The sequence below is a fragment of the Aegilops tauschii genome, chromosome 5 (genome assembly GCF_002575655.3).
Source record: "Aegilops tauschii subsp. strangulata cultivar AL8/78 chromosome 5, Aet v6.0, whole genome shotgun sequence".
NCBI classification, from domain to species: domain Eukaryota; kingdom Viridiplantae; phylum Streptophyta; class Magnoliopsida; order Poales; family Poaceae; genus Aegilops; species Aegilops tauschii.
In genome coordinates this window covers 281461704-281533792 of record NC_053039.3, presented here as the reverse complement: position 1 = coordinate 281533792, position 72089 = coordinate 281461704, and positions in this window count along the sequence as shown.

Here is a 72089-nt window from a genome sequence, read left to right as displayed (position 1 = left end):
TTATGATTCGCGTTCGGTACTTTGATAATTTGATATGTGGGTGGACCGGTGCTTGGGTGTTGCCCTTACTTGGACAAGCATCCCACTTATGATTAACCTCTATTGCAAGCATCCGCAACTACAACAAAAATATTAAGGTGAACCTAACCATAGCATGAAACATATGGATCCAAATCAGCCCCTGACGAAGCAACGCATAAACTAGGGTTTAAGCTTCTGTCACTCTAGCAACCCATCATCTACTTATTACTTCGCAATGCCTTCCTCTAGGCCCAAATAATGGTGAAGTGTTATGTAGTCGACGTTCACATAACACCACTAGAGGAGAGACAACACACATCTCATCAAAATATCAAACGAATACCAAATTCACATGACTACTAATAGCAAGACTTCTCCCGTGTCCTCAGGAACAAACGTAACTACTCACAAAGCATATTCATGTTCATAATCAGAGGAGTATTAATATGTATATAGGATCTGAACATATGATATTCCACCAAATAAACCAACTAGCATCAACTATAAGGAGTAATCAACACTACTAGCAACCTACAGGTACCAATCCCAGACTTGGAGACAAGAATTGGATACAAGAGATGAACTAGGGTTTGAGAGGAGATGGTGCTGGTGAAGATGTTGATGGAGCTTGCCCTCTCCCGATGAGAGGAGCATTGGTGATGACGATGGCGATGATCTCCCCCTCCCGGAGGGAAGTGTCCCCGGCAGAACAGCTCTGCCGGAGCCCTAGATTGGTTCCGCCAAGGTTCCGCCTCGTGGCGGCGGAGTCTCGTCCCGAAAGCTTGCTTATGATTTTTCTTCGGACGAAAGACTTCATATAGCAGAAGATGGGCACCGGAGGGCCAACAGGGGCCCACGAGGCGGGGGCGCGCCAGGGGGTAGGGCGCGCCCCCACCCTCGTGGCCAGGTGGAGGCCCCCCTGGCGTATTTCTTCCGCTCAATATTTTTTATTATTTCCAAAAATAACTTTCATGGAGTTTCAGGACTTTTGGAGTTGTGCAGAATAGGTCTCTAATATTTGCTCCTTTTCCAGCCCAGAATTCCAGCTGCCGGCATTCTCCCTCCTTATGTAAACCTTGTAAAATAAGAGAGAATAGGCATAAGTATTGTGACATAATGTGTAATAACAGCCCATAATGCAATAAATATCGACATAAAAGCATGATGCAAAATGGACGTATCAACTCCCCCAAGCTTAGACCTCGCTTGTCCTCAAGCGAAAGCCGATAACGATAAATATGTCCACATGTTTAGAGGTAGAGGTGTCGATAAAATAAAATACGGACATGAGGGCATCATGATTATTCTCATAACAGCAACATATATGGATATTGTCATATTATTTCTTATGCTCAAGTAATAATCTAATCACAATGCAAAGTATGAATCAGAAACTTTATTGAGAACAAACAAACTATAATCTCAGTCATTGAAGCAATTGCAATTTATCATAACATCAGAAAGAGTCTATGTCAGAGCTTTCTAGCAAGTCCACATACTCAACTATCATTTAGTCTTTCATAATTGCTAACACTCATGCAATACTTGTGGTTACGGAGTTTTAATCAGACACAGAGAAAGACATGGGCTTATAGTTTCGCCTCCCAACCTTTTACCTCAAGGGTAATGTCAACAATAATAGTTCATGCTAATTTACATCCAGTTAGATATATCTATCAGGATCTTTCCAACATCCTGTGCTTGCCAAAGGATAAAATATAAAAAGGAAAGGTGAAGATCACCATGAATCTTGAATAAGGTAGAAGATAATAATAAAAGATAGGCCCTTCACAGAGGGAAGCAAAGGTTGCCATGCACTTTCAGGGTTGGATGCACAAAATCTTAATGCGAAAGAACATCACTTTATATTGCCACTTGTGATATGAACCTTTATTATGCAGTCCGTCGCTTTTATTTCTTCCACATCACAAGATCGTATAAAGCTTATTTCCTCCACACCAATCAACCATATGTTTTTAGAGAGCAATTTTTCATTGCTTGTACCAATGACAACTTACTTGAAGGATCTTACTCAATCCATAGGTAGGTATGGTGGACTCTTATGGCAAAACTGGGTTTAAGGGTATTTGGAAGCACAAGTAGTATCTCTACTTGGTGCAAAGAATTTGGCTAGCATGAGGGGGAAAGGCAAGCTCAACATGTTGGATGATCCATGACAATATACTTTATCTCAGATATAAGAAAACATAACCCATTACGTTGTCTTTCTTGTCCAACATCAACTCTTTAGCATGTCATATTTTAATGAGTGCTCCCAATCATAAAATATGTCCAAGATAGTGTATTTATATGTGAAACCTCTCTTTCTTTATTACTTCCTATTAATTACAACGATGACCAAAGCTATGTTTGTCAACTCTCAACAACTTTTAATCATCATACTCTTTCTATGTGAAGTCATTACTCTCAATAAGATCAATATGATCTCTTTATTTCTTTTTATTCTTTTTCTCTTTTCTTTTATTCCCTCAAAATCATAGCAAGATAATCAAGCCCTTGACTCAACACTAATCTTTATTATATATAGCTCAAGGACTCGATTACATTGAGGGATCATAAAGCAAAACTCAAAATTAGATCATACCAAAACTTTATTCTACTAGATCAAGATATTACTAAAAGGGTCGAACTAAGAAAAACGGTAAAGATAGGAGATGTGGTTGTGATACGATACAGGGGCACCTCCCCCAAGCTTGGCAGTTGCCAAGGGGAGTGCCCATACCCATGTGATTATGTCTCCTTCTTCGGTGATGGTGCTGTGATATTCTTGGCGATAATGCCCCTCAGGATACGATTCTCTTCCTCGAGCTTACTGAGTTACTGCTTGAGATCCATTATCTCCTTACGAAGCTTCCTTGTGATGGCTAAAGCCCCTTTCACCCAAGGGTGTTGCATAGCTGCGGGAGAACAAGTGACACTCTTCTTCATATTTTCATAAGAAAGAAATCTAACGTTGGAAGGGATAACCGAGTTTAGAATAGCCGAGCTTTGTAGTTCCCCCATCGTGAATCCAGCTCAGAAGCGAGAAGTGACTTCTTGATCCTCCTCCATGGCATCTATCCTCATCAAATCAACCTCCATCTCTTCCTCTATTGCTGGCCCAAAGTGGTCAACATCGCTGTTTATCATTGGTCTTGATGCCGGATGAGACACCCGGCTCTCTCCGACTGACTCTTGAGAAGACATCTTGTTCTAATCTGCAGCAGCAACAACTCAAAACAAAGATAAGAGATATTTGTGTGATACGGTGGTCAAAACCTTCGGGAGATTATATAATGAATTTTTACCGACCAAAATACGTATTGTGCAAGAAAACAGAGTCCGGAGAGCACACGAGGTGCCCACGAGGTAGGGGGGCACGCCCAGTAGGGTAGGGCGCGCCCTCCACCCTCGTGGAGGCCTCGTGTCCTTCCCGGACTACTTTTTATTTTTCTATTTCTCTAAATATTCCAAAACAGAGAAATATTGCCATAAAAACTGTTTTGGAGTTGGTTTACTTACCGTACCACATACCTATTCCTTTTCGGAGTCTGAAACGTTCCGGAAAGTATCCCTTATGTATTCCTCCGGGGTTACGGTTTCAATAACATTGATTTCCACATTTATAGCATTACCTGAGATATAATGTTTGATTCTTTGACCGTTCACCACCTTCGGATTTGTGCCTTCGAAGTTGTTGATTTTTATGGCACCGGGACGCTAGACCTCCTCAATAACGTAAGGACCTTCCCATTTAGAGAGAAGTTTTCCTGCAAAAAATCTTAAACGAGAGTTGTATAGCAATACATAATCACCTACATTAAACTCACGCTTTTGTATTCTTTTGTCATGCCATCTTTTAACTTTTTCTTTATCCATTCATCAAGTGAGCTAATGTCAAATAACCTCTTCTCACCGGCAAGTTTGAAATCCTAGTTGAGCTCCTTAATAGCCCAATAAGCCTTATGTTCTAGTTCGAGAGGTAAGTGACATGCTTTTCCATAAACCATTTTATACGGAGACATACCCATAGGATTTTTATATGCAGTTCTGTAGGCCCATAATGCATCATCAAATTTCTTGGACCAATTCTTTCTAGATCTATTGACAATCTTTTGAAAAATTAATTTGAGCTCTCTGTTACTCAATTCTACTTGACCACTAGACTGCGGGTGATAAGGAGATGCAATTCTATGATTAACATCATACTTAGCAAGCATTTTACGAAAAGCACCATGAATAAAATGTGAACCACCATCAGTCATTAAATATCTAGGGACTCCAAACCTCGGAAAAATAACTTCTTTAAGCATCTTAATAGAAGTGTTATGATCAGCACTACTAGTTGGAATAGCTTCTACCCACTTAGTAACATAATCAACAACAACTAAAATATGTGTGTATCCATTAGAAGCAGGAAAAGGTCCCATATAATCAAAGCCCCAAACATCAAATGGTTCAATAACAAGTGAATAATTCATAGACATTTCTTGACATCTACTAATATTACCAATTCTTTGACATTCATCACAAGATAGGACAAACTTACGGGCATCCTTGAAGAGAGTAGGCCAATAAAAACCAGATTGCAATACCTTATGTGCAGTTCTATCTCCAGCGTGGTGTCCTCCATAAGCCTCGGAGTGACACTTGCGTAGGATCTGTTCCTGTTCATGCTCAGGTACACAACATCTAATAACACCATCTACTCCTTCTTTATAAAGATGTGGGTCATCCCAAAAATAATGTCTCAAATCATAGAAAAACTTTTTCTTTTGCTGGTATGTGAAACTAGGTGGTATGAATTTAGCAACGACGTAATTAGCATAATCAGCATACCATGGAGCAGTACGAGAAGTATTTATGAAATTTAATTGCTCATCAGGAAAGCTATCATCAATAGGTAGTGGGTCATCAAGAACATTTTCTAACCTAGACAAGTTGTCTGCAACGGGATTCTCAGCTCCCTTTCTATCCATAATATGCAAATCAAATTCTTGTAGCAAGAGAACCCATCTAATAAGTCTAGGTTTAGCATCTTTCTTTTCCATAAGATATTTAATAGCAGCATGATCAATGTGAATAGTTACTTTAGAACCAACAATATAAGGTCTGAACTTATCACAAGCAAATACAACTGCTAAGAATTCCTTTTCAGTAGTAGCATAATTTCTCTGAGCATTATCTAGAGTCTTACTAGCATATTGAATAACATTTAATTTCTTATCAACTCTTTGCCCTAGAACAGCACCTATAGCATAATCACTAGCATCACACATAATTTCAAAGGGTAAATTCCAATCAGGTGGCTGAACAATAGGTGCAGAGATCAATGCTTTCTTAAGTATTTCAAATGCTTCTACACAATCATCATCAAAGACAAATGGTATATCTTTTTGTAATAGATTAGTTGGAGGCCGAGAAATTTTTGAGAAGTCCTTAATGAACCTCCTATAAAAACCGGCATGACCAAGGAAACTTCTTATACCTTTGATGTCCCTGGGACATGGCATCTTTTCAATAGCATCAACCTTGGCTTTATCAACTTCAATACCTCTTTCAGAAACTTTATGCCCCAAGACAATACCTTCATTAACCATAAAGTGGCACTTTTCCCAATTCAAGACAAGATTAGTTTCTTCACATCTCTGCAAAACTCGATCAAGGTTGCTCAAGCAATCATCAAAAGAGGATCCATAGATGGAGAAATCGTCCATGAAAACCTCACAAATCTTTTCACAAAAGTCAGAGAATATAGCCAACATGCATCTTTGAAAGGTAGCAGGTGCATTACATAAACCAAAAGGCATACGTCTATAAGCAAAAGTACCGAAAGGGCAAGTAAAAGTGGTCTTTGATTGATCATCGGCTGACACAGGTATTTGAGAGAAACCAGAATAACCATCTAGAAAGCAAAAATGTGTATGTTTGGATAATCTTTCTAGCATTTGATCGATAAAAGGTAAGGGGTAATGATCCTTTTTAGTAGCTTTATTTATTTTGCGGAAATCAATTACCATCCTATAACATGTAATAATTCTTTGCGGGATCAATTCATCTTTATCATTAGGAACGACAGTAATACATCCCTTCTTAGGGACACAATGGACAGGACTTACCCACTGACTATCAGCAACGGGATAAATTATACCTGCCTCAAGGAGCTTTAGTATTTCCTTTCTTACCACTTCTTTCATCTTAGGATTCAGCCGTCGTTGATGATCACGAACTGGTTTGGCATCTTTCTCCAAATTTATTTTGTGTTGGCATAGAGTGGGACTAATGCCCTTAAGATCATCAAGAGTATATCCAATAGCAGCACGGTGCTTCTTCAGAGTTTCCAGTAATCTCTCTTCTTCATGCTCTGAAAGGTTAGCACTAATAATAACAAGATATATCTTCTTTTCATCAAGATACGCATATTTAAGAGTATCATGTAACGGTTTAAGCTCAAACATGGGATCACCCGTGGGTGGAGGAGGATCCCCTAGGATTTCAATAGGCAAATTGTGTTTCAGGATAGGTTCCTGTTTAAAGAATACTTCGTATATTTCCCTTCTTTCATTCATAAACATATCATTTTCATGGTCTAGCAAATATTGTTCTAAAGGATCACTAGGAGGTATGGCAATAGAAGCAAGACCAATTATTTCATCCTTACTAGGCAATTCCTCTTCACGGTGTTGTCTACTAAATTTAGAAAAGTTGAACTCATGAGACATATCACCCAAACCAATAGTAACAACATCCTTTTCGCAGTCTATCCTAGCATTAACAGTGTTCAAGAAGGGTCTACCAAATATAATGGGACAAAAGCTATCTTGTGGGGAACCAAGAACAAGAAAATCAGCAGGATATTTAGTTTTCCCACACAAGACTTCAACATCTCTAACAATTCCAATTGGCGATATAGTATCTCTATTGGCAAGTTTAATTGTGACATCAATTTCTTCTAACTCAGTAGGTGCAATATCATGCATAATTTCTTTGTATAAGTCATGAGGTATAGCACTAGCACTGGCACCCATGTCACATAAGCCATGATAACAATGATCTCGTATTTTAACCGAAATAACAGGCATGCCTACCACAGGTCTATGTTTATCTTTAGCACAAGGTTTGGCAATTCTAGCAGTTTCATCACAGAAATGAATAACATGCCCATCGATATTATCAGACAAGAGATCTTTAACAATAGCAATATTAGGTTCAACTTTAATTTGCTCGGGAGGTGTATAAGTTCTAATATTGCTTTTACGAACCACAGTTGAAGCTTTAGCATGATCCTTTATCCTAACAGGGAAAGGTGGTTTCTCAACATAAGAAGTAGGAACAATAGGATCATTATAAGTGATAGTCTTTTCTTCAACTTTAATAGGTGCAGCTACTTTTACTTCTATGGGAGGATGATATTTAAACCACTTCTCCTTAGGGAGATCAATTTGAGCAGCAAAAGATTCACAGAAAGAAGCTACTATCTCAGAGTTAAGTCCATATTTAGTGCTAAATTTACGGAAAACATCGGTATCCATAAAAGATTTAACACAATCAAACTTAGGTGTCATACCTGACTCCTTACCTTCGTCGAGATCCCAATCTTCAGAGTTGCGTTTAATTCTATCCAATAAATCCCATTTGAATTCAATAGTCTTCATCATAAAAGAGCCAGCACAAGAAGTATCGAGCATGGTGCGATTGTTATCAGAAAGCCGAGCATAAAGATTTTGAATAATTATTTCTCTTGGGAGCTCATGATTGGGGCATGAATATAACATTGATTTAAGCCTCCCCCAAGCTTGAGTGATGCTTTCTCCTTCGCGAGGCCAAAAATTATATATATAATTGCGATCATGATGAACAAGATGCATAGGATAAAATTTCTGATGAAATTCCAATTTCAATCGTTTGTAGTTCCATGATCCCGTATCATCACATAGCCTATACCATGTCAATGCATCTCCCTTCAAAGATAAAGGGAAGACCTTCTTCTTAATAAAATCACTGGGTATACCCGCAAGCTTAAATAATCCACAAACTTCATCCACATATATTAGGTGCTCATCAGGATGCTTTGTTCCATCTCCTGCAAAAGGATTAGCTAGCAGTTTTTCTAACATACCCGAAGGAATCTCAAAGTGGACATTTTCATTTTTAGTAGGTTCAGTAAGTTGACGAGCAACTCTTTGCTCTACTGGTCGGGGTGAAGATACCCCGAACAAGCCCCTCATAGGATAACTTTCCATTGTAACAAGTGACAGTAAATTTCAGCACACTATATAATTTTTTCCTTACCAAATTCCACCTACCAAAGGCGCTTCACTCCCCGGCAACGGCGCCAGAAAAGAGTCTTGATGACCCACAAGTATAGGGGATCTATCGTAGTCCTTTCGATAAGTAAGAGTGTCGAACCCAACGACGAGCAGAAGGAAATGATAAGTGGTTTTCAGCAAGGTGTTCTCTGCAAGCACTGAAATAATAGGTAACAGATAGTTTTGTGATAGGATAATTTGTAACGAGCAACAAGTAACAAAAGTAAATAAAGTGCAGCAAGGTGGCCCAATCCTTTTTGTAGCAAAGGACAAGCCTCGACAAACTCTTATATAGAGAAAAGCGCTCCCGAGGACACATGGGAATTATCGTCAAGCTAGTTTCCATCACGTTCATATGATTCACGTTTGGTACTTTGATAATTTGATATGTGGGTGGACCGGTGCTTGGTTGCTGCCCTTACTTGGACAAGCATCCCACTTATGATTAACCTCTATTGCAAGCATCCGCAACTACAACAAAAGTATTAAGGTAAACCTAACCATAGCATGAAACATATGGATCCAAATCAGCCCCTTACGAAGCAACGCATAAACTAGGGTTTAAGCTTCTGTCACTCTAGCAACCCATCATCTACTTATTACTTCCCAATGCCTTCCTCTAGGCCCAAATAATGGTGAAGTGTTATGTAGTCGACATTCACATAACACCACTAGAGGAGAGACAACATACATCTCATCAAAATATCAAACGAATACCAAATTCACATGACTACTAATAGCAAGACTTCTCCCGTGTCCTCAGGAACAAACGTAACTACTCACAAAGCATATTCATGTTCATAATCAGAGGAGTATTAATATGTATATAGGATCTGAACATATGATATTCCACCAAATAAACCAACTAGCATCAACTACAAGGAGTAATCAACACTACTAGCAACCTACAGGTACCAATCCCAGACTTGGAGACACGAATTGGATACAAGAGATGAACTAGGGTTTGAGAGGAGATGGTGCTGGTGAAGATGTTGATGGAGGTTGCCCTCTCCCGATGAGAGGAGCGTTGGTGATGACGATGGCGATGATTTCCCCCTCCCGGAGGGAAGTGTCCCCGGCAGAACAGCTCTGCCGGAGCCCTAGATTGGTTCCGCCAAGGTTCTGCCTCGTGGTGGCGGAGTCTCGTCCCGAAAGCTTGCTTATGATTTTTCTTCGGACGAAAGACTTCATATAGCAGAAGATGGGCACCGGAGGGCCAACAGGGGGCCCACGAGGCGGGGGGGGGGGGGGGCGCCCAGGGGGTAGGGCGCGCCCCCACCCTCGTGGCCTGGTGGAGGCCCCCCTGACGTATTTCTTCCGCTCAATATTTTTTATTATTTCCAAAAATAACTTTCATGGAGTTTCAGGAATTTTGGAGTTGTGCAGAATAGGTCTCTAATATTTGCTCCTTTTCCAGCCCAGAATTTCAGCTGCCGGCATTCTCCCTCCTTATGTAAACCTTGTAAAATAAGAGAGAATAGGCATAAGTATTGTGACATAATGTGTAATAACAGCCCATAATGCAATAAATATCGACATAAAAGCATGATGCCAAATGGACGTATCATCGAGCATACCAGTTTCTCTCTGCCACGGCCAGTTCATCGAATATCGTCATTATTGCCTTTCACTTGCACGACCGAACGATATGAAAATAATAATAATAGTGCAAGAGTGCCGTGGACTAAGCTGGAATCTGCAAACATTTTATTCAATAGGAGAAGACAAGGTAAAATGTGCTCTTTATTAGTTCAACAATTATTCATATGATAGCCACTCAGCATTTTCATCGTGGTATTCTCCTCGGTACAACTCGAATAAAAAGAAGAGAAATTCAGAGAAACACACTGAAATATTTTTGGAGTTTTTGGTTTTCTTGAACAAGGAAATAAAAGGGAAAAGTAAAAATGAGAAAAATTATTTACACGGGAAAGCTCCCAACAAGCAAAAGAAGAATAAGGAAATCTTTTTGGGTTTTCTTTTTAATATTACTACTAAGCATGCATAGAAAGTGAACTACTACAACTATTTTTTTGGTTTTTCTAAAGTTTTTCAAACACAAGAAGAAAGCAAGAAATAAATCTAAACATGGATGATACAATGAAAAAGTGTGAACACCGACAAAGAGAAATAAGTGGACATGAATATAATGTCGGTGAGAACACGTACTCCCCCAAACATGGATGATACAATGAAAAAGTGTGAACACCGACAAAGAGAAATAAGTGGACATGAATGTAATGTCGGTGAGAACACGTACTCCCCCAAGCTTAGGCTTTTGGCCTAGCTTGGTAGTCGATCAGTAGCCTGGATGGTAGTAGGGGTGCTAAGGAGCAGGCATCCACTCATCCCACTGCTGAGGCTCCTCCTCCGCCTCTGCATCAGCCTGAGCGTTCTGATAGGCGATGATGTCCGCATGCATAATTCCATATCCACCCCTAGCAACAGAATCAAACAAAGCAGGTGCAGACAATGGAATAATATCATGAGTTTTAACGCTAAAACCAGGTTATAAGGAATAGGGATATTAGGATAGTCTCATGCAAGAAAGTGATGGTGTTCCATGGCTGCGCGGTCTAAATAAACCCTGGTCAGAGGGTAATCACGAGGGCGTATCTCAACATTAAAGTGGTCCGCCAACTGAGTAGCAAAAATCCCACCATGTATTTTACCCTGGGATTTATTAAGATGGAAGCGACGAGCCACAATAGCTCCCAAGCTATAAGTGTTGCCACCCTCCAATGCACGACGAAAAACAGCAAAGTCTGGTGCACTGAGCGCACCTACTTTCTCTCTAGCAAGCAAACACTTCGCAACAAATAAAGCAAAATAATGTATGGCAGGAAAGTGTATGCTAGCGGCGGTGGTAGCTGACACCCCTCTCTCATCTCGCACTGTCAAAGTGCAATAAAAGGCCTCAAATCCAGCCGGCCTAGGCTCGGCTAAGCTCCCATCAGAAGGGATCATGCATATGTCACAAAATTCAGTAAGTGGTATCTAATGGTTTTCAGCATATAAATCAAAGCTCACTTCAGGAGGATTATTCCAAGGCAGGAAAGTAAAACTTTGAACAAAGATGTTTGTGAGGATATGATGCTAGTCACACTCATCTGCGATGAAGTCGGTGAGGCCGGCATTAGCAGCATATTGTGTGAACTCTTGAAGGATTCCAGCCTCTTCCAGGAACGGGGTATGCGGCCATTCACACGGTCGTACTTCCGCCAACCTCCGAGGATGGAGATCACTATCAGATGACTCCCCAATAACACCCTTGGAGTTCTTCTTAGAGCCAAACTTCCTAAAGATATTCATGGTTTTCCTATGAACAAAATTCTGAAATTTATTAGCCCACAAAATTTTCTCAACAAAACTTCATAAAAATGATACCAACTACTCATAGGGATACATAGAGGCCATAACAAGCATTCAAACTACTTAGAACTCTAAGAATTCAACATGCAAGCTCATCTACAGCAGCACCAAGAGTAGCTAATTATTCAAAATATAAACCACTAAAACAAAAACTAATTGGACAAACAGTGGAGTCACATACCAAGCAACGATCCCCCGAAACAGTTTCGGAAACGGAGCTTCGAGCAAAGAGATTGAAATCCGCGGGTTTGAGAGCAAGAACACGGGAGAGAGAGCAATGGAGATTTTTTTTCTGGAGGTAAGTGATGATGTGGGATGAAGAGGTAAGTGAGGGGGCCCACGTGGGGACCACAACCCACCAGGGCGCGCCTGGGGGTCCTGGCACGCCCAGGTGGGTTGTGCCCACCTGGTGCACCTTCCTCTGATATTATTTGCACTAGAAATTCAGAAATATTCAGAAAAAATCATATTAAATTTTCAAAGCATTCTGAGACCTTGATTTTTGGGTCATTTTTTTATTGCACGGGAAATTCAGAAAACAGGCAAAGCATGGCATTTTATTTTATTTAACTAATGAAAATAGAAAACAAAAAGTAAGGGCAGAAGGTAGTGCTTACTAAATTTCATCAACTTCATACCGCTCAAAAATGATCCATTAATAAGGTTGATCAAGTCTTATTAATAGCCACTTTCGATTAGCATGAAACCGAAGAACTTTCGTAAATCACTAAGTTACCTCAATGGGGATATGAATGTCCCCAACAATAAGCATTTCATATTTATTTTTAGTAGTAGGTAGAGGTATTTGAGAACTTCCAATAGTGATTGTCGGAGATTTTTCAATAACATTAATACCATTCACTTGGAATTGTTTCTTCGGAAAGTGCACCGTATGCTCATTACCATTGATATGAAAAGTGACCTTGCTTTTATTAAAATCAATAACAGCCCCTGCAGTGTTCAAGAAGGGTCTACCAAGGATAATCGACATGTTGTCGTTCTCGGGCATCTCAAGTATAACAAAGTTAGTCAAAATAGTAACATTAGAAACAACAACGGGCACATCCTCACAGATACCGATAGGTATGGCAGTTGATTTGTCAGCCATTTGCAAAGATATTTCTGAAGGAAATATGCCCTAGAGGCAATAATAAAGTTATTATTTATTTCCTTATTTCATGATAAATGTTTATTATTCATGCTAGAATTGTATTAACCGGAAACTTGATACATGTGTGAATACATAGACAAACATAGTGTCACTAGTATGCCTCTACTTGACTAGCTCGTTAATCAAAGATGGTTGAGTTTCCTAGCCATAGACATGAGTTGTCATTTGATTAACGGGATCACATCATTAGGAGAATGATATGATTGACTTGACCCATTCCGTTAGCTTAGCACTTGATCGTTTAGTATGTTGCTATTGCTTTCTTCATGACTTATACATGTTCCTATGACTATGAGACTATGCAACTCCCGTTTACCGGAGGAACACTTTGTGTGCTACCAAACGTCACAACGTAACTGGGTGATTATAAAGGTGCTCTACAGGTGTCTCCGAAGGTACTTGTTGGGTTGGCGTATTTCGAGATTAGGATTTGTCACTCCGATTGTCGGAGAAGTATCTCTGGGCCCACTCGGTAATGCACATCACTTAAGCCTTGCAAGCATTGCAACTAATGAGTTAGTTGCGGATGATGTATTACAGAACGAGTAAAGAGACTTGCCGGTAACGAGATTGAACTAGGTATTGAGATACCGACGATCGAATCTCGGGCAAGTAACATACCGATGACAAAGGGAACAACGTATGTTGTTATGCGGTCTGACCGATAAAGATCTTCATAGAATATGTGGGAGCCAATATGAGCATCCAGGTTCCGCTATTGGTTATTGACCGGAGACGTGTCTCGGTCATGTCTACATAGTTCTCGAACCCGTAGGGTCCGCACGCTTAAAGTTCGATGACGGTTATATTATGAGTTTATGTGTTTTGATGTACTGAAGGTAGTTCGGAGTCCCGGATGAGATCGGGGACATGACGAGGAGTCTCGAAATGATCGAGATGTAAAGATCGATATATTGGGCGACTATATTCGGACATCGGAAAGGTTCTGAGTGATTCGGGTATTTTTTGGAGTACCGGGGAGTTACGGGAATACGGGAAAGAAGTATTGGGCCTTAATGGGCCTTAGTGGGAAGGAGAGGCAGCAGCCAGGAGGTGGCGCGCGCCCCTCCCAAGCCCAGTCCGAATTGGACAAGGGGTTTGGGGCGCGGCCCCCTCTCCCTTCCTTCTCCTCTTCCCCCCTTTCCCCCCTTCTCCTAGTTGGACTAGGAAAGGAGGAAGCCTACTCCAACTAGGAGTAGGAATCCTACTCCCTTGGCGCGCCCCTCCTAGGGCCGGCCTCCTCCTCCCTTGCTCCTTTATATATGGGGGCAGGGGGGCACCCCATAGACACAACAATTGATCGCTTGATCTTTTAGCCGTGTGCGGTGCCCCCCTCCACCATAGTCCACCTCGATAATACTATAGCGGTGCTTAGGCGAAGCCCTGCATCGGTAGAACATCATCATCGTCACCACGCCATCGTGCTGACGAAACTCTCCCTCAACACTCGGCTGGATCGGAGTTCGAGGGACGTCATCGGGCTGAACGTGTGCTGAACTCGGAGGTGCCGTGCGTTCTGTACTTGATCGGTCGGATCGTGAAGACGTACGACTACATCAACCGCGTTGTGCTAACGCTTCCGCTTTTGGTCTACGAGGGTACGTGGACACACTCTCCCCTCTTGTTGCTATGCATCACCATGATCTTGCGTGTGCGTAGGATTTTTTTTGAAATTACCGCGTTCCCCAACAGTGGCATCCGAGCCAGGTTTTATGCGTTGATGTTATATGCACGAGTAGAACACAAGTGAGTTGTGGGCGATACGACCATGTGACGACACATTGATATAGATCAAGATGATGGAGATCATGGTGTCATGCCGGTGACGATGGAAATCATGACGATGCTTTGAAGATGGAGATCAAAGGCACAAGATGATGATGGCCATATCATGTCACATATTTTGATTGCATGTGACCTTTATCTTTTATACATCTTATTTTTCTTAGTTCGATGGTAGCTTTATAAGATGATCTCTCACTAATTATCAAGGTACAAGTGTTCTCCCTGAGTATGCACCGTTGCGAAAGTTCTTCGTGCTGAGACACCACGTGATGATCGGGTGTGATAGGCTCTACGTTCAAATACAACGGGTGCAAAACAGTTGCACACGCGGAATACTCAGGTTAAACTTGACGAGCCTAGCATATAACAGATATGGCCTCGGAACACTGAGACCGAAAGGTCGAGCGTGAATCATATAGTAGATATGATCAACATAGTGATGTTCACCATTGAAACTACTCCATCTCACGTGATGATCGGACATGGTTTAGTTGATATGGATCACGTGATCACTTAGAGGATTAGAGGGATGTCTATCTAAGTGGGAGTTCTTAAGTAATATGATTAATTGAACTTAAATTTATCATGAACTTAGTCCTGGTAGTATTAGCATATCTATGTTGTAGATCAATAGCTCGCGTTGTTGCTTCCCTATGTTTATTTTGATATGTTCCTAGAGAAAAATTATGTTGAAAGATGTTAGTAGCAATTATGCGGATTGGATCCGTGATCTGAGGATTATCCTCATTGCTGCACAGAAGAATTATGTCCTTGATGCACCGCTAGGTGACAGACCTATTGTAGGAGCAGATGCAGACGTTATGAACGTTTGGCTAGCTCAATATGATGATTACTTGATAGTTTAGTGCACCATGCTTAACGGCTTAGAATCGGGACTTCAAAGACGTTTTGAACGTCATGGACCATATGAGATGTTCCAGGAGTTGAAGTTAATATTTCAAGCAAATACCCGAGTTGAGAGATATGAAGTATCCAACAAGTTATATAGCTAAAAGATGGAGGAGAATAGCTCAAGCAGTGAGTATGTGCTCAGATTGTCTGGTTACTACAATCGCTTGAATCAAGTGGGAGTTAATCTTCCAGATAAAATAGTGATTGACAGAATTCTCTAGTCACCATCACCAAGTTAGTAGAACTTCGTGATGAACTATAGTATGCAAGGGATGACGAAAGTAATTCCCGAGCTCTTCGCGATGCTGAAATCGACGAAGGTAGAAATCAAGAAAGAGCATCAAGTGTTGATGGTTAACAAGACCACTAGTTTCAAGAAAAGGGCAAAGGGATAGAAGGGGAACTTCAAGAAGAACGGCAAGCAAGTTGCTGCTCAAGTGAAGAAGCCCAAGTATAGACCTAAGCCTGAAACTGAGTGCTTCTACTGCAAAGGGACTGGTCACTGGAAGCGGAACTACCCCAAGTAATTGGCGGATAAGAAGGATGGCAAAGTGAACATAGGTATATTTGATATACATGTTATTGATGTGTACTTTACTAGTGTTTATAGCAACCCCTCAGTATTTGATACTAGTTCAGTTGCTAAGGATAGTAACTCGAAACGGTAGTTGCAGAATGAACAGAGACTAGTTAAGGGTGAAGTGACGATGTGTATTGGAAATGGTTCCAAGATTGATATGATCATCATCGCACACTCCCTATACTTTCGGGATTAGTGTTGAACCTAAAATAAATGTTATTTAGTGTTTGCGTTGAGCATTAGTATGATTGGATCATGTTTATTGCAATACGGTTATTCATGTAAGTTAGAGAATAATTGTTGTTCTGTTTACATGAATAAAACCTTCTATCGTCATACATCCAATGAAAATGGTTTGTTGGATCTCGATCGTGGTGATACACATTTTCATAATATTGAAGCCAAAAGATGCAAAGTTAATAATGATAGTGCAACTTATTTGTGGCACTGCCGTTTAGGTCATATTGGTGTAAAGCGCATGAAGAAACTCCATGCTGATGGGATTTTGGAATCACTTGATTATGAATCACTTGATGCTTGTGAACCATGCCTCTTGGGCAAGATGACTAAAACACTGTTCTCCGGAACAATGGAGCAAGCAACAGATTTGTTGGAAATCATACATACTGATGTATGTGGTCCGATGAATATTGAGGCTCGTAGCGGGTATCATTATTTTCTGACCTTCACAGATGATTTGAGCAGATATGGGTATATCTACTTAATGAAACAGAAGTCTGAAACATTTGAAAAGTTCATATAATTTCAGAGTGAAGTGGAAAATCATCGTAACAAGAAAATAAAGTTTCTATGATCTGATCGTGTAGAAGAGTATTTGAGTTACGAGTTTGGTCTTCAGTTAAAACAATGTGAAATAGTTTCACTGCTCACGCCACCTGGAACACCACAGTGCAATGGTGTGTCCGAACATCGTAACCGTACTTTATTAGATATGGTGCAATCTATGATGTCTCTTACCGATTTACCACTATCGTTTTGGGGTTATGCATTAAAGACAGCTGCATCCACGTTAAAAAGGGCACCGTCTAAGTCCGTTGAGACGACACAATATGAACTGTGGTTTGGCAAGAAACCAAAGTTGTCGTTTCTTAAAGTTTGGGGTTGTGATGCTTATATGGAAAAGTTTCATCCTGATAAGCTCAAACCCAAATCGGAGAAATATGTCTTCATAGGATACCCAAAGGAGACTGTTGGGTACACCTTCTATCACAGATCCGAAGGCAAGACATTCGTTGCTAAGAATGGATCCTTTCTAGAGAAGGAGTTTCTCTCGAAAGAAGTGAGTGGGAGGAAAGTAGAACTTGATGAGGTAACTGTACCTGCTCCCTTATTGGAAAGTGGTTCATCACAGAAATCTATTCATGTGACTCCTACACCAATTAGTGAGGAAGCTAATGATGATGATCATGTAACTTCAGATCAAGTTACTACCGAACCTCGTAGGTCAACCAGAATGAAATCCGCACCAGAGTGGTACGGTAATCCAGTTCTGGAGGTCATGTTACTTGACTATGACGAACCTACGAACTATGAGGAAGCGATGATGAGCCCAGATTCCGCAAAATGGCTTGAGGCCATGAAATCTGAGATGGGATCCATGTATGAGAACAAAGTGTGGACTTTGGTTGACTTGCCCGGTGATCGGCAAGCCATAGAAAATAAATGGATCTTCAAGAGGAAGACGGACGCTGATAGTAGTGTTACTATCTACAAAGCTAGACTTGTCGGAAAAAGGTTTTTGACAAAGTTCAAGGTGTTGACTACGATGAGATTTTCTCACTCGTAGCGATGCTTAAGTCTGTCCGAATCATGTTAGCAAATTGCCACATTTTATGAAATCTGGCAAATGGATGTCGAAACTACATTCCTTAATGGATTTCTTAAAGAAGAGTTGTATATGATGCAACCAAAAGGTTTTGTCAATCCTAAAGGTGCTAACAAAATATGCAAGCTCCAGCGATCCATCTATGGACTGGTGCAAGCATCTCGGAGTTGGAATATACGCTTTGATAAGTTGATCAAAGCATATAGTTTTATACAGACTTGCGGTGAAGCCTGTATTTACAAGAAAGTGAGTGGGAGGACTACAACATTTCTGATAAGTATATGTGAATGACATATTGTTGATCAGAAATAATGTAGAATTATTCTGCAAAGCATAAAGGAGTATTTGAAAGGAGTTTTTCAAAAAAGGACCTCGGTGAAGCTGCTTACATATTGAGCATCAAGATCTATAGAGATAGATCAAGATGCTTGATAAGTTTTTTCAATGAGTACATACCTTGACAAGATTTTGAAGTAGTTCAAAATGGAACAGTCAAAGAAAGAGTTTCTTGCCTGTGTTACAAGGTGTGAAATTGAGTAAGACTCAAAGCCCGACCACGACAGAAGATAGAAAAAGAATGAAAGTCATTCCCTATGCCCCGGCCATAGGTTCTATAAAGTATGCCATGCTATGTACCAGATCTATTGTATACCCTACACTGATTTTGGCAAGGGAGTACAATAGTGATCTAGGAGTAGATCACTGGACAGCGGTCAAAATTATCCTTAGTGGAATAATTCACGATTATGGAAGTGACAAAAGGTTCGTCGTAAAGGGTTACGTCGATGCAAGTTTTGACACTAATCTAGATGACTCTAAGTCTCGGTCTAGATACATATTGAAAGTGGGAGCAATTAGCTAGAGTAGCTCCGTGCAGAGCATTGTAGACATAGAAATTTGCAAAATACTTACGGATCTGAATGTGACAGACCCGTTGACTAAAATAATCTCACAAGCAAAACATGATCACACCTTAGTACTCTTTGGGTGTTAATCACATAGCGATGTGAACTAGATTATTGACTCTAGTAAACCCTTTGGGTGTTGGTCACATGACGATGTGAACTATGGGTGTTAATCACATGGTGATGTGAACTATTGATGTTAAATCACATTGCGATGTGAACTAGATTATTGACTCTAGTGCAAGTGGGAGACTGAAGGAAATATGCCCTAGAGGCAATAATAAAGTTATTATTTATTTCCTTATTTCCTTATTTCATGATAAATGTTTATTATTCATGCTAGAATTGTATTACCCGGAACTTGATACATGTGTGAATACATAGACAAACATAGTGTCACTAGTATGCCTCTACTTGACTAGCTCGTTAATCAAAGATGGTTGAGTTCCCTAGCCATAGACATGAGTTGTCATTTGATTAACGGGATCACATCATTAGGAGAATGATATGATTGACTTGACCCATTCCGTTAGCTTAGCACTTGATCGTTTAGTATGTTGCTATTGCTCTCTTCATGACTTATACATGTTCCTATGACTATGAGACTATGCAACTCCCGTTTACCGGAGGAACACTTTGTGTGCTACCAAACGTCACAACGTAACTGGGTGATTATAAAGGTGCTCTACAGGTGTCTCCGAAGGTACTTGTTGGGTTGGCGTATTTCGAGATTAGGATTTGTCACTCCGATTGTCGGAGAAGTATCTCTGGGCCCACTCGGTAATGCACATCACTTAAGCCTAGCAAGCATTGCAACTAATGAGTTAGTTGCGGATGATGTATTACAGAACGAGTAAAGAGACTTGCCGGTAACGAGATTGAACTAGGTATTGAGATACCGACGATCGAATCTCGGGCAAGTAACATACCGATGACAAAGGGAACAAGGTATGTTTTTATGCGGTCTGACCGATAAAGATCTTCGTAGAATATGTGGGAGCCAATATGAGCATCCAGGTTCCGCTATTGGTTATTGACCGGAGACGTGTCTCAGTCATGTCTACATAGTTCTCGAACCCGTAGGGTCCGCACGCTTAAAGTTCGATGACGGTTATATTATGAGTTTATGTGTTTTTATGTACCGAAGGTAGTTCAGAGTCCCGGATGAGATCAGGGACATGACGAGGAGTCTCGAAATGATCGAGACGTAAAAATCAATATATTGGGCGACTATATTCGGACATCGGAAAGGTTCCGAGTGATTCGGGTATTTTTCGGAGTACCGGGGAGTTACGGGAATACGGGAAAGAAGTATTGGGCCTTAATGGGCCTTAGTGGGAAGGAGAGGCAGCAGCCAGGAGGTGGCGCGCGCCCCTCCCAAGCCCAGTCCGAATTGGACAAGGGGTTTGGGGTGCGGCCCCCTCTCCCTTCCTTCTCCTCTTCCCCCTTTCCCCCCTTCTCCTAGTTGGACTAGGAAAGGAGGAAACCTACTCCAACTAGGAGTAGGAATCCTACTCCCTTGGCGCGCCCCTCCTAGGGCCGGCCTCCTCCTCCCTTGCTCCTTTATATACGGGGGCAGGGGGGCCCCATAGACACAACAATTGATCGCTTGATCTTTTAGCCGTGTACGGTGCCCCCCTCCACCATAGTCCACCTCGATAATACTATAGCAGTGCTTAGGCGAAGCCCTGCGTCGGTAGAACATCATCATCGTTACCACGCCGTCGTGCTGACGAAACTCTCCCTCAACACTCGGCTGGATCGGAGTTCGAGGGACGTCATCGGGCTGAACGTGTGCTGAACTCGGAGGTGCCGTGCGTTCGGTACTTGATCGGTCGGATCGTGAAGACGTACGACTACATCAACCGCGTTGTGCTAACGCTTCCGCTTTCGGTCTACGAGGGTACGTGGACACACTCTCCCCTCTCGTTGCTATGCATCACCATGATCTTGCGTGTGCGTAGGAAATTTTTGTAATTACTACGTTCCCCAACAATTTCAGTAGGTGTGAGTTTATTCAAGTCAAGTCTTTTATATAAAGAGAAAGGCATAACACCAACACCTGCTCCTAAATCACACAAAGCAGTTTTCACATAATTCTTTTTGATAGAGCAAGGTATAGTTGGTATTCCCGGATCTCCAAGTTTTTTAGGCACTCCATCTATAGAAGTATAATTAGCAAGCATAGTAGAGATTTCAGCTTTCGGTATTTTTCTCTTATTAGTGATGATGTCTTTCATATACTTTGCATAAGGAGGCATTTTCAAGATATCAGTCAAGCGAGTACGCAAAAAGACTGGCCTCAACATTTCAGCAAAGCGTTCAAATTCCTCATCACCTTTCTTTTTAGTTGACTTGGGTGGAAAAGGCATATGTTTTTGAACCCACGGTTCTCTTTCTTTACCGTGTTTTCTAGCAATGAAGTCTCTTTTATCATATCTTTTATTCTTAGGTTGTGGGTTATCAAGATCAACAGGTGGTTCTATCTCAACATCATTATCTGGTTCTTTTTCATTACTTGGTTGAGAGTCTACATGAACCTCATCATTATCTTTTTCATTATCACTAGGTGAGTGTTCATTACCTGATTGAGTTTCAGCATGAGAGATAGAAGTTTCATTATCATTATCAGGAGGTTTTTCTGTTTCAGGTTCACTAGAAGTATGCAAGGTCCTACCATTTTTCTTTTTCTTTTTCTTTAAAGAAGGACTAGGTGCATTAGTGTTTACTCTTTGTGAATCTTGTTCAATACTTTTTGGGTGTCCCTCAGGATAAAGTGGTTCCTGAGTCATTTTACCTCCTCTAGTTGCAACTCTAATAGCAAAGTCATGCATATTATTATTCATCTCATCAAGTAATTCTCTTTGTGATTTAGCAACTTGTTCTAACTAAGTTTGAAGCATAGAAGCATGTTTTCCAACACCTCTAACATCATTTGAAATTCTAAATAACAGGTCACTCAAGCGAGCAATCATATCAGAATTATATTTCAATTGTTTCATAACATTTGCATTGAAGTGATCTTGTTTTCTAATATAGTTTTCAAACTCATAAATGCATTGGCTAGGGTGCATATTGTGAGGATTGTCATTATCATTGAATTTCATTAAAGAATTTACCTCTACCACCTTAGGCATTGGTGGTGTATTAAGCCCACGTATTTCTTCAAAAGGAGGTAAATTTTTAACATCCTCAGCTTTAATACCTTTCTCCTTCATAGATTTCTTTGCCTCTTGCATATCTTCAGGACTGAGATATAATATACCTCTCTTCTTCGGAGTGGGTTTAGGCAGTGGTTCAGGAAGAGTCCAATCATCATAATTTCTCAATATGTTATTCAATAATTTTTCAGCTTGTCCAACAGTTCGTTCCCTGAAAACACAACCAGCACAACTATCTAGGAAGTCCCTAGAAGCATCGGTTAGTCCATTATAGAAGATATCAAGTATTTCATTTTTCTTAAGAGGATGATCAGGCAAAGCATGAAGTAACTGGCAAAGCCTCCCCCAAGCTTGTGGGAGACTCTCTTCTTTAGTTTGCACAAAGTTAAATATTTCCTGTAAGGCAACTTGTTTCTTATGAGTAGGAACATATTTTTCAGAGAAGTAATAAAACATATCCTGGGGACTACGCACACCACTAGGAGCAAGAGTATTGTACCAAGCTTTAGCATCACCCTTTAATGAGAACGGAAATAATTTGAGAATAAAGTAATGGCGAGTCTTCTCATCATGAGTAAAAAGGGTGGCTATGTCATTCAACTTAGTAAGATGTGCCACAACAGTTTCAGTTTCGTAACCATGGAAAGGATCAGATTCAACCAAAGTAATCAACTCTGGGTCGACAGAGAATTCATAATCCTTATCATCAATAAAGATAGGTGAAGTAGCAAACTTAGGATCACATTTCATTCTAGCATTCAGAGATTTTTCTTTATACTTGCATAATAATTTCTCTAGATCATGTCTATCCTTACAAGCAAGAATGTCTCTAGTTGTCTCCTCATTCATAACATAACCTGCCGCTACCTTAGGCAGTTCATATCTAGGAAGGCTAGTTCTAGCAGATGTTTCAGGAGATTCAGTTTCAAGCTCATCATCAGATTCAACAACATCATGTTGTATTACTCAAGAAAATCACCACGTGGCACATCATCATTATCAAGCAAGGTACTAGCATCATCATAAGCATTATCCATAGCAGAAGTAGCATCATAAATAACTTGTGACATATTAGAATTGATAGCATGTGGTGGTGTTGCAAGTTTATTCATAACAGAAGGTGAATCTAAAGCAGAACTGGATGGCAGTTCCTTACCTCCCCTCGTCCTTGAGGGAAATATCTTAGTCTTAGGATCCTTCAAATTCTTCATAGTGATAAATTGATAATAATCCCAAGTGACTCAACAAATATAGCTATGCTGCCCGGCAACGGTGCCAGAAAAAGGTCTTGATAACCCACAAGTATAGGGGACCGCAATAGTTTTCGAGGGTAGAGTATTCAACCCAAATTAATAGATTCGACACAAGGGGAGCCAAAGAATATTTGAAGGTATTAGCAGCTATATTGTCAATTCAACCACACTTGGAGATTAATTATCTGCAGCAAAGTGATCAGTAGCAAAGTAGTTTGATAGTTTTGATAATAGTAACAGTAGCAATGGTAACGGTAACAGTGATAGCAGTAATTTTGTAGCAATTGTACGTAACAGTGATGATACCAGTAGTAACTTAGCAGAAACAATATAAGATAAATTCATAGGCATTGGATCGGTGACTTGTTGGATGATATTCATCATGAGACAGTTATAACCTAGGGCGATACGACACTAGCTCCAGTTCGTCAATATAATGTAGGCATGTATTCCGTAAATAGTCATACGTGCTTATGGAAAGAACTTGCATGACATCTTTTGTCCTACTCTCCCGTGGCAGCGGGGTCCATATTGGAAACTAACGGATATTAAGGCCTCCTTTTAATAGAGAACGGAACAAAGCATTAACACATAGTGAATACATGAACTCCTCAAACTACGGTCATCACCGGAAGAAGTCCTGGTTTCTGTCACTCCGGGGTTACCGGATCATAACACGTACAAGGTGACTATAACTTGCAAGATCGGATCTAAAACATGGATATAATTATGATAACATAAACGGTTCAGATCCGAGTTCATGGCACCCGGGCCCAAAGTGACAAGCATTAAGCATGGCAAAGTCATAGCAACATCAATCTTAGAACATAGTGGATACTAGGGATCAAGCCCTAACAAAACTAACTCGATTACATGATGAATCTCATCCAACTCCTCACCGACCAGCGAACCTACAAAGGGATTACTCACTCCCAGTGGGGAGCATCATGGAATTGGCGATGGAGAAGGGTTGGTGACGAAGAACGAAGACCCCCCTCTCCGGAGCCCCAAACGGACTCCAGATCTGGCCTCTCGATGAAGAACAAGAGGTGACTGCGGCTCCGTCTCGTGGATCGCGATAATTCTTTTGCCCTTTTTTTCTGGAAAAATATGATTTCATTATGTCGGTTTCAGGGTCTGCGGGGCCACCAGGTGGGGACAACCCACCTGGGCATGCCAGGAGAGGAGGGCGCACCCTGGTGGGTTGTGCCCACCCAGGAGCCCCTCTACGGTAGGTCTTGGCTCTAGAAATTCTTATTTATCATATAAAAATTCCTCGCAAAGTTTCGTTCCATTCCGAGAACTTTTATTTCTGCACAAAACAACACCATGGTAGTTCTGCTGAAAACAACGTCAGTCCGGGGTTAGTTTCATTCAAATCATGCAAATTAGAGTCCAAAACAAGAGGAAAAGCGTTAGGAAAAGTAGATACATTGGAGACGTATCAATCCCTCCCTGCTCCTCCCTTCACCTCCATCTGTTTTTGAATTTTTAGTAAAAAAATAGGAACAGAAATTAGTTAACTTAATACTTTATACTTTCTAGTTTACTTAATTAGTTAAAAAATTAGTTGGTAGAAACATGTATTGGACACTTAGTTGGTAGAGATTATAACTAGTAATAGAATAGAAAATAAATTATAGTAATAGAATTTTTTACTAAAAAATTTAAGTAATAGTAATTTTTATGTGTAGAAAATTTTCAATATATAAATGTACTGGAATGCTATATGAGAAATTTTTAGGTATCACATTTAGTAATCGAAGTTTGTTGTAAGAAAATTGAAGTATAGCAATTATAGTAATAGAAATTTTTAGTAAGTGTTGAATAGAGTAGAACTAGGGTATTTAGTTATGTCAATCTCATATTGCTAAATTTAGAGAGAGAGAGAGAGAGAGAGAGAGAGAGAGAGATAGACCTAGTTTCTATGTTAAACCATTGTGAATGAGCGCCAAGTTTGAATGCTCGTGTGTGGCATAGGGTATCAACGACGAGCCGGTCGACGACGCCCAGAAGATCACCGACGACACCCGCATCCTCGACAGCCATCGTCTATAGTAAGTAAACATGTATATCTAGTGTTGTGTACTAGCTAGTGTTGGTCAAATATGATATGTGCTTACCCAAGTGTCCTATGTTTGCAGGGAACACCTCCGAGTGGCCTATGTTTTGCCGGAGTGTTGATTAATTTCCGTTCCGGCGAATTTCAGGGGCTCGATATGTCCTTTTTAGCAAAGGTCATGCTGGATTTTTCCGTGAATTTTGGCATGGCTTGTGCTAGAATGTAGGAAATATCGAGTGCCTTTGATTTGCCGAAAAGAGCATTAAACGACATTTTGGGTTGACTTTAAGTCCGTTGGGGCTTCATACATGACAGTAAAAAAAACAGCGAGGGAGTGTCCACCATATATGAGAGAATAAGAATGTCGACTATTGTCGTGGGTTCGTTCTTCCTGTTCTTTCTTGTGATACACCTTTTGGTAATGCACGGAAAGGAAGATAAGAATGACCATCACCGACGGTCGCAAATATCAGAGATGAAGAATCCTGACTGTTGTCGTGGGGGTCACTTCTCCTTCGTTCCCATGTGCTAAACAATTTGGTGTAATGCACTCGGGGACGATGGGAGGAGCGACCATCACCGACGGTCGAATATATCAGAGAGAGTGCCCACCATATACACCACATGAGATGAGAGTTTTCAATGAAGACTCGATATACTGAAAGTCAACTGTGATGAATAGTAATGATCGAATTTAGTTTTTGTAGTACATATATTGAAATTCATAAGTTTAATCTTTGAGTTATGTGTTGGAAATATGCCCTAGAGGCAATAATAAATTGGTTATTATTATATTTCCTTATTCATGATAATCGTTTATTATCCATGCTAGAATTGTATTGATAGGAAACTCAGATACATGTGTGGATACATAGACAACACCATGTCCCTAGTAAGCCTCTAGTTGACTAGCTCGTTGATCAATAGATGGTTACGGTTTCCTGACCATGGACATTGGATGTCGTTGATAACGGGATCACATCATTAGGAGAATGATGTGATGGACAAGACCCAATCCTAAGCCTAGCACAAGATCGTGTAGTTCGTTTGCTAAGAGCTTTTCTAATGTCAAGTATCATTTCCTTAGACCATGAGATTGTGCAACTCCCGGATACCGTAGGAATGCTTTGGGTGTACCAAACGTCACAACGTAACTAGTTGCTCTAAAGGTGCACTACAGGTATCTCTGAAAGTGTCTGTTGGGTTGGCACGAATCGAGAATGGGATTTGTCACTCCGTGTAAACGGAGAGGTATCTCTGGGCCCACTCGGTAGGACATCATCATAATGTGCACAATGTGACCAAGGAGTTGATCACGGGATGATGTGTTACGGAACGAGTAAAGAGACTTGCCGGTAACTAGATTGAACAAGGTATCGGGATACCGACGATCGAATCTCGGGCAAGTAACATACCGATAGACAAAGGGAATTGTATACGGGATTGATTGAATCCTCAACATCGTGGTTCATCCGATGAGATCATCGAGGAGCATGTGGGAGCCAACATGGGTATCCAGATCCCGCTGTTGGTTATTGACCGGAGAGTCGTCTCGGTCATGTCTGCGTGTCTCCCGAAGCCGTAGGGTCTACACACTTAAGGTTCGGTGACGCTAGGGTTATAGAGATATTAGTATGCGGTAACCCAAAAGTTGTTCGGAGTCCCGGATGAGATCCCGGACGTCACGAGGAGTTCCGGAATGGTCCGGAGGTAAAGATTTATATATGGGAAGTCTTATTTTGGTCGCCGGAAAAGTTTCGCACTTTATCGGTATTGTACCGGGAGTGCCGAAAGGGGTCCGGGGGTCCACCAAGGGGGCCCACCAGCCCCGGGGGACCACATGGGCTGTAGGGGGTGCGCCTTGGCCTATATGGGCCAAGGGCACCAGCCCCAAGAGGCCCATGCGCCAAGAGATAAGAAAAAAGGGAGAGTCCTAAAGGGGGAAGGCACCTCCGAGGTGCCTTGGGGAGGAAGGACTCCTCCCTGGCCGCACCCTTCCTTGGAGGAAGGGCCAAGGCTGCGCCCCCCCTCTCCCTTGGCCCTATATATAGTGGGGGGGGGGGGAGGGAGGGCAGCAGCAATCCTAGCCCCTGGCGCCTCCCTCTCCCTCCCGTGACACCTCTCCGTCCCGTTAGTGCTTGGCGAAGCCCTACCGGGATCCCCGCTACTTCCACTACCACGCCGTCGTGCTGCTGGATCTCCATCAACCTCTCCTCCCCCCTTGCTGGATCAAGAAGGAGGAGACGTCGCTGCTCCGTACGTGTGTTGAACGGGAGGTGCCGTCCGTTCGGCGCTAGGATCATCGGTGATTTGGATCACGACGAGTACGACTCCATCAACCCCGTTCTCTTGAACGCTTCCGCTCGCGATCTACAAGGGTATGTAGATGCACTCCCCTTCCCCTCGTTGCTAGATTACTCCATAGATTGATCTTGGTGATGCGTAGAAAATTTTGAATTTCTACTACGTTCCCCAACAGTGGCATCATGAGCTAGGTCTATGTGTAGTTTCTATGCACGAGTAGAACACAAAGTAGTTGTGGGCGTAGATGTTGCCATTTATTCTTGCCGCTACTAGTCTTATCTTGTTTCGGCGGCATTGTGGGATGAAGCGGCCCGGACCGACCTTACACGTACGCTTACGTGAGACAGGTTCCACCGACTGACATGCACTAGTTGCATAAGGTGGCTAGCGGGTGTCTGTCTCTCCCACTTTAGTTGGAACGGATTCGATGAAAAGGGTCCTTATGAAGGGTAAATAGAAATTGGCATATCACGTTGTGGTTTTACGTAGGTAAGAAACGTTCTTGCTAGACACCTATACAAGCCACGTAAAAAAACTTGCAACAACAATTAGAGGACGTCTAACTTGTTTTTGCAGCATGTGCTATGTGATGTGATATGGCCAGAAGATGTGATGAATGATATATGTGATGTATGAGATTGATCATATTCTTGTAATAGGAATCACGACTTGCATGTCGATGAGTATGACAACCGGCAGGAGCCATAGGAGTTGTCTTTATTTTTTGTATGACCTGCGTGTCATTGAATAACGCCATGTAAATTACTTTACTTTATTGCTAAGCGCGTTAGCCATAGAAGTAGAAGTAATCGTTGGCGTGACAACTTCATGAAGACACAATGATGGAGATCATGGTGTCATGCCGGTGACAAAGATGATCATGGTGCCCCGAAGATGGAGATCAAAGGAGCAAAATGATATTGGCCATATCATGTCACTATTTGATTGCATGTGATGTTTATCATGTTATGCATCTTATTTGCTGAGAACGACGGTAGCATAAATAAGATGATCCCTCACTAAAATTTCAAGAGAAGTGTTCCCCCTAACTGTGCACCATTGCGAAGGTTCGTTGTTTCGAAGCACCACGTGATGATCGGGTGTGATAGATTCTAACGTTCGAATACAACGGGTGTTGATGAGCCTAGCATGTACAGACATGGCCTCGGAACACATGCGAAACACTTAGGTTGACTTGACGAGCCTAGCATGTACAGACATGGCCTCGGAACACAAGAGACCGAAAGGTCGAACATGAGTCGTATAGCAGATACGATCAACATGGAGATGTTCACCGATGATGACTAGTCCGTCTCACGTGATGATCGGACACGGCCTAGTTTGACTCGGATCATGTATCACTTAGATGACTAGAGGGATGTCTATCTGAGTGGGAGTTCATTCATAATCAGATGAACTTCATTATCATGAACATAGTCAAAAAGGTCTTTGCAAATTATGTCATACGCTTTAGTTCTACTGTTTAAGATATGTTCCTAGAGAAAATTTAGTTGAAAGTTGGTAGTAGCAATTATGCGGACTGGGTCCGTAAACTGAGGATTGTCCTCATTGCTGCACAGAAGGCTTATGTCCTTAATGCACCGCTCAGTGTGCTGAACCTCAGCGTCGTCTGTAGATGTTGCGGAACATCTGACATACACGTTTTGATGACTACGTGATAGTTCAGTAAGTAATGCTAACGGTTTAGAATTGTGGCACCAAAGACGGTTTTGAAACGTCGCAGAACATATGAGATGTTCCGAAGACTGAAATTAGGATTTCAGACTAGTGCCCACGTCAAGGGGTATGAGACCTCTGACAAGTTTCTTAAGCCTGCAGACAAAGGGAGAAAAGCTCAATCGTTGAGCATGTGCTCAGATTGTCTGAGTGCCACAATCGCTTGAATCGAGTGGGAGTTAATCTTCCAGATGAGATAGTGATGGTTCTCCATAGTCACTACCACCAAGCTATTAGAGCTTCGTGATGAACTATAACATATCAGGGATAGATATGATGATCCTTGAGCTATTCGCGATGTTTGACACAGCGAAAGTAGAAATCAAGAAGGAGCATCAATTGTTGATGGTTAGTAAAACCACTAGTTTAAGAAGGGCAAGGGCAAAAAGGGATACTTCATGAAACAGCAAGTCATTTGCTGCTCTAGTGAAGAATCCCAAGGTTGAACCCAAACCCGAGACTAAGTGCTTCTATAATGAGAGGAACGGTCACTGAAGCAGTACTACCCTAGATACTTGGTAGATGAGAAGGCAGGCAAGGTCGACAGAAGTATATTGGATATACATTATATGAATGTGTACTTTACTAGTACTCCTAGCAGCACCAGGGTATTAGATACCGGTTCGGTTGCTAAGTGTTAGTAACTCGAAATAAAAGCTGCGGAATAAATGGAGACTGGATAAAGGTGAGATGACGATGTGCGTTGGAAGTGTTTCCAAGGTTGATGTGATCAAGCATCGCATGCTCCCTCTACCATCGAGATTTGGTGTTTGCGTTGAGCATGATTAGATTATGTTTATCGCAATACAGTTATTCATTTAAGGAGAATAATGGTTACTCTGTTTATTTGAATAATACCTTCAATGGTCTTGCACCTAAAATGAATCTCGATCGTAGTGATACACATGTTCATGCCAAAGATATAAGATAGTAATGATAGTACCACCTACTTGTGGCACTGCCACTTGAGTCATATTGGTATAAAACGCATGAAGAAGCTCCATGTAGATGGATCTTTGGACTCGCTCGTTTTTGAAAAGATTGAGACATGCGAACCATGTCTATTGGTATATATGCATGAAGAAGCTCCATGCAGATGGATCGTTTGGACTTACTTGATTTTGAATCACTTGAGACATGCAAATCATACCACATGGGCAAGATGACTGAAAGGCCTTGTTTTCAGTAAGATGGAACAAGAAAGCAACTTGTTGGAAGTAATACATTTTGATGTATGCAGTCCAATGAGTGCTGAGGCATGCAGTGGATATCGTTATGTTCTTACTTCACAGATGATTTGAGTAGATGCTGAGTGTATTTACTTGATGAAACACAAGTCTGAATTATTGAAAGGTTCAAGTAATTTCAGAGTGAAGTTGAAGATCGTCGTGACAAGAGGATAAAATGTCTATGATATGATCATAGATATCTGAGTTATGAGTTTGGCACACAATTAAGACATTGTGGAAGGTGTTTCACAATTAATACCGCCTGGAACACCATAGTGTGATGGTGTGTCCGAACATCATAACTGCACCCTATAGGATATGGTGCATACCATGATGTCTCTTATCGAATTACCACTATCGTTTATGGGTTAGGCATTAGAGACAACCGCATTCACTTTAAAAGGGGCACCACGCAATTCCGTTGAGACGACACCGTTTAGAGAAACCTAAGTTATCGTTTCTTAAAAGTTTGGGGCTGCGACGCTTATGTAAAAAAGTTTCAGGCTGATAAGCTCGAACCCAAAGCGGATAAATGCATCTTCATAGAATACCCAAAACAGTTGGGTATACCTCCCATTTCAGATCTGGAAGCAAAAGTAATTGCTTCTAGAAACGAGTCCTTTCTCGAGGAAAAGTTTCTCTCGAAAGAATTGAGTGGGAGGATGGTGGAGACTTGATAAGGTTATTGAACCATCGCTTCAACTAGTGTGTAGCAGGGCACAGGAAGTTGTTCCTGTGGCACCTACACCAATTGAAGTGGAAGCTTATGATAGTGATCATGAAACTTCGGATCAAGTCACTACCAAACCTCGTAGGACGACGAGGATGCGTGCTACTTCAGAGTGGTACGTGATCCTGTCTGAGATATCATGTTGTTGGACAATACTGAACCTACGAGCTATGGAGAAGCGATGGTGGGCCCATATTCCGACAAATGGTTAGAAGCCATGAAATCCGAGATAAATGAATCTTTGAGAAGAAGACGGACGTGGACGGTAATGTTACCGTCTATGAAGCTCGACTTGTGGCAAAGAGTATTTCCACAAGTTCAAGGAGTTGACTATGATGAGAGTTTCTCATCCGTAGCGATGCTTAAGTCCGTCGGAATCATGTTAGCATTAGCTGCATTTATGAAATCTGGCAGATGGATGTCAAAACAAGTTTCCTTACCAGTTTTCGTAAGGAAAGGTTGTATGTGATACAATCAGAAAGGTTTTGTCGATCCTAAGGATGCTAAAAGATATGCTAGCTCCAGCGATCCTTCCATGGACTAGAGCAAGCATCTCGGAGTCAGAATATACGCTTTGATGGAGTGATCAAAGTTTTTGGGTTTATACAAAGTTTGTTAGAAACTTGTATTTACAATAAAGTGAGTGGGAGCGCTACAACATTTCTGATAAGTATATGTGGATGACATATTGTTGATCCGAAATGATGTAAAATTTCTAGAAAGCATAAAGGCTTGTTTGAAAGGAGTTTTCAAAGGAAGACCTGGATAAAGCTGCTTACGTATTGGGCATCAAGATCTATAGAGATAGATCAAGACGCCTGATGATACTTTCAAAGAACGCACACCTTGACATGATTTTGAAAGAGTTCAAAATAGATCAGCAAAGAAGGAGTTCTTGGCTGTGTTACAAGGTGTGAGTATTGAGTAAGACTCAAGACCTGACGACAGCAGAAGAGAGAGAAAGGACGAAGGTCGTCCCCTATGCTTTAGACGTAGGCTCTACAGTATGATATGCTGTGTACCGCACATGAAGTGTGCCTTGCCATGAGTTGGTCAAGGGGTACAATAGCGATCCGGGAATGGATCACATGACAGCGGTCGAGCTTATCCTTAGTACCTAGTGGACTAAGGAATTTTCTCGATTATGGAGGTGAAAAGGGAGTTCGTCGTAAAGGGTTACATCGATGCGAACCTTGACACTAATCCGGATGACTCTGAGTAGTAAACCGGATTCGTATAGTAGAGCAATTATTTGAAATGGCTCCAAATAGCGCGTGGTAGCATCCACAAGATGACATAGATATTCGTAAAGCACACGGTTCTGAAAGGTTCAGACCCGTTGACTAATAACCTCTCTCACAAGCATAACATGATCAAACCAGAACACATTGAGTGTTAATCACATAGTGATGTGAACTAGATTGTTGACTCTAGTAAACTCTTTAGATGTTGGTCACATGGTGATGTGACCAGTGAGTGTTAATCACATGGTGATGTGAACTAGATTATTGACTCTAGTGCAAGTGGGAGACTGTTGGAAATATGCCCTAGAGGCAATAATAAATTGGTTATTATTATATTTCCTTATTCATGATAATCGTTTATTATCCATGCTAGAATTGTATTGATAGGAAACTCAGATACATGTGTGGATACATAGACAACACCATGTCCCTAGTAAGCCTCTAGTTGACTAGCTCGTTGATCAATAGATGGTTACGGTTTCCTGACCATGGACATTGGATGTCGTTGATAACGGGATCACATCATTAGGAGAATGATGTGATGGACAAGACCCAATCCTAAGCCTAGCACAAGATCGTGTAGTTCGTTTGCTAAGAGCTTTTCTAATGTCAAGTATCATTTCCTTAGACCATGAGATTGTGCAACTCCCGGATACCGTAGGAATGCTTTGGGTGTACCAAACGTCACAACGTAACTGGGTGGCTATAAAGGTGCACTACAGGTATCTCCGAAAGTGTCTGTTGGGTTGGCACGAATCGAGACTGGGATTCGTCACTCCGTGTAAACGGAGAGGTATCTCTGGGCCCACTCGGTAGGACATCATCATAATGTGCACAATGTGACCAAGGAGTTGATCACGGGATGATGTGTTACGGAACGAGTAAAGAGACTTGCCGGTAACTAGATTGAACAAGGTATCGGGATACCGACGATCGAATCTCGGGCAAGTAACATACCGATAGACAAAGGGAATTGTATACGGGATTGATTGAATCCTCAACATCGTGGTTCATCCGATGAGATCATCGAGGAGCATGTGGGAGCCAACATGGGTATCCAGATCCCGCTGTTGGTTATTGACCGGAGAGTCGTCTCGGTCATGTCTGCGTGTCTCCCGAACCCGTAGGGTCTACACACTTAAGGTTCGGTGACGCTAGGGTTATAGAGATATTAGTATGCGGTAACCCAAAAGTTGTTCGGAGTCCCGGATGAGATCCCGGACGTCACGAGGAGTCCGGAATGGTCCGGAGGTAAAGATTTATATATGGGAAGTCTTATTTTGGTCGCCGGAAAAGTTTCGCACTTTATCGATATTGTACCGGGAGTGCCGAAAGGGGTCCGGGGGTCCACCAAGGGGGCCCACCAGCCCCGGGGGGCCACATGGGCTGTAGGGGGTGCGCCTTGGCCTATATGGGCCACGGGCACCAGCCCCAAGAGGCCCATGCGCCAAGAGATAAGAAAAAAGGGAGAGTCCTAAAGGGGGAAGGCACCTCCGAGGTGCCTTGGGGAGGAAGGACTCCTCCCTGGCCGCACCCTTCCTTGGAGGAAGGGCCAAGGCTGCGCCCCCCTCTCCCTTGGCCCTATATATAGTGGGGGGAGGGAGGGCAGCAGCAATCCTAGCCCCTGGCGCCTCCCTTTCCCTCCCGTGACACCTCTCCCTCCCGTTAGTGCTTGGCGAAGCCCTACCGGGATCCCCGCTACTTCCACTACCACGCCGTCGTGCTGCTGGATCTCCATCAACCTCTCCTCCCCCCTTGCTGGATCAAGAAGGAGGAGACGTCGCTGCTCCGTACGTGTGTTGAACGCGGAGGTGCCGTCCGTTCGGCGCTAGGATCATCGGTGATTTGGATCACGACGAGTACGACTCCATCAACCCCGTTCTCTTGAACGCTTCCGCTCGCGATCTACAAGGGTATGTAGATGCACTCCCCTTCCCCTCGTTGCTAGATTACTCCATAGATTGATCTTGGTGATGCGTAGAAAATTTTGAGTTTCTGCTACGTTCCCCAACATTATGAACATAGGAAATGTTTGATGATGACAATAAGATCCCGGAGTGCGACTACTGCGGCGACGAATGGGATCTATGCGACAGGCCTCACATACAAGATGGTCGGCGCTTCAGTATTAAGCTCGACGAGACGTTCGATGTTGAAATGGTGCGCAACGACGACAAGTCTTTTTTCATAATTAAGCACGACTTCTACTTCTTCAACGTGTAATTTCCGTCTTCTACAATTCGACTAGTGCACCCCTGCCATGCAAGACACTATGTCTTGGAGAAGCTGAATTTCGAAGATCATGAGAATATGGAGACAAAGAGAGTTAACCTCAGGACCCATCATGGTTATGCTTTTTTCCGTAAAGCTATACAATGCGGTGACCTACTCCCATTTCGGTTGCTCGAATTGGGAATCACTATGCAAGGCGTATGGTTTTCAGGGGTGTATGCATGTCACCTTCGATCTTGGTGATCCTGAAGATGACACTGGCGAAGATAATATCGATGAAGATAGTATGGACGAAGATAATATCGACATTTGGGTCGATGTTTATATGCCTCCACTTCTACCTCTATGTGAGTTTATCAAGCATATTTATTAAGTAATGTATATTGTTTATTTCGAAATATTTGACAGCTTATTTCCATTCTTCAAAAAAATGTACGAAAGATAGTAGACAAAACCTACTACACTGATGGCTCTGAATTAACTTATGAGGAGAAAGATCATCTTATCTCACTTATTATTGATGTTGAGAATTATGATATCAATTATGAAACTCCTGCACATTATGGTCAATACATGCCACTAGTGCACATGTTGAACTACGGTAACATCCATGTAGATGGCATGGTAAGCTTTTTTTTACTATTATGACATCAATGCATCTTTTGCATACAATCTTCTAAAGCTAAACTACATTGCTAACGTTATTATTATGTTTTTCAACAGAAAACCCCGAAGGATTGTGTGCCTCATCTGATGTTGCCGAAAGGCCACCTTGATGTTATTACCTTATGGCCAAGTCCACCTAGGCTTGATCGCTGTTCATACAAGATTTCTCAAACCGATGAAGACATGACAATCAAAGAATGGAATTTTTTTATGAAGAATCATAGGGAGCTACTTGGAAGCAACATTGCGTGAAGCGCATGAATTAGAGATAGGATAATCTCCATTCTCCATAATGGAGTGTCAGGGGCTATCTTGTTTTATGCTATTTTACCTTAGAGAGGGTAGTAGGTCCTAGCTAACACTGGTACAATGAGGTGCTATACAAACGGTTTTTAACCCCTTTACGCGATGGCATTTGGAATCGTCGCCAAGTGAGTGACTGCGATAGTGGGTCCTTCCCATACGACCCAAAAACCATTGGGGATAGGGAGCCTTGATGCATACAGTTGTCCTTATAAAACAGTTTCTGATATCTCGAATATCCAAAATGCTTCATCCTTGCAACTCGTTTGTGCTCGCATTACCATTGCAGCCGGTGTATTCTATGGTGCTACGTTTGCGATGTGCGACCCATCACGAAAAGTTCACGATCATAGAAGTAGACAATCACACGCATTTACTTTTCCTCGACTGTATGCGATTCGATGTAAGAGTGCATACTGTCGTGGTTTTGTCACGACAGATGCCCTTGTGAAAGGACTTAGGTGTGGAGCCATCGCAACATAGGTTAGATCGAAGGGGTTGAATGGGACAAAGGACACAAAGGATTTACCCAGGTTCGGCCCCTCTCAACGAGGTAAAAGCCTACTCCTGCTATCGCCGACTATTGCTTGAGTATCGATTACAAGGGAGCGATTACGCTTGACCTAGCTATTGATCAATTGTTTCTTGAGTTAAACCGCCACCGAGTCCCGCCTTTATATGCACAGGTGATACGTCTCCGTCGTATCTACTTTTCCAAACACTTTTGCCCTTGTTTTGGGCTCTAACTTGCATGATTTGAATGGAACTAACCCGGACTGACGCTGTTTTCAGCAGACTTTCCATGGTGTTATTTATGTGCAGAAACAAAAGTTATCGGAATGACCTGAAACTCCACGGAACGTCTATTTGGAAATAATAAAAAATCCTTGCAAAAGATGAAGACCAGGGGGCCTACACCCTAGCCACGAGGGTGGGGGCGCGCCCCCTACCTCGTGGGCCCCCCGGAGCTCCTCCGACCTCAATTGCAACTCTATATATTTGCTTTCGGGGAGAAAAAAATCAGAGAGAAGGATTCATCGTGTTTTACGATACAGAGCCGCTGCCAAGCCCTAAAACCTCTCAGGAGGGCTGATCTGGAGTCCGTTCGAGGCTCCGGAGAGGGGAATCTGTCGCCGTCGTCATCATCAACCATCCTCCATCACCAATTTCATGATGCTCACCGCCGTGCGTGAGTAATTCCATCGTAGGCTTGCTGGACGGTGATGGGTTGGATGAGATCTATCATTTAATCGAGTTAGTTTTGTTAGGGTTTGATCCCTAGTATCCACTATGTTCTGAGATTGATGTTGCTATGACTTTGCTATGCTTAATGCTTGTCACTAGGGCCCGAGTGCCATGATTTCAGATCTGAACCTATTATGTTTTCATGAATATATGTGAGTTCTTGATCCTATCTGGCAAGTCTATAGTCACCTACTATGTGTTATGATCCGGCAACCCCGAAGTGACAATAATCGGGACCACTCCCGGTGATGACCATAGTTTGAGGAGTTCATGTATTCACTATGTGCTAATGCTTTGTTCCGGTACTCTATTAAAAGGAGGCCTTAATATCCCTTAGTAACCATTAGGACCCCGCTGCCACGGGAGGGTAGGACAAAAGATGTCATGCAAGTTCTTTTCCATAAGCACGTATGACTATATTCGGAATACATGCCTACATTACATTGATGAATTGGAGCTAGTTCTGTGTCACCCTATGTTATGACTGTTACATGATGAACCGCATCCGGCATAATTCTCCATCACCGATCCAATGCCTACGAGCTTTTCACATATTGTTCTTCGCTTATTTACTTTTCCGTTGCTATTGTTACAATCACTACAAAACACCAAAAACATTACTTTTGCTACCATTACTTTTGTTATAGTTACCACTACTATCATATTACTTTGCTACTAAATACTTTGCTGCAGATACTAAGTTATCCAGGTGCGGTTGAATTGACAACTCAACTGCTAATACTTGAGAATATTCTTTGGCTCCCCTTGGGTCGAATCAATAAATTTGGATTGAATACTTTACCCTCGAAAACTGTTGCGATCCCCTATACTTGTGGGTTATCAAGACTATTTTCTGGCGCAGTTGTCGGGGAGCATAGCTCTATTCTTTGAGTCACTTGGGATTTATATCTGCTGGTCACTATGAAGAACTTGAAAGATGCTAAGACAACAATTTATCCCTCAACTACGAGGGGAGGTAAGGAACTACCATCTTGCTCTGCACTTGATTGACCTTCTGTTTTGAGTAAGCTTGCGACACCTAAACCTGCTTCTGCTATTCGTTTTCATATGTCGCATGTTATTGATGATGCCACTTCTGCTATGCATGATACTTATGGTGAAACTACTTCTATGCTTGATACTACTGTGCCCCTTAGGGAATTTCTTGATGAACAAATTGCTAGGGCTAGAGAGAAAGAAATTATTGAAACTGATTATATTGATGAAAGTGATGATGAAGACTTGCCTGTTATTCTTGAGGGTTATGTTTTTGATAAAGAAGCTTCTTCAGCTATTTTAGCTTGCAAAGATAGATATGAATTCAAGAGGTTATTAGCTAAATGGAAGCAACAATCTCTTAATGATAGAATGAGACCTGATCCTGCTTTTGCAACTTCACCTATCTGTGTTACCGATAAGGATTATGACTTCTCTGTTGATCCTACTATAATTACTTTGGTTGAATCTGATCCTTTTCATGACTATGAATCTGAAACTATTGTGGCACATCTTACTAAATTAAATAATATAGCCACCCTGTTCACTAATGATGAGAGATCTCGCTACTTTTATATCCTTAAAATATTTCCGTTCTCATTAAAGGGTGATGCTAAGATATGGTTTAATTCTCTTGATCCTGGTTGTGTGCGTAGTCCCCAGGATATGATTTATTACTTCTCTGCTAAATATTTCCCCGCTCATAAGAACCAAGCTGCTTTAAGGGAAATATACAACTTTGTGCAAATTGAAGAAGAGAGTCTCCCACAAGCTTGGGGGAGGCTTCTCAAGTTACTTAATGCTTTGCCTGATCATCCTCTCAACAAAAATGCAATACTTGATATCTTTTATAATGGACTAACCGATGCTTCCAGAGATTACCTGGATAGTTGTGCTGGTTCTATTTTCAGGGAAAGAACACCGGATGAAGCTGAAATTCTATTGAATAATATGTTGACAAATGAAAATAAATGGACACTTCCTGAGCCAGCTCCTGAGCCAATTCCTGAGCCTATTCCTAAACCAACTCCGAAGAAGAGAGGTGTTCTATTTCTCAGTCCTGAAGATATGCAAGAGGCAAAGAAATCTATGAAAGAAAAAGGTATTAAAGCTGAAGATGTTAAGAATTTACCTCCTATTGAAGAAATACATGGTCTTAATTTACCGCCTATTGAAGAAACATATGATCTTAATCTATTACCTACTGAAGAACCTCATGGTCTTGATAACCCGAGACAGGTAGTAAAGGTAAATTCTCTCTAGATATGATAAAGCTGAAATCACTCCTACTAAAATTGCTAGCCAATGCTTGGATGAGTTTGATAACTTTATGGTTAAGCAAGAAGATTTCAATGCTTATTTTGGTAGACAATTAAAACAAAATGCTTATATGATTGAACACTTGGGTGATTATATGGCTAATGTTAGAGGTGAACTTAAACTCATTAGTAAACATGCTTCGATGGTTACCAGTCAAGTAGAACAAGTACTTAAAGCTCAAAATGATTTGCTCAATGAAATGAATAGTAAGAAAAAGGATTATGCTGTTAGAGTGGCTACTAGAACTGGTAGAATGACTCAGGAACCTTTGTATCCTGAAGGCCACCCTAAGAGAATTGAATAAGATTCTCAGAGAAATAATATAGATGCACGTAGTCCTTCTAAAAAGAAGAAAAAAAATGATAGGACTTTGCATGCTTCTAGTGAACCTATTGCTGAACCACCTGAGAATCCAAATGATATCTCTATTTCTGATGCTGAAACACAATCTGGTAATGAACATGAACCTAGTGAAAATGTTAATGAAGATGTTCATGATGATGCTCAACCTAGTAATGACAATGATGTAGAAATTGAACCTGCTGTTGATCTTGATAACCCACAATCAAAGAATCAACGTTATGATACAAGAGACTTTGTTGCTAGGAAACATGGTAAACAAAGAGAACCTTGGGTTCAGAAACCCATGCCTTTTCCTCCCAAACCATCCAAGAAAAAGGATGATGAGGATTTTGAGCGCTTTGCTGAAATGATTAGACCTATCTTTTTGCGTATGCGATTAACTGATATGCTCAAAATGAATCCTTATGCTAAGTATATGAAAGATATTGTTACAAATAAAAGAAAGATACCGGAAGCTGAGATTTCCACCATGCTTGCTAATTACACTTTTAAGGGTGGAATACCAAAGACACTAGGAGATCCAGGAGTACCAACTATACCATGCTCCATTAAAAGAAACTATGTTAAAACTGCTTTATGTGATCTTGGAGCCGGTGTTAGTGTTATGCCTCTCTCTTTATATCGTAGACTTGATTTGAATAAGTTGACACCTACTAAAGTATCTTTGCAAATGGCTGATAAATCAACTGCTATACCTCTCGGTATTTGTGAGGACGTGCCTGTTGTGGTTGCAAACGTTACTATTTTAACGGACTTTGTTATTCTTGATATTCCCGAGGACGATAGTATGTCTATTATTCTTGGAAGACCTTTTTTGAATACTGCAGGGGCTGTTAATGATTGCAACAAAGGCAATGTCACTTTTCATGTTAATGGCAATGAGCATACGGTACACTTTCCGAGGAAACAACCTCAGGTCCACAGTATCAACTCTATTCGAAAAATTCCATCGATTATATTTGGAGGTTTTGAATTTCCTCTTCCTACTGTCAAGAAGAAATATGATATTCTTATTATTGGGGATGTGCATATCCCCGTTGAGGTAACATAGTGTTATTCGAAATTTCTCCGGTTCCATGTTATTCGGAATGAGTTTATTAACAAGACCTGATCAACCTTGTTAGTGGATTCTTTTTGATGAGCATGAGATGGATGAAACTAGAAGGCACAACCTTCTGTACCCTCTTTCTACTTTCTGTTATTTAGTTGAAATAAAGTAAAAATAGTATTTTTCTGTCTGTTTTCTGATTTATCTGTGCAATACAAAAATACCCCGAAAATAAAAGTTCTCCAAATGCCCTGAAAATGGAATATGATTTTTTCTGGAATATTTGAGAATATCTGGCACTGAGAACACAACAGGAGGGGCAAGCACCTGACCACGAGGGTGGAGGGCGCGCCCTACCCCCTAGGGCGCACCCCCTGCCTCGTGGGCCCACGGTGGCCCTCCTCCACTTATTCCTGCATCCATACACTCCTTCTTCCTCCCACAAACACCAATATCTAGCTCAAGCACGAGTTCTAGCTCATTTTGTTGTGATTTTTGATCTCCTTGCTCAAAGCACCTCTCACAAAACTGCTTGGGGAGATTGTTCCTTGGTATGTGACTCCTCCATTGGTCCAATTAGTTTTTGTTCTAGTGTTCTATTAATTGCAAATTTGTGCTGCCTAGGTGACCATGTTCTTGAGCTTGCATGTCAAATTCATATGGTTCCAAGTAGTTCTAATGCATGATATAGTCTTTAGGCACTTGTAGGAGTAGTTGCTATCAATTTTTATTGAGTTTGGTTCACTTTTGTTTGAAGTTACTAAAAATTTCAGAATATTTCAGAAAATAATGAAGAGATTTTTGAGGGGCTCATCGAGCCGAAGCTCCAATGAAAAGCAAAATGAAGAAGCACAGAGGCCCAAATAAATTGCCTCGCATCGCGGAGGTCCGGCCGTGTGAATGGCCTTCCGATGATTTCTTGAGAAAAGCCGGGATTTGATGATTTCTATTCATTGGCTGAGAATGCTGGCCTCACCGACTTCCTCCGCGACCAACGTCATCAGTATCTCTTACTCACCAATACTTTTGTGCAAAACTTCTACTATTTTCCTAAGGAATCACCTCCTTCAGTAGTGTTTCATTTATATGATGTTGTTAAGAAGATGTCACTAGATGAATTTTGCAAGGTTTGGAAAATACCCTTCGAGGGTACCTTAGATGAACTGCATCGTAAAGATGTGGACGGGTTTATTGACACCATTACTGTGGGGGAAACCAGGAAGGTTTTCGATGCAAGAATCACTAGCATACATTTTCCTGTTTTACACTACTTTGCTATATTTGCTAGTCATTGCTTAATTGGTCGCGGAAACTGTGGAAACCTTAGTGTTCCTAATATTATCATTTTGCTCCATGGTTTATATTCCGATAACACTGTTAGTATGGGCGGTATTATTGCTAAACGGTTAAGTCTGAACCGTACTAAGGGTCCCATCTTTGGAGGTATTTATGCTTCACGCCTAGCTGCGCATTATAACATACCTATTAGGCTCTATGAGAAAGAAGGAAAATTGCTGCCCAATGTTTATTTAGATTATAAGAGTATGTTAGCGCATGACTTTATTGTTAAGAATAAGGAAGGGGAGCTTAAAGACAAATTGTTCTTTGATAAACATCACCCTGAGACTATTACCTTGCCTGCTCCTTCCTTGTTTAATTTATCTGAAGGTCTGTATCTCGTTCCGTGGGCGGCCATTCAAGCCTACCGGAACCCTACACCAGCCCCGGAGCCGGAACCACAATTTGAGCCTCCACGACAGTCTGATTACTTTTGGGATCCGGAGATGACTGCCAGCCAGTGGTAGTCAGAGTCCTCTTCATCTCAGTACGACCCCAACTACACCTACGGGTATCCGCCAGGCCATCCTTGGCAATGAACCAACTTAGGCCGAAAGCCTAATCTTGGGGGAGTACGTATTTCCCACCGACATTACATTTATGTTCACACACTCATTGCTAGATGTCGGTGGTCATACTCTTTCACTGTAATATCCATGCTAGTTTATTTTCTTTTTCTTGCTTTCTTCTTGCGTGTTTGATAAACTTTAAGAAAAACCAAAAAAATTAGTTGTAGCTTTTAGTTAGTTTACTTTTCTTGCTGTAGTAGTAATAATTAAAAAGAAAACCGAAAAAGATTTCCCGTTCTTCTTTTGCTTGTTGGGAGCTTTCCCATGTAAATAGCTTTTATTTCTTTTCTTTTCTTTGGGGGTCGATAGGAGAAGACCATGATTAAATTGTTGAAGTGGCTCTTATATGCATTATTGTTGATTTAACAAGGAGCCCATATTCCCTTGTCTTCTCCTGTTTATTGAATGATCGCAGATTCCAGCTTAGTCCAATGCACGTGCACTCATATTATTATTCACATCGTTCGGTCGTGCAAGTGAAAGCCAATTATGACGATATATGATGGACTGACTGAGATGAGAGAAGCTGGTATGAACTCGACCTCTCTTGTTTTTGTAAATATGATGAGTTCATCGTTCCTGATTCAGCCTATTATGAATAAACATGTTTGCAATGATAATTAGAGATCATAGTTGCTCGTGCCATGCTTGATTAGCTATGAGTTATAATGGTTTACCTTGCATGCCAACATGCTATCAAAATGGTTGTGATGTGGTATAGTGGGGTGGTATCCTCCTTTGAATGATTTAAGTGACTTGACTCGGCACATGTTCACACATGTAGTTGAAACAAAATCAACGTAGCCTTCACGATATTTATGTTCATGGTGGATTATATCCTACTCATGCTTGCATCCAATGTTTATTAATTTTAATGCATGTTCATGACTGTTGTCGCTCTCTAGTTGGTCGCTTTCCAGTCTTTTGCTAGCCTTCACTTGTACTAAGCGGGAATACTGCTTGTGCATCCAATCCCTTAAACCCCAAAGTTATGCCATATGAGTCCACTATACCTTCCTATATGCGGTATCTACCTGCCGTTCCAAGTAAATTTGTATGTGCCAAACTCTAAACCTTCAAATAAACATTCTGTTTTGTATGCTCGAATAGCTCATGTATCAACTAGGGCTGCCCTTATCTTCCATGTTAGGCGGGTTATTCTCAAGAGGAGTGGACTCCGCTCCTCACTCACGAGAAAATGGCTGGTCACCGGGATGCCCAGTCCCATGCTTTATGCAAACTAAATCAAAATAATTGCAAACAAAACTCCCCCTGGGACTGTTGCTAGTTGGAGACACTCGTTGTTTCGAGCAAGTCATGGATTGATGCTTGTTGGTGGAGGGGAGTATAAACTTTCCATTCTGTTTGGGAACCGCCTATAATGTGTGTAGCATGGAAGATATCACCATCTCTTGGTTGCTATGTTGACAATGAAAGTATGACGCTCAAAATATTATTTATCTCTATTTCAAAACCGAGCTCTGGCACCTCTACAAATCCCTGCTTCCCTCTGCGAAGGGCCTATCTATTTACTTTTATGTTGAGTCATCACCCTCTTATTAAAAAGCACTAGCTGGAGAGCGCAGCTGTCATTTGCATCCATTACTGTTAATTTATATTGGGTATGACTATGACTGGATCTCTTTTACCATGAATTACAATGTCTTGTCAGTCCTTGATCTTTAAAGGTGCTCTGCATTTATGTTTTGCGGTCTCAGAAAGGGCTAGCGAGATACCATCTTGTTATATCATATTATTATTGTTTTGAGAAAGTGTTGTCATCCGAGATTTATTATTATGGCTCGCTAGTTGATTATGCCATTGATATGAGTAAACACGAGACCTAAGAGTTATTGTGAATGTGGTTAGTCATAATCTTTGCTGAAAACTTGAATGTTGGCTTTACATATTTACAACAACAAGACCAAACAGAGTTTGTAAAAGTTTTTCTTTATCACTTTCAGTTTGTCAACTAAATTGCTTGAGGACAAGCAAAGGTTTAAGCTTGGGGGAGTTGATACGTCTCCGTCGTATATACTTTTCCAAACACTTTTGCCCTTGTTTTGGACTCTAACTTGCATGATTTGAATGGAACTAACCCGGACTGACGCTGTTTTCAGCAGACTTTCCATGGTGTTATTTATGTGCAGAAACAAAAGTTATCGGAATGACCTGAAACTCCATGGAACGTCTATTTGGAAATAATAAAAAATCCTTTCAAAAGATGAAGACCAGGGGCCCACACCCTAGCCACGAGGGTGGGGTGCGCGCCCTCCCCCCTAGGGCGCGCCCCCTACCTCGTGGGCCCCTTGGAGCTCCTCCGACCTCAACTCCAACTCTATATATTTGCTTTCGGGGAGAAAAAACAGAGAGAAGGATTCATCGCGTTTTACGATACGGAGCCGCCGCCAAGCCCTAAAACCTCTCGGGAGGGCTGATCTGGAGTCCGTTCGAGGCTCTAGAGAGGGGAATCCGTCGCCGTCGTCATCATCAACCATCCTCCATCACCAATTTCATGATGCTCACCACCGTGCGTGAGTAATTGCATCGTAGGATTGCTGGACGGTGATGGGTTGGATGAGATCTATCATGTAATCGAGTTAGTTTTGTTAGGGTTTGATCCCTAGTATCCACTATGTTCTGAGATTGATGTTGTTATGACTTTGCTATGCTTAATGCTTGTCACTAGGGCCCGAGTGCCATGATTTCAGATCTGAACCTATTATGTTTTCATGAATATATGTGAGTTCTTGATCCTATCTGGCAAGTCTATAGTCACCTACTATGTGTTATGATCCGGCAACCCCGAAGTGACAATAATCGGGACCACTCCCGGTGATGACCATAGTTTGAGGAGTTCATGTATTCACTATGTGCTAATGCTTTGTTCCGGTACTCTATTAAAAGGAGGCCTTAATATCCCTTAGTTTCCATTAGGACCCCGCTGCCCCGGGAGGGTAGGACAAAAGATGTCATGCAAGTTCTTTTCCATAAGCACGTATGACTATATTCGGAATACATGCCTACATTACATTGATGAATTGGAGCTAGTTCTGTGTCACCCTATGTTATGACTGTTACATGATGAACCGCATCCGGCATAATTCTCCATCACCGATCCAATGCCTACGAGCTTTTCACATATTGTTCTTCGCTTATTTACTTTTCCGTTGCTATTGTTACAATCACTACAAAACACCAAAAATATTACTTTTGCTACCGTTACTTTTGTTATAGTTACCCATACTATCATATTACTTTGCTACTAAATACTTTGCTGCAGATACTAAGTTATCCAGGTGTGGTTGAATTGACAACTCAGCTGCTAATACTTGAGAATATTCTTTGGCTCCCCTTGTGTCGAATCAATAAATTTGGGTTGAATACTTTACCCTCGAAAACTGTTGCGATCCCCTATACTTGTGGGTTATCAACAGGTCGAGGCCCGAGGCTTACAGCAGTTGAGCCAGATCACAGAACGTGACCGACCTGGTTTCTTAGTTGCCTTGCCTTATTAGGCAAGCCATCGTACGGCGATTCATACGTCCGTGTCTTAGGCCACCAACAGACCCACCTCTTGAGCCGCCATCTTTGCACTTGTCTTCCTGGGCTTACTTGGGCCTTCTTCATTGAGCCGCCAACGGTGTAACCCGGCCCCTCCTGGGCGGGTCATACCTCGGGGTTATATCCCCAACATTAGGCCCTAGGTTGACTTGTACTTGTTCATGTCAATCTTCACTGCTTCAGTTGGCGAGTCATCTCTCCAGAGCTTAAGCTTGAATAAAACATTGTAACCCGCCATGACGTCATATGATGTAAATTCATAAAAAATCCATGACCTCATAATGGATCTTTTGCATTAACTGGCCATTCGAGAATCGAGGCGCCCACATCGCTTGAGATAATCATAGCGCCTCCTTGGTTTCCGCGCCTGCCATTTTATTGTTCACTTTTCCCTTATAAATAAGTACGGGGGGTCCTCTTTCAATTTTACCGCCGTCCCTCTCTCTCTCCTTCGTCTTCCTCGCACCGACCGCCACAGTCGACCTTCACCAACAGCACCAACTTGGCTGCTGCATCAACCTAAATGAACCAGAGAACCACGATGCCCCTTCGCTGTTCATCAGCATCACCAGGTACTCATCTCTCCTCACTTCCAATCTGCATTAAGTTGCCCTAGTTCGTCGGTGGTCATCGTGTTCATCCGAGTTCGTCTTAGTTTATGCCACCAATGCTTAGTTCAATCCAAAAGTAGTACTAAAGTTTTGCGGTAGTAGTTTTTGCATCTGTTTCCAATCGTAGATGCATTCTATCCTCCTGAAATTCAATCCCCAGCACACTGGTTCCCCCATGATATTTTAGGTTTAGCCATTTCCTTCTGCTTTTCGAGCTGCTGTAGATCCGTAAACACAACTGCAAACTTGCGGAACCTGTTTGTCCCACACTTAGCAAAATCTCAACTGCCTTGATGTGATAGTTAACTGACCCGCCATTCACTGTCTGGGTGGCTTAAATGACAACCTCTGTAACCAACTTCATCATGATCTTGTAATCCGCCAGGGAACGACTGACTTAAACATGAATTTTGTAATTACTGGGCGGTTCTTCATCACAACATTGACCCGCCACACTGTATTCTCATGCTTCCACTATCAAAATAACTAAAACCACCACCTCTTGTGATTGGGTTGCCTCTACTATCACTGAGCAAACTCTCAAGGAGTATGTTGAGATGGGCATTTTGTCAGCAAAGAACATCATCCACTGGCGAGTTCCAGGAACTGAAGTTCCCCATCAACCTAAGGAAGGCGAGGTCATAGTCTCGCCTTTTTCGTGGCTTCTCACCACCCGGGTCAAAATTCTTTCGGGATGTTCTGAACTTTTATAAGTTACACCCCCAAGATATCTGCCCCAACTCTATTTCCAACATCTACAACTTTCAAGTCTTCTGCAAGGTATACCTTCAAGAGGAGCCCAACATTGACCTATTCAGAGAATATTATTACTTGAACCGCCAGACTGAGATGACAGACGGGGCTAGCGTTGAACTCGGTGGGATTTCAATCCAGAGGCGAAGGGACGTTGTCTTTCCTGCAGCTACACTACCAGTCACCCCAAGGACTGGAATCAGACTTGGTTCTATTGCCAAGACACCTCTCCGACGGGTGAAAATCCTCTGCCGGGTTTCCGAACCTGCCGGCTCAGCCCTAGACATCAACTTCCCGACCGGATCTCTATTGCAGAACAAGCCAAACATGCGCCTAATTTTTTAAGGATAAGGGCCTTATTTGCCAGTGGCTTAACTGGAGTCGATCTGGTCCGATGCTGGGTCGCCTAGAGAGTCTTGCCTTTGAGCCGCCGCACCGGCTTAATGTGCGAATACACATGTGATGTAAAGGACCCTCAGAGGTACAATCCAACACATCTTGAAGACCAGGAAATAAATGAAATGACCAAGTCATTACTCGGGGAGAGCCTCGAAAGCTGCAGCAAGACGGGTCTAAACCCCTTTCGCACTCTCAACCCAGCTCCCGAAGTAAGTATTTCAAGCTATTCTTTACTTCACTTATCATTTTCTCATAAACTGCACAACTTCTTATTGTCATTTGTTTTCAGGCCGACTCTCCCTTCTAGAACAAGAAACTGCAGGATAAGCTGGCCAAGAAGGCCAAATCAAAAACTCGAGCTCCAAAAAAGACCAAAGGAAAAAAGCAGGATGCTGAAGATTTATTTGCCCTTGAACATGAGTCGGAGTTAGAACTTGATTCTATTGGCTTTCTTTTTATGCAACTTATTGACGCTGACTCCTCTCAGGATGATGCGGAGAATAGCCACGTGGACGCCATAGAGGTAAATATAATTTCCTCCGACTCAGAGCCCTTGCCAAGACAGAAAACTCGGCAGGTCATCCGAAAAGTAAGATTTTTCTCACCCTCATGCTTAATTGGATCCCGACTTTATTTTTATGAAACAACAGCACGAGGCCAAGCGTAAGACCTGGAGCGATGATAATGAAGAATTGGTTCCCGGCTTACCAAATACTCTAGCTCCTCGCAAGTGCCGTCACGAGGTGCCTCTAAGTCCAACTCTTTCATTTCCAAAGGCGACTCTCATTCGTCAACCACTTAACTCTTCCGACACAAACTATCAGGGAACATCTCATTCATCATCTGGCGACTCTACCGGGACCCAGATGCCTGCCTTCAAAATTGCCTAGGGATAAGAATTTGCATCTGTTGGTCAATATTTTATGATTACATGCTCATACTCTTTATATCTTCCTTTTAGAGGTATAGCCAAGGCAGGCAAGAAATTGAAGATGGGCGGGCCTTCCAAAGATCCCACAGTTAAGGAGCCGGAGAAGCAAGCACCAATAGTCTTAGAAGCTTCCATTGAAAATCCTGAAGATCTTGCTAACGATCCGCCACCACAAGCCGACACCACAGCCGTTGATGCAATGAACACTGATGCTATCCCGCCAAGCCCTAAGCCGCCCAGCCCAGCCAATCTTGCTGAAGAAATTCCTCTTTGACAAGACTGCTGAGGACGTCCTCATTACTGGCACAAGCTTGGCCAAACACAGCGCCAAGGACGAATCTCATTCTTTGGATATGGGCAAGACCAGGCTGGATTTGGAGAGCTATGCTGCTTTCAGTGCAAGCGACATCCACGCAGAGTACCTGAGCCGCCTTCACACCAGCCGTGAGTTTCAAGCCGGCTTAGTGAACCTCATGAAAGAGCGTTATGAGGTATGATATTACTCTCCTTCCATATATACGTATGTAGCCGCCGAGTTTTAAGTATAAGTAAAGACATTGACTATACTTGAGACTCCATGACTACTTGCAATCCATAACCTCTTAGGGTCGGCATATAATTGCTTGTAAAATCCAAATATGTAGCCCCAAGGACCGGCTTAAGCTGACAAGTTGAACCGGTACTTATAATCACTTGTAGAAACTCAAATATGTAGCCCCCAAGGGCCGGCTTAAGCTGACAAGTTGAGTCGGGTCTCAATAAAAATGAATTGACCCACAGTGCCAAAAGTAGAGTACTTGTAGTGTGCTTGGGACTTGAATAGGATAACAACACCGATAATTATTCCTTGCTTTGAAATCATCACTTCATCATTGCATTGCAGGCAGAATTGAGTATGAAGGAATTGCAAGTAGGCGATTTAAGGAAAAACATAAAGTTGCAACAAGCGGAGACCTCCAAGGCCAAGCTTGAGCTGAAAACATCTCTGGAAGAAATAGAAAAGCCGAAGGCAGGTTTTGATGCCAAGAAAGCCGGCTGGGAAACTGACAGGGTTGCACTAGCGAAAAGGGCCAAAGATGCTGAGGCTGCTCTTAAACCGGCGACTGAAGAGTTATCCGACTTAAGGCAACATATTACTCAAATGGCAGCCGCCATCTTTGGTAAGTATAATATGTCAGTACAATTCTTTAACCTGCCGGACATCCCTTATGTATGAAAAGTCTAACCCACCGGTGACTCTTGTCTTTAATAGGCGTCAGGAGTGCCAGCCTTGTCCAAGACATGCTATTGAAGTTGAAGACCATCTACTCTTTAACTGAACAACTATACAGTGGCACCCTCCGCAGTCTTGTGGCTTTAGGGGGCAACAGAAAACCGCCAAGTCAAATCAAGGCTGTGCTGGATCGCTTATCAACTCTACCCAGCCTAATTGAAGAGCAAAGATTATCATCCACCCGGGCCGGAGCCCTTGTCGCTCTTGGTCGCGCCAAAGCATGGGCATCAGAACTTGACCCAGAGGAGATAGCCACCGGATGCCCCGAGTCTAAAGATGATAAGTCACCCTTTGAAGAGAAGGATGTCAACCATTGCGTCCGGGAGATGCGGCCCGTGGCTTGCAAGCTTGTTGAAGAGTTAAATCTAAATAACTACACCGCGGCTATGACGAGAACAATAAGAAGATACCACCGCCAACTTATCATACTGTCAATCTCATTCCTCCTTGGCATAAGCATATCTTTGCTCCTAACGTTGATCATTCCATTATTCTCAATGATGAAGCCACTTTCGAAGCGTTAATCGGCATCGATTGGACAACGACTGATCTTCAGATGATCGATGAGGAAGAACCGGCGCAGGATGATCCACAATCCTCAAAGCGGCAAGGAGAAGAGTAAATAGCGATGATCGAGGCGGCTCTTGGGCCGGCTTATGGGTGCACAGATCCAAAAAACATTTGCAGTTTGATACTTTTGAGGGCTCAAAGCTATGCCTCGTAATAGGATAGTGGAAAACAATGATCTGCTATGTCATGCCTTCGTGCATGTTAACTTGTGATTTTTTGACCCGCCACTATGATCTTTCTGAACATCCTGTCATAATTACTCCTATGGGTCATACCAGCACTTCATATTTTCATTCAAAATGTTTCATGTCCTGCACAAAGGTGAAACAACATATGCCCTAGCGATTTAAGCCAGGGCGGGTAACAACCCAAAATATAGCAGTCTTGTAAAATTTACAGAAAGACTAGAATCAAGGCCATCCAAGCCAAAACATACTGGCGACTTAAAGTCGAAAGCCAGGGCGGTTTTACCAAACCCTGAATGCTCATATAATTATTGAAAGACATACCTGTAAATTGAGACCATAGTGATCTCTTGAATATTAACATCCAGAGCGGGTGCCAACCCTAAGTCATGCGATTTCATGACCTTAATTGTTTAATCCAAATACCCTGGCGACTTAAAGTCCATAACCAGAGAGGGTTACCAAACCCAAAAATACTCAAAATATGAGTCATATAATCAGAGGTTCATGACCCAGACTGTCAAAAAATGCACTTAGCAGAAAAATCTTTTTCGGAGGCACAAACCCAAAATACTCAGAAGTATGATTCAAGAAAATCTCAAATTATTGCCTGGCTAGCTTACCAAAGCACGACCAGACAAATTGGCTAGCAAAACCATGTACTTTCAATGGCCGCGCAGCCTTTGAGTTAATCCTAGCTCACTGTAATTCGGCTCTCACGTGACACAAGCCGCCGTTTTAACCTTAACAAGTTCAGGGTCTTGAAAAAGATTCACTGTTTAGAGTTCGGCGGGTCACCTGGTGGAGTAGCAAGTTGAAAATAGGTAGGATAACTCAGAATTCGGCGTCCACGCCTGGTCAAGAGGGTATGAAAGCTAAACCCGGTGGGTTGGAAGCCCTCAAGTTACCTTATGAACAAATAATAAAGACTCAGATACATAGAAATGAAACGACAGAGGCCTTGAATTATCAGGGATGCCGACTTTATTATATTGATCATAAAATGTATACACTGACAAATGTATGTACAATGATGAGAGCCGGTGGCTCAGGTGTAATAAGGCCGAAGATGAGCAATATTCCTGGGCCGACGGGTCTCCTCCTCTGACCTGCTTGAGTCCTTATGTTCACGTATATCAATGAGGTAATACGGCCCGTTATTCAGATTTTTGCTGACCATAAAGGGCCCTTCCCAAGGTGGGGATAACTTGTGCATATCCATTTGATCCTAGATCAACCATAGCACCAAGTCGCCTTCTTGAAACGCCCGAGTTTTAATTCTACGGCTATGATAGTGATGCAGGTCTTGTTGATATATTGCTGAACGAGCCGCCGCAAGATCACGCTCCTCATCCAAAGCATCGAGTGCGTTTTGACGTGCTACCTCATTATCAGCTTCAACATAAGCTGCCACACGAGGCGAGTCATGACATATATCACTGGGAAGAACCGCCTCTGCCCCGTAAACCATGAAGAAATGCGTATAGCCTGTTGGGGGTGGTATTAATGCTCTAGATTACTGAAGGTAATTCCTCAACCCAACAACCTGGTGTTCGCAGCAAAGGAACCATAAGCCGGGGCTTGATACCTCTCAAGATTTCCTGGTTAGCCCTCTCAGTTTGACCATTAGACTGTGGATGAGCCACAGAAGAAACATCAAGACGAATATGTTCTTTTTGACAGAACTCCTTCATAGCACGCTTAGACAAGTTAGTACCATTATCGGTGATTATACTATGAGGATAGCCAAAGCGGAAGATCAACTTTTTAACAAACTGAACGGCTATAGCTGCATCACACTTGATGATCGGCTCTGCCTCTACCCACTTGGTGAATTTGTCTACTGCCACCAAAAGATGAGTCTTTTTATCTGGTGACCTTTTGAAAGGCTCAACCATATCAAGCCCCTAGACTGCAAACGGCCATGTAGTTGGAATCATCCTCAACTCTTGAGCTAGTACATGAGCCCGTCGAGAAAAGTTTTGACAGCCATCACATTTACTGATGATATCATCTGCATCAACATGAGCCGTCAACCAATGGAACCCATGACGAAAAGCTTTGGCCACCAAAGATTTTGAGCTGGCGTGATGACCACAATCACATTCGTGAATCTCACACAAGATCCGACGGCCCTCTTCGGGAGAAACACAATGCTGGAACAAACCTGTGACACTGCATCAGTGTAACTTGCCATTGACAATAGTCATAGACTTAGACCGCCGGGTTATCTGCCTTGCTAAAGTCTCATCTTCAGGTAACTCGCCCCGGGTCATATAAGCCAGGTAAGGTAGAGTCCAATCTGGAATAACATGGAGAGCCGGCACCAATGCTGCCTACGGGTCAGGAATAGCCATATCCTCCTTAGATGGTAATTTAACCGAGGGATTATGCAAGACATCAAGAAACACATTGGGAGGCACCGACATACGTTGAGAACCAAGCCGTCTTAAAGCATCAACCGCCTTATTCTTCCTTCGATCGAGGTGCTCCACCTGATAACCTATGAAGTGACCAGCAATGTTATCAACCGCCCGGTGATAAGCCGCCATGAGCGGGTCTTTGGAATCCCATGTGCCTGAAACTTGCTAAGCCACCAGGTCAGAGTCGCCAAAACACCTGACCTGGCTCAAGTTCATCTCTTTGGCCATACGAAGGCCATGGAGTAAAGCCTCATAATCAGCTACATTGTTAGTAGAAGGAAACATTAGCCTTAAAACATAGCAAAACTTGTCACCTTGTAGGGAAGTCAATATGACCCCATCCCCCGAGCCTTCTAGCCTCCTGGACCCATCAAAGTGAATTGTCCAATATGTGTTATCAGGCTTCTCCTCAGGTGTCTGTAACTCTGCCCAGCCATTGATGAAATCCACCAGAGCCTGAGATTTGATAGCTGTTCTTGGCACACATTTTAAACCATGAGGTCCGAGTTTTATTGCCCACTTAGCAACCCAGACCGTGGCGCCTCTATTTTGAACTGTGTCTCCTAAAGGAGGCAGAGATTACCACAGTAATAGGATGACCAAGGAAATAATGTTTCAGTTTGCGGCTGGCCATGAACACTAGATAGACTAGTTTCTGCCAATGTGGGTACCGTTGTTTGGACTCAATCAACACCTCACTGACATAATAAGCCGACCTCTGGACTGGGTATTCCTTACCCTCCTCCTTGCGCTCCACCACAATCGTCATGCTCACAGCCTTTGATGTGACACCGTCTTCGGAGAAGAGGGTGTTCAAGGGGAGGTCCGATCTTCATGGCGTAGGACCGATAAATGGATGGGGATAACTAGCTGCAAGTAGCCGGAAAATGGAAAATAAGAGATTATGACCAGACGAGGAGGAAGCTCACCGAAGCTTGCAATTCGAACATTCGCTGATCCACAACCCGCAATACTACCCCACACAACCATGCTCAAGTTGTGGAGCACGGGATAGGTGCAATCTGCAAGGGAAACCACGAACTCTAACCCACACAAGACGATCTAGTCGTGGAGCACGAATTAGGAGCAATTTCTCAAGGAATCATGAGAATAAGGATAACAAGAGCTCTCCAATCTCAGGAGAAGTCTATGTCTTTGGTCTTTGATAGAAATGGCAAAAGTCACCAACGAAGGGAAGAGCTAGCCTATTTATAATCGGGACAACCCCCTGGATAGGTGTGAAAGAGAACCAGCTTGGTTTGACTAAATGGCTTAGAAACTTAATGAGGTAGCTTCTGGAAAGCTCTCGCTGGAGGTGGTTGGCAGTTCCCGACCAAACATTGTTCACTGGAGTCGAACAATGTTTCCTTCAGCAGCAGACTCCAGTTCTGGGAATCTTTCGCAAGTTGGGATATCCAAACTCGTGCAAAACATTGTTTCGTCAGAATCGGAACAATGTTCCTTCAGCAGACAACTCATTCTTCATGAATTCCCAACTTTGTTTCTTCGCCATAAAACATTGTTTTGCACGGACTGAAATGTGTTTGGCCTTCTTTGATATCGCACCTGAGTTCAACCAACAACAAAGGAGGTGAAGGCACAACCATGTTTTCAAGGTCAAATGATAGACTTAAGTTAGCGTTCTCCTGATCATGTATTTGCATGGCGCGACTTCTTGTGATTGGACCATGGTTGGGATGTCCACATCATCCTCCCCCTCTTGAGAGGAGTCGTCCTCAACTCTAAAGGCCCAAAGTATGGGGAAAGATCGAAGACATTGAAGGTTGGGCTAACACCATATTCTTCTGGAAGATCGATCTTGTAAGCATTGTAGTTGACCCTCTCCAGCACCCGCAAATGGTCCATCACCGCGTGCTGCAACTTGCACTTGCGTTGCTCAGGAAAATGGTCCTTCTGAAGGTGTACCCATACCTGTCGGTGTCCTGGGAACGGGAGTCCCAAGACTTGCCTGCCTGCGGCCCACGGCGTGGCTCCACTAGCGGCCCTGTACAGCCCATCTTCACCAGCAAACACTCAAGACCCTTGCGAGGGGCCAAGCCTCGCGAGGGGGGCGACGCAAGACTTCCTCGGGGGCGGCCTCACCAGGCTGGCTCACGAGGGGCGGAGAGATCAAGGCAAGGGGCGCCTCGCGAGGTTCCTGTGATGTAAGCCATGACGACCGGGGCCAGGCGGGCGCGGTGTCCTTGTTTCCTCTTTGGTGCTAAAGAGGCAGGTGCAGGTGAGGAGTCCCGTGGCATCAGGCAAAGGTTTCCATATTGGTGCAACGAGACCAAGACTAGCAGGACGGCAGGACGGAGGTCACCGTGGAGCCCAAGACGGCGTCACCACCAGAGCCTTTGGCAGGCGAAGACCACCTTTAGTCAGGATAACTTGTACTAGTTGTCTTCCTTCAAATTTGGCCATTGTGGCATCCCTTCCTGCCAGCATTTGGGAAGAGGACCAGGGCTTCTATAAACAGGGCTAGCCACCACAGAGGCAACCGGACGGATGGGGAACTGATCTGAGGCCATTCAGATCATCCTCAACCACACAAGCTCACTGAGCACAAGAGCACCTCTCCTCAGGAGGCTGTTCTTCCCCTGTACTAGTTCTTCCTTAGCCCAAGAGGCAATCCACCACACCACACTAGAGTAGGGTATTACACCACATCGGTGGCCCGAACCAGTATAAACCTTGTGTCCCTTGTTCTGTGAGTTTGACGAGCTGAGCTTTGAGATCACGGTGAGGGCGTGAGCTAGGGGGAGGAGAGATCTTCGTGCGCACCCCAGTGTTCGAACCTCAAGGGTTTTGCCGGAACCCGAAATCCAACATTTGGCGCGCCAGGTAGGGGTGCGTCGAAGCTTTCCTTCTATCGATCCACGCTCCGCCACCGCAGCGCCTTGCCCCCATGGCCGGCGTTGCTCTTCCGGCTGCGATGGCGGATGCCCATGGGGCTCAGAGCCTTTGCCCCTGCCTTGCGGCGGGTCCAGTGGCCGCCCAAGTTCAAGCCGGAGATGCCGCCGCGTTATGATGACGCGGCGGACCCGTCGGCCTTCCTGCTGGCGTATGAAGAGGCCGTCCTGAAGGCTGGGGGTGACGACAAGGTCATGGCCGACTGGCTTTCTATGGCCCTCACTGGTGCACCGCGCGACTGGCTGCTCAACCTCCCAAGATCCACAGTGGCATCTTGGGAGGAGCTGCGCGGCCTCTTCGCTGCGCGCTACACGACACTGGCACCCCTCGCTGTCGCGGCCCTCCTCGGCGGCTCGCAAGCGCCGCCCTCGGACCGTCACACCAAGCCGTTCTTTCACCAGATCGGTGCCGCCTCCGCGCAGCAGGGGGCTCCCCCAGGTTGGGCGGCGCCCAAGGCTGACCTGACCTTTGACTCGGAGGATCACCCTGTCACCACCGTCGGCTCGGGCGTGCTCCCGATGCTTTGCACGCCCACCATCTGCAGCGTAGCCATCACCAAGACCCTCATCGACGGTGGCGCCGGCCTCTACATGCTCTCTGGGGAGGCTTTTAGCCTCCTCCACGTACCGCTCGAGCGGCTCCGCCCCAACAAGCCCTTCTCCGGGGTCGGCGGTGGCTCCTCCAGCCCCCTGGGGCAGATCTGTCTTCCCGTGACCTTCGGCACCCGCGACAACTATCACACTGAGCTAATCGACTTCGACATTGCCCGTATTGGCCTCCCGTACAATGCCATCCTCGGGTACCCGGCTCTGGCTCAGTTTATGGCGGCAACCCATCCGGCCTACAACCTCATGAACATGCCCGGGAGCAGGGACGTCCTCACCATAGTTGGAGATACCGAGGAAGCTCTGGTAGCACTCAAGCTTGCCCTCAAAACCGCCGCGGTAGCGCGACCGGCCGACGAGTTCATCTCCGGAGTTAAGGAGGCCGCACCAGCTAAGAAGAAGTAGTTGTTCACTCAAGATCGGGCAGAAACCAAGCAGGTGCCGGTCGAGGAAGATGGATCCTCTGGAGCCACCTTCACCATAGGTGCCAACCTCGACCGGGATCAAGAGGAGGCATTGGTGAAGTTCTTGCGCACAAACAAGGAAGTATTCGCCTGGGAGCCCAAACAGCTGGTAGGGGTCCCAAGAGGGGTGATCGAGCATCACTTGAAGGTGTGCCCCAATGTGTGCCCTGTGAAGCAGAAGGCGCGGCGATAGTCCACGGAGAAGCAATCCTTCATTGTCCAGGAAACCCGCAAGCTGGAGGCAGCAGGTGTCATTCGCGAGGTTCGGTGCCCCGAGTGGCTGGCGAACCCCGTCATTGTGCCAAAGAAAGGCGGGAAGGAGTGCATGTGTGTCGACTTCACCAACCTCAACAAGGCCTGTCCCCAAGATCCGTTCCTGCTTCCACGCATCGACCAGATCATTGACTCCATCGCGGAGTGCGATCTGCTATGCTTCCTGGATGCGTTTTCAGGCTATCACCACATCAAGATGGCGGTAGAGGATGTGGAGAAGACGGCCCTCCTGGCCCCGTGTGGGGTGTATTGCTACCCTTGTATGCCGTTCGGGTTGTGCAACGCAGGCGCGACCTTCCAACGGCTGATGCACATCTCCCCGGGTCAGCAGCTCGGGAGGAACGCTGAAGCCTACGTCAACGACATTATAGTAAAGTATCGGGAGGCAAGGACTTTGATTCAGGATCTGGAGGAGACCTTCGCGAGCCTGCGCCAGGTGGACTTGCGCCTCAACCCAGAGAAGTGCGTATTTGGTGTCCCCTCCGGCAAGCTGCTGGGTTTCCTTGTGTCCCATAGGGGGATCGAGGCCAACCCGGAGAAGGTCAAGGCGATCGAAGACATGAGCCCACCACAAACCCTCAAGGAGATGCAGAAGCTTGCCGACTGCGTGACTTCGCTGGGGCGCTTCATCTCCAAGCTGGGAGAGCGTGCCGTACCTTTTTCAAGCTGATGAAGAAGAAGGGCCCATTTGAGTGGACGCCGGAGGCTGACCAAGCGTTTCAAGACCTCAAGAGATGCCTGACCAGCCCTCCGGTGATGGTGGCGCCCCGCCCTCTCGAGCCCCTGGTGCTTTACCTTGCCGCCACTCCTTACTCCGCCAGCGCAGCTCTGGTGGCGGTCCAGGAAGAGCGCCAAGCCAAGGATGCGTCGCGCCGAGCCACGCCCCTAGCTGGGGCGATACAAGACCCGGAGGGCACCGCAAGGGCTGCAGCAACACCAACGGATGACCAGGCTCAACAAGACGGCGCCCTTGGGCCTGCAGAGGCCCCAATGAGCGACCAGGCTCTGGGGGTTCCATCGCCTCACGAGGGCACCTGTGGCATGAGCGTTGCCACCCACGGCCCCGGCAGGATGCCGCCCTACCATCCTCAGGGCGGCGCGCCGGGCCGGGCGACGTGGGGCACGGGGCACTTCGGCGAGGTTTTCGGGGCGATGGCTTCGGAGGCCTACGTGCCCCGCATGATGGACCAGGTGTACATGCCGGAAGATGATCCCGGCTCGTTCCTCGAGCCAGGCTGGGAAGAGGAGGCGCTAGAAGTTGAGGCCTTATAGGAGCCACCCGGGAGCCTCGCTGACCATGCCGGCGACAACAGCTACAGGGTACCGCTAATCTCTCAAGGGCAGGCTTACGCTAACCATGGGTCGCAAGTGGACCAGGTCACAGCGGTGGACGACGACCCCAGCACGGCAGTCCCCCTTCCACCAGGGGGAGCGCACTAGGGGCTGCAAGGAAGGAGCCGGGAGCAAGGCCCCTCCCCGCATCGCACGGAGCGAGGCGTCGCCCGGAGGTAGGCCCTCTGCCAGGGAGGCGCTGGTGAGCCTTCCCCCCGGCAGAGGGCCCGTGGTCGCCGAGGGCGCCGTTAGCGTCCCCTTTGCCCCTTGGCATCGTCCTGGTTTCCGGACGCCCCAATGGTGGTCGAGGGTGGCGCAAGGCGGGGCCCTCGTCTGGCGCTATGAAGCAAGGCTCACGCCTGTGAAGGTCTCCGCTCGTGACACTCTCACGTAATAATGAGTGTGGCTGTACACGCCCCGGAGTCTCAGGAGTGCCGCCCTCGGGCCTCGGGGGCTCCCTCCCACGTCCTAGTGGCAGCACTTAGCTCCGCGCTGGTGAGAAGACTAGACTAGGTGCCAGATGCGGCTTTTCATTTGCTTTCTATAGTTGGCTTGCCCCTCTTTAATGAAAATTTGCTTTCTGGTGTTCCTGCAGGCTTGGTTCCATCTCCTTTTGCCTCCGTTTTGCCCTCGGTTCCTTGTTTTGACCCGTACTCTCCTTCGCATGCCTCGCGAGGGGGCTAGACAGGTGCCCTTGTGAGCATTCTTCCATTTTTCCTATTCTTCGCGAGGCACCCTCGCTCGAGCTTGCAAGCCGGCGCACCTCTCTCAATTCGTGCCCCTCGGGTACCGCGATGCGAAGCGCTGGGTCGTGGCCGGCTGCGCCTGCGACCAGGGCTCGGAAGAATATGAGTTTCCTAACAAATTTTTGCAGTTCCTAGACACCTCCCAAGCCAAGGAGGCCTTGCCAGGTACTGGGAAATGCGTGCCTCACGAGGCGGAAACTACTTCAAGCGCGTCAAGCTAAGTTATTTCTACACGCCTACATAAAAGGTTGATGCTGCAACACGACACAGGAACGATAAACTTAGCATAGCAACTTGGAAATCATGGTTTGTTGCACGCCCCTGCGGGGCCCCATACTTGTCTCTCTCTTAATGCAGGAAGAAAAGGAAGAAGGAAACAGAAGTGGCACGCACTCCCGCGGCAGTTCCCGAGGATGGGCCCATGGCACTCTCCTGGGCTAAGCCAGACCCCTCCTCACGCTTCACTGGGGTGCGGCGATGTGGCGACTGGTCGTAGCCGCCACTGCTGGAGCTGTCGCCAGAAGAAGAGTCGCCGTACCTGGACGAGCCATGGCCGGCGCCGAGGACAAGCCTACCTTCACCCTCGTCGCGGTCGTCGCCGAGGCTGAGCACCTCACCACCATCGTTGTCCTTAGGGCAGCACCCGACGCGGCGACCATCTTCCCAGAACACCCTCACGTAGAGGGTCGCGTTGCCGTCGTAGTTGAAGTAGAGGATGCACCGCCGGCCCAGGCCGCGCGCGCGGGCAAATGTCTGCCAGCCGCGGGCCAGGGCTGCGTTGCCCACGATGGAGACCTCGACCGCGACCCATGAAACCTTGCTGCAGCAGCCGTCCGCCTGCAGCCAGAGACCGCCTGGACCCGTGGTTGGCAGCTCGCTGACAAAGAAGCGCGGGAGCTAAAGCCAGGTGCCAGCCGGGTTCTCTGACCACACGATGAACCCCGGCAGCACCTCCGCCGAGTGGAAGCACGGCCGGGGAGGCCGCGCGACCATGGCGCGCCTTCCCTCATCGACGGGGCTGCCACGACCTGGACGACTCCCACCACATGAAGAGTTGCTGCCGCGGCCGCGAAGGGCCACTGCGAGGGCCACAGTGTGCTTGCGGGGACGGTCGTTCCCCCTCTTAGGCGGCGGTGAGCCGGGCCCCTCCTGGCAGGCTGATACGTCTCCAACGCATCTATAATTTTTTATTGTTCCATGCTATTATATTATCTGTTTTGGATGTTTAATGGGCTTTATTATACACTTTTATATTATTTTTGGGACTAACCTACTAACCAAAGGCCCAGTGCAAATTGCTGTTTTCTTGCCTATTTCAGTGTTTCGCAGAAAAGGAATATCAAACAGGATCCAAACGGAATGAAACCTTTGGGAGAGTTATTTTTGGAACAAACGTGATCCAGGAGACTTGGAGTGGACGTCAAGGAAGCAACGAGGCGGCCACGAGGTAGGGAGGCGCGCCCAGGGGGTAGGCGTGCCCCCACCCTTGCGGGCCCTTCGTGGCTCCACCGACCTACTTCTTTCGCCTATATATACTCATATACCCCGAGAACATCCGAGAGCACCACGAAACCCTATTTCCACCGCCGCAACCTTCTGTAACCATGAGATCCCATCTTGGGGCCTTTTTCGGCGCTCCGCCGGAGGGGGAATCGATGACGGAGGGCTTCTACATCAACACCATAGCCTCTCCGATGATGTGTGAGTAGTTTACCATAGACCTTCGGGTCCATAGTTATTAGCTAGAGGGCTTCTTCTCTCTCTTTGGATCTCAATACAAAGTTCTCCTCAATTCTCTTGGAGATCTATTCGATGTAATTCTTTTTGCGGTGTGTTTGTCAAGATCCGATGAATTTCGGGTTTATGATCAAGATTATCTATGAACAATATTTGGTTCTTCTCTGAATTCTTATATGTATGATTTGCTATCTTTGCAAGTCTCTTCGAATTATTAGTTTGGTTTGGCCTACTAGATTGATCTTTCTTGCAATGGGAGAAGTGCTTAGCTTTGGGTTCAATCTTGCGGTGTCCTTTCCCAGTGACAACAGGGGCAACAAGGCACGTATTGTATTGTTTCCATCGAGGATAAAAAGATGGGGTTTATATCATATTGCTTGAGTTTATCCCTCTACATCATGTCATCTTGCCTAATGCGTTACTCTGTTCTTATGAACTTAATACTCTAGATGCATGCTGGATAGCGGTCGATGTGTGTAGTAATAGTAGTAGATGCAGAATCGTTTCAGTCTACTTGAGACGGACGTGATGCCTATATACATGATCATGCCTAGATATTCTCATAACTATGCGCTTTTCTATCAATTGCTCGACAGTAATTTGTTCACCCACCGTAGATTATGCTATCTTGAGAGAAGCCACTAGTGAAACCTATGGCCCCCGGGTCTATTTTCCATCATACAAGTTTCCGATTTATTTTATTTTGCAATCTTTACTTTCCAATCTATATCATAAAAATACCAAAAATATTTATCTTATTATCTCTATCAGATCTCACTTTTGCAAGTGGCCATGAAGGGATTGACAACCCCTTTATCGCGTTGGTTGCAAGGTTCTTATTTGTTTGTGTAGGTACGAGGCGATTTGCGTGTATCCTCCTACTGGATTGATACCTTGGTTCTGAAAAACTGAGGGAAATACTTATGCTACTTTGCTGCATCACCCTTTCCTCTTCAAGGGAAAACCAATGCATGCTCAAGAGGTAGCAAGAAGCATTTCTGGCGCCGTTACCGGGTAGATCTACGCACAAGTCAAGACATACCAAGTACCCATCACAAACTCTTATCCCTCGCATTACATTATTTGCCATTTGCCTCTCATTTTCCTCTCCCCCACTCCCCGTTGCCTTTTCTTCGCCTTCTTCCCATATGTATCTTTGTTTGTGTTTCCATGTGGCTCGCTCCGTTGGCGTTGGGCGAGTTGCCCCGGCAAGACTCTTGCCGGGTCTTGCCGGGGGAGTCCACCTCGCCCCTTTGCTATTTTATGCTTCTGGACTTGGCGTTGCCTTGGTTGTCTTGTGCTTCGGTTTCCCTTCGGCTTCCCTCCTCTGCCCTGCTATGTGCGGCAGCGGCGCGCGGATCTGACTGCCCATGCACAAGTAAAGGGGTTAAAAGGAGAGCCCCTACTTTTGTACACCGACAGGAACCCCCGGGACTGGGCCACACATAAGTGCGACACTGTGTTGGGCCAGGCCTAGAACGGTGCGCGGGCAGGTGGGGCCGATTTTACTGCGGTAACTGTTCGTCCGCTGCGCTTCCCCACGACCTGCGTTGAACGCACGACGTGGAGGGTCGTGCGTGACGTGGGGGTCATGCGTGGGGCGGTCTCCACATGCATGTGTCATGTCGCAGTGAATGGGAAAAGAGGTGGCTCGTGCCTTCCCCGTAAAAAGGAATAACCGCGGGGCGTGCTGCTCATTTACCCCCTGCGCCTTCTCCAATCTTGGAACCGTCGTCCCCTTCTTCCTCCCTCTCAAGCTCCTGCTCCCGCTCGCCGCCGCAGCGCATTTGTCTTCCCCGATCGCCATGGCACCAAAAACCAGCAGAGGCAAGGGGGTGGCCAAGGACGCCGGGGAGAAGGAGCCGCCGGAGAGCGAGTTGGCGGTGCGGCGGACGCAGCACGCCTACTTTCCATCGACGGTCGACGCGGTCGAACTCCGGGACTACTTCAAGCACCTGTGGGGGTGCAAGACGGGAAGCGAGACAACGGGGCATCCGGCCACGCGCCTCATCCCCGCCGCCTTCGCCGAAGCCGGCCCGAATCGGTACCCATTCTTCGTCGACTACTTTTCTTGCGGCCTCTGCCCCCCCTTCTCTGATTTCTTCAGCAACATCATGCACACCTACGGCTTCCACCTTCTGGATTTTACCCCAAATGCCGTGGCGTGCATGGCTCTTTTTACGCACCTCTGCGAGGGCTTCGCCGGAGTGCATCCCAACACGGCGCTCTTCCGCCACTACTTCTTCCCTCGCATCCAAAAGGGGGGCGCCATTTCCGGTTGTGTCGCCTGGATCCCAAGGACCCAGGAGAAAAGGACATACCCGGCGGTGCCCAGAAGGAGAGGTGCGAGGAGTGGCGGGGCCGGTGGTGCTGGATTGAGGAGGAGGATCCACCAGCATTCTGCGAGGTTCGTCAGGTGCCGCCGGTCCGCAGAAACGACTGGAGCGATGTCGATGTCAATGACAAGAAGCTCACGGTTGCCACCACCAGGATTCTTCGTCTCACCGAGGCCGGGCTCACCCTTGAGATGATTGGGGCGGATTTCATCCGCTGCCGAATCGCTCCGCTGCACAACAAGGGGAGGCCGGCCTGGCTCTTCACGAACGCGGCCGACATCATGAGGCTCTGCCCCGGCTTGGACCACAACTTCACGGTGATGGGGCACGCCCACTTCTGCTAGCAGCTCTTCCAGCTCGACGTGAACCGCGAAGGCAAGGTCGAGCGGTCCGGCAAGGCCGCGAAGGCCGCCGCGAAGGCCAGCAAGGTCGCCAAGGGGCCCTTGTTTAAGTTGCCAGCGGGGGTGGTCCCGCTGAGCAACAACTCGCGCCGAACCGACATCATCGCCATGATGCCAGAGTTCAACGCGCACGGCCTTGTCCCAAGTTGGGCCGTGCCGCCGGAGGATCGGGTGCAGGAGTTTTTTGACACCCTGGAGGAGAAGTACGTCCGCGATGAGCCGCGGCTCGTCCAAGACACCACCCAGGCGGAGCTGGACTACATTGCCGCCAGGGCGGTGGAGGCGGAGCTCGCCAAGGAGGCCGGCAGCGCCGGTGGCGTGGAGGACAAGGCCGCAGCGGCGACGGAGGAAAAGGAGCTCGCCCAGTGGGCGGAGTCCGCTAGGGAGGCCAGCAGCACCGGCACCGGGGCTCCTCTCATCGAGGATGTGGTCGACGAGTCGTCGTCGGAGGAGGCCGAGGCTGTCGATCCCCCAGCCCCGGGGAGAGGGTGAGTCCTACGGTGGGCCACCTCCGGCGAGCCGGTCTGGCCAGGCAGGGCTGTGCAACCGCGGCAAGCCTAGGAGGGGTCCGCGCGCCAGACAAGGGCCGCGGCGCCGAATAAGTTGGTGAAGGCCGCGGTGGCGAAGAAGAAAGCAACTGCCTCTTCTTCGTCCAAGCGCCCTCGGACCCCATCAGCTTCCCCTCCTCCGGCAGATGTCGACGCGGAAGTCGTCTTCGATTTTGGGTCCCTCAGCCCAAGGAGGAAGAGGAAGGCAGCAGAAGAGGCGGTGGAGGATGAGTAAGTATCTTGTTTCTTTTTTTCATCTCCGTCTCCACAAACTGCGGCGCTCATCTTTAATTGTTTCCATCTTTGCAGGGATGCAGAGACATTGGCCCAGAGGGTGAAGAGGGCCAGGGCTTTGGCGAGCGGCCAGCCCCCGGCAGGCGCTTCTGGTACACCGCTGGTGGTGTTGAGCAGCCCGGACAGTAGCCCTCGGCACAACCCCCAGCGTAAGTTCATCACTCACCCCTTGTCGACGTGTGTTGGGGGAATGATCTCTTGGTGCTGACCTTGCCGTGGTTGTAGGAGGAGGACGGCAGCAGGAGGAGCCGCTGAGGGCTACCCCCAACACGCCGCCCCCATCGACCACGCCGCCCCGAGGGGCGTCCCCAGCAAGGGCGCGAAGCACCGAGCCCATGCACACGGAGGAGGAGGAGGTGAACTCGGGTGCTGGTGGCTTCGCTTCGGCGCCAAATGTTAGCGGTGAGGGGACTTCTGCATACCAGCCCGGCACGGGTAAGTCACTCGCCTTCTGTCCCCGTTCCCTTTTCTCTTCTTTCTGAATCTTGGTCTTGGCTTCGCCTCATCTCCTTCTCGGTATCCAGATCCTTCCTCAGCGGATCCGGAGGATGTCGCCAAGGATGCCGCGGCGGAGGCCGAGAAGATCGCCACCGAGGAGGCCGCCAAGGGTGCTGCTGAGGACGCCGCCAAGGGGCCTGCCGTGGAGCCTGGCAAGGCTGCTGCCGAGGAGGCCGGCAAGGGGCCTACCGAGGAGGCCGGCAAGGCCGCTGTCGAGGAGGAGGTGGCTGATGACCAAACTTCCTCCTCCGCTGCCTCTGGCTCAGGCAGGTACCTGAAGGTGGGCGAATTCCTGTTCACCTCCCAGGGATGGCGAGCACCGGGGCGCCTGTCGAGGGGGAGGTGTTCGATGATGAGGTGCTCGTCGCCGCCGGGCTTGAGGTTGTTGACGAGCCGAGCGCCAGTTATGGTGGTTCCCAGGAAGAGCGGCTCCTCTAGGCCATGGGCGCCAACTTCCGGAAGCTCCGGGCGCTTCACCGCGCTCGCCTGGACATGGCCAAGTCCAGGATGGCGGTGGTGGACAAGGCGGAGGCGGACCTCAAGGGGCGCGTCGCCGAGGCGCAGGCTTGGTTCCGCCAGGCCCATAAGGACCTGAAGGCCGCCCAGGACACGCTGGATGAGCGTGACCTGGCGGTCGTCATGAAGCAGGCCGACATCGAGAAGGCTCAAGATCTGGCGAAGCAGAAGGCCACTCAGGCCGAGGCCGCTCGGCACCAGCAGCAGGCTGCGCTAAACTCCCAGGAGGAGGACCTTGCCACGCGCGAGGAGAAGCTCGCCGCAACGCTCCGCGGCAAGGATGAAGAGGTGGAGAAACTCGTCGTGCAGCAGACCCAAGAGCTGGAGCAGAGGCACAAGGAGGCACTCGATGCCCAGGCTCTCGTTCACGTCGGCAAGGTGAAGGAGCTGGAGGTGGAGCGGGGCGAGCTAAAGGACCAGGTCCTGAAGCTGTCCAAGGAGAAGGACACGCTCAATGGTGCCCTGGTGGAGGCGCATGGCACAGTCCTCGGCAAGACCGAGCAGCTCTCCAATGCCAACGACTCCATCAAAGACCTGAAGTGGAAGCTGGAGGCCCTCAAGGGGACACTTTCGGAGGCCAGGACCCGGGAGGAGACCCTGACCAAGAATCTGGAGGAGGAGAAGCAGCTGCGGAAGAACGAGACCGCCAACCACAAGGACTTCATGGAGGGCGAGAACCGCTGGGTTGGCCGCCTCGAAGACGTCGCCGGCAGGATCACCACGCAGCTGGCTACCATGGGGATGCCAAATATGAGGTACACCCCGGAGCACAACGTGAGCCCCAACGCCAAGCTGACCCTGTTCTTCGAGGGTGTTCTCGGAGCCCTGGAGGATCTTCACTCCAACCGGGCGGCCTCTCTGGCCGATGAGGCCCGGAGACTTTGTCGGGGTGCCATGACCAAGGTCCTCACCAAGGTGGCGCATTGGAATCCCGATCTCGACTTCGATGCCGCGCTGGAGAGCTTGCCAGAGGATGCGGACCTCGCGGTGCTCATGGAGCGTATCGAGCCCATCATCAGCCGAATCGACGGAATCCAGAGGGTAGAGGGCCATCGCCGGGACTAGGCACCCCGTTTCTCACCGCCGCTGCAGGTTCATGACCAAGACAATTTTTATCTTTAGTGAGAACCGCAGGAACAATTGATATAATATAACTTTGCAATACTTTTGACATTATGCATGTTACTTTCCTGTCCAATCCCCCCTTTGTATGTTCACCCTACGTTAATCGGGTAGTCTTGCCGGCGCATAACCCAGGCCACGGCGCCTTGAGAACGGATCCTCAATAGCCTGCCGGGTATGCTTGCTGCCAGGCGAACCACCTTACCGCCCTTAACGCGGCCGCTCCAACTGTCGAGCTTGACTCGAGTCAGAATCGAGAGCGTTGCCAATTGCGGAAGGCTACCCTGTCGCTCTCGACGTGGCCGCTTGAGCTGTTGAGCAGACTCGAAACAGGGCAAGGGTGTTGCCAATAGCAGAAGGGCCCCTTTGCATGCAGGGTTTCCATACATAGGGCAGGACCTTCGAGGACAATAACCATATATATAAGGAGAAATTGTTTAAGATTTTGCACGACTTAGCTTTTCTATCGTTGCACTGGTGCCCTTCGCGCTTGCAGGCGGTGCCGTTCTCTTGGCTGTCTTCTTCTTTAGAAGCCATGGCCACGAGGAACTGCTAAGCTGGCTGCTAAACCAGATTATCACAATTGCGCCACCCCTACTTGGCGCGCCAAAGATGTCGGGGGAAATCGACACCAATGGGATCACTGGAATCCCTTCTACGGTTGGCGGGCGCGGGGTCGTGAGAAGAGCAGGTTTAGGATATAGCACAAAGATCATTTACCCAGGTTCGGGCCGCGAGGATGCGTAATACCCTAGTCCTGCTTTGGTGGATGCATTGAGTGTTCTTGTGTTCTTGAGCTAGCTACGGGGTGTAATCTGCCCAAAAGATCCGAATCCTTCTCCTGGTCACCTTGGGCCTCCTTTTATAGGCAAAAGGGGCCGCCATAGTGGCACATAGGAGGTGGAAAGGTGTACAGCGCGCGAGCTTATCGCCCGGTGTTACGGGACAAAGTGCATTAAATGCGCTACTTAGGTGTCCATTAGTATTATCGGGGACGGGAACGAGGCCCGTCTCGTCCGTTGCTGCTCTGCCTCGCTTCGACACGCGCCCAGGCTAGCGATGCGTGCAGCGCCATGTAGGCAGGCAGGCTGCTGGGCTGGCACGGCGGTGGAGCCTTCATGAAGGGTCGCATGCCACCACGCAGGTGCTTGCTGAGTCGGTGTAGAGGCCGCCCGTCGCCACGCAGGCGCCTGCCCAGCTAGTTGAGCTAGCAGCTGCTTGGGGACGGCGGTGGAGCCTTGGCAGGCGCGGGCCTGGCTGTGGCCCTGCTGATGCCCTCGGCAAGGGTCTTGCCGGGGGCCCGGCAAGGGTCTTGCCGTGGCGTTGCAGTCGTCCCCGGCAAGGGTCTTGCTAGGGGTCTTGTGGATTTCCTCGGCTGGGATCCTGCCGAGGGTCGCCGTCTTCTGGTCCTTATCATGATCTTGACGAAGATCTGCATGCCACTACGGGGGTGCCTCCTGAGCCCTGGTCCCAATGTAGTTGTTGGCGGCGTTCGGAACCCTTGGGCTCAAGGGTGGCTCGCTCCGTTGGCGTTGGGAGAATTGCCCCGGCAAGACTCTTGCCGGGGCTGCGGAGGCCGCCCCGGCAAGGGTCTTGCCGGGGGAGTCCACCTCGCCCCTTTGCTCTTTTATGCTTCTTGACATGGCGTTGCCTTGGTTGTCTTGTGCTTCGGTTTCCCTCCAGCTTCCCTCCTCTGCCCTGCTATGTGCGGCCGCGACGCATGGCCCTGACTGCCCGTGCACAAGTAAAGGGGTTAAAAGGAGAGCCCCTACTTTTGTACACCGACAATGCCAATATTTTTGAACACAAATTTGCTATAATTCCTTACGTTAAACATGAGATCGTTGCTATTGCGCCCATACTTGATAGTTCCTTTGATGAAAAGCATGATTGCAATGAGATTATTATAAATTCTATTAATGTCAATTGTGCTAATAATATGCAAAACCCTAAGCTTGGGGATGCTAGTTTTGCTATGTCTACTACTTGTTACAATGATCATGATTGGGGTGATTCTTCTTATGATCTTGAAAATTTATTTAAGCCCCATGATGAATATGAGATTGATAATAATGTTTGCAATAATATTGAAAGTGGGTTTGGAAGAGTGTCAACTTTAGATCCCACATATTTGGAGAATGTTCAATCTTATGAAGTTTTTGATAAAAGTGGGTTTGGAGAGGTCATGACTTTAGTTAATGTTAATCCCACTATTTTGGAAGAGTGTCAACTTTGCATACATGTGGATCGTGTTAAGAATATGTTTTGTGATAGCTATATTGTTGAATTTGCTTATGATCCTACATGTAATTATTATGAGAGAGGAAAATATGGTTGTAGAAATTTTCATGTTACAAGATTACCTCTCGTTATGTTGAGATTGCTATTGTTTCTTTCTTCTTCCTTGCATATGGTAGTTTTTACTTGCCTTGATAATTTGTTTGCTTATAAAATACCTATGCATAGGAAGTAAGTTAGACTTAAATGTGTTTGTCACATGTTTCATGATGCTCTCTTTGTGTTTCAATTATTATCTTTCGTGTGAGCATCGTTGAAATCTTATGCCTGGCTAGGGGCGTTAAACGATAGCGCTTGTTGGGAGGAAACAATTTTATTTTTGTTCCTTGCTTTTTGTTCCTGTTTAATAATAAATAATTGATCTAGCCTCTGGTTAGATGTGGTTTTATGGTTTAATTAGTGTTTGTGCCAAGTAAAATCTATAGGATCTTCTTGGATGATAGTTATTTGATCTTGCTGAAAATGTCAGAAACTTTCTGCTCACGAAAACAATTGTTAAAAATCACCAGAACGTGATAAAATACTGATTCCAATTGCAGTAGATCAATAAAACAATTATTGTGGTCTTCCTATTTTTGTAGAAGTTTTGATTTACAGCAAGTTTGCGTTTGATACAGATTACTACAGACTGTTCTGTTTTTGACAGATTCTGTTTTTCGTGTGTTGTTTGCTTATTTTGATGAATCTATGGCTAGTATCGGGGGGTATGAACCATAGAGAAGTTGGAATACAGTAGGTTTAACACCAATATAAATAAATAATGAGTTCATTACAGTACATTAAAGTGGTGGTTTGTTTTATTTCGCTAACGGAGCTCATGAGATTTTCTGTTAAGTTTTGTGTTGTGAAGTTTTCAAGTTTTGGGTAAAGATTTGATGGATTACGGAATAAGGAGTGGCAAGAGCCTAAGCTTGGGGATGCAGAAGGCACCCCAAGGTTAAATTCAAGGACAACCAAAAGCCTAAGCTTGGGGATGCCCCGGAAGGCATCCCCTCTTTCGTCTTCGTCCATCGGTAACTTTACTTGATGCTATATTTTTATTGACCACATGATATGTGTTTTGCTTGGAACGTCTTGTATGATTTGAGTCTTTGCTTCTTAGTTTACCACAATCATCCTTGCTGTACACAACTTTTGGGAGAGACACACATGAATCAGAATTTATTAGAATACTCTATGTGCTTCACTTATATCTTTTGAGCTAGATAATTTTTCTCTAGTATTTCACTTATAACTTTTTAGAGCACGGTGGTGGTTCTATTTTATAGAAATTATTGATCTCTCATGCTTCACTTAAATATTTTTGAGTGTCCTTTAGAATAGCATGGTAAATTTCTTTGGCTATAAAATTAGTCCTAATATGATAGGCATCCAAGATGGATATAATAAAAACTTTCATATAGAGTGCATTGAATACTATGAGAAGTTTGATACTTGATGATTGTTTTGAGATATGACGGTGGTGATATTAAAGTTGTGCTAGTTGAGTAATTGTGAAATACTTGTGTTGAAGTTTGCAAGTCCCGTAGCATGCACGTATGGTAACCGTTGTGTAACAAATTTGAAAAATGAGGTGTTCTTTGATTGTCATCCTTATGAGTGGCGGTCGGGGATGAGTGATGGTCTTTTCCTACCAATCTATCCCCCTAGGATCATGCACGTAGTGCTTGGTTTTTGATGACTTGTAGATTTTTGCAATAAGCATGTGAGTTCTTTATGACTAATGTTGAGTCCATGGATCATACGCACTCTCACCTTTCCATCATTGCTAGCCTCTTCGGTATCGTGCATTGCCCTTTCTCACCTCGAGAGTTGGTGCAAACTTCGCCGGTACATCCAACCCCCGTGATATGATATGCTCTATCACACATAAACCTCCTTATATCTTCCTCAAAACAACCACCATACCTACCTATTATGGCATTTCCATAGCCATTCCGAGATATATTGCCATGCAACTTTCCACCGTTTCATCTATTATGTGTAGCGACCAGACCTCAAACAGTCTGTGCTGCTGTGCATCAGTGTCATCCCTGGATCAGTAATGCTGACACGCACAGTACAAAAGGACGATTTATAACAGAGTAGCAATCACACACTTATTACATTGAGGATCTCCAAAGAGAAATACGTATGATAAATATGGCTTAAGGCCATCTAATACGATAACAGCGGAAGACTAGGAAGATAAGTGAGTCCATCAACTCCAACGGCATCACTGAGTATAAGACCACGACCTAAGGCACCTTACTCGTCGTCTGAAAAGTCTGCAACATAAAAGGTTGCAGCCCGAAAACGGGTCAGCACATGGAATATGCTGGCAATGTAACACATAGAGAGTAATGAACATGATAATGCTATACTACATGCATATATGGCTGGTAGACGGCTCTATGGTTACAGTTTTGCGAAAAGCAAATTTTTCCCTACTGCAAAGGAATAAATTTTGTTTAACTATCATGGTGGTTGTTAAACATTGAGATGGTTGACAGCATCTCAATCCCAATTAAGTATCATCATTAACCCAACAAAATTAATTAAAGTAACATGGTGATGAGATTCACATGATAATCCAAGTACTAGATACTCAAGATGT